Source organism: Phaenicophaeus curvirostris, chromosome 9, assembly GCF_032191515.1.
Source record: "Phaenicophaeus curvirostris isolate KB17595 chromosome 9, BPBGC_Pcur_1.0, whole genome shotgun sequence".
Classification (NCBI taxonomy): Eukaryota; Metazoa; Chordata; class Aves; order Cuculiformes; family Cuculidae; genus Phaenicophaeus; species Phaenicophaeus curvirostris.
This window is the reverse complement of record NC_091400.1, coordinates 17,928,924-17,989,871: the sequence shown is the minus strand read 5'-3', so window position 1 is coordinate 17,989,871 and position 60,948 is coordinate 17,928,924. Positions and strand designations below refer to the sequence as shown.

General features: G+C 41.4%; 3 protein-coding genes across 3 annotated transcripts; all 3 read right to left on the bottom strand.

The window, feature by feature from the left end:
• Positions 1–422: 422 nt before the first annotated feature.
• Positions 423–19,339, bottom strand: RBP3 (retinol binding protein 3). Its single transcript, XM_069864076.1, has 4 exons — positions 16,180–19,339; positions 5,783–5,973; positions 2,664–2,806; positions 423–806 (listed from the first exon to the last, which is right to left on the bottom strand). The coding sequence occupies exons 1-4, from the start codon at positions 19,219–19,221 to the stop codon at positions 478–480; spliced, it is 3,705 nt and encodes a 1,234-aa protein (XP_069720177.1). The 5' UTR covers positions 19,222–19,339; the 3' UTR covers positions 423–477.
• Positions 19,340–30,123: 10,784 nt separating this feature from the next.
• Positions 30,124–33,932, bottom strand: GDF2 (growth differentiation factor 2). Its single transcript, XM_069864288.1, has 2 exons — positions 32,803–33,932; positions 30,124–31,151 (listed from the first exon to the last, which is right to left on the bottom strand). Exons 1-2 carry the CDS (start codon positions 33,143–33,145, stop codon positions 30,211–30,213), a joined length of 1,284 nt encoding a protein of 427 aa, XP_069720389.1. The 5' UTR covers positions 33,146–33,932; the 3' UTR covers positions 30,124–30,210.
• A 982-nt stretch (positions 33,933–34,914) lies between these two features.
• Positions 34,915–49,680, bottom strand: GDF10 (growth differentiation factor 10). Its single transcript, XM_069863980.1, has 3 exons — positions 49,428–49,680; positions 43,502–44,409; positions 34,915–38,876 (listed from the first exon to the last, which is right to left on the bottom strand). Exons 1-3 carry the CDS (start codon positions 49,678–49,680, stop codon positions 38,685–38,687), a joined length of 1,353 nt encoding a protein of 450 aa, XP_069720081.1. The 3' UTR covers positions 34,915–38,684.
• Positions 49,681–60,948: the final 11,268 nt, after the last annotated feature.

Sequence of the window (60,948 nt, the reverse complement as noted above, 5' to 3'; positions counted from 1 at the left end):
GAATTTACATTTGGGGACATTTCCTTTCCAAAGAACTTTGTCACTAGAAAACTCACACAAAAAATGGGACTCCATTGTGCAGCCTCCCTCAGTTGAGAGGAACCCAAATCCATTTCTGCTGCTCAAAATGGTACCATTGATTATGCTTGTGAATTATTCTGCGTAGCAGAAGGGACTTGCAACGTCTTATGTTGGAACTAGGCTTAGTAAACAACCTATGGCATATTGAGCCAAATGGATACCACAAAGAGGAGCACCTGTAGCCTGCACATTTGCTCACATGCATATATGCACATACACTCAGAGATTTTAAGGGTCTTAATTCTACATTAGTTACCTAAATTATGGCTAAATCACACTCTGGATTCCCAAACCCCTCAGGGATCCCAGAGTTCAGCCTCTGGGAGCATAAGACCCTTTGTCTCTTTTGAAATTTACAGCCTACTTTTTTTTCTAGGGGCACATTCCCCCACTGGGCTATCTAGAGCTGTGCAGGTGAGCACTAAGCATCTCCTTTGCTTTGATTAGTGCTGCTTCAGCTGGTGTTTCTATGTGAGGAGAGACCCCTTTCCCTTCCCAAGAAGCGCTCTCTGCAGAGGTCACTGATCTGGAGGTGGGGATGATGATGTAGAAATTGGTATCGTCTACTTGATATGTCTGTGGGGAATGGCAGCCACCGCTGGTCTGTTCCCCAATGATGAGAGCTCTGCCGAGTCTCTTCATGATGTATACAAACTCTTCAGCAGCTCCAGCTGTCACAGCACTGGTAAGGATTATTAGCCCCTTCTGAGAGCCATACCTTTCCCCTGAGAGAAAAGATAAAAAGCATCAGAAAACACATCAGTTTCCAGAAATTTATTTGCATTGTGGAGCAAAAAGAGTCATGATACAACTCACTTCATTCCCTACTTGCTACTAACAGCCAAAGAAATTAGGAAATGTACTTCCTCTCTGCGGTGGTATTAAAGCACTTTTTACACTAGCCTAGCCTCTATACTATAAAAAAGACAGGCATCCTATGTGGAGCTCTTGTGCCATCAGTTTCTAGCTATGAGCTTCAGAAGCACAAACAGCAGCTCCAGCTTACTACTGCTGGCTTTTTAGTGGCTTTGAGTTTTACAGGAGCTCAAGATTCCACCAGAGGAGCGGGATAGGCAAGTGAGAAAAGCAGCATTTTCCGCTGCTCCAGCAGGAACCCTCAAAGCACAGCCAACAGAATCTTCAGTTTCACTCTCATTCCTGCTCTAGGAACATGGCTGTCACAGAGCTTGGCCTGAAAACTACACAGGTGGCATTTTATGAAATTATAATTATAGTGGTTTCCCTCAGCCTTTTTATAGTCTGTAAATGGAAGCTGTTGCATGGCCTTTGTCCCAAGCCCTTAAACAAATACTCCTTTCTTATTAGGATCTGAGTCAAGTTATCTCATTTTCTCACAATAACCAGCTGACAAGAGTAGGAGGCTTTTTGCACTCTATTTTCAATGTATCTGAAGATGTTAGATACTTACTGAGATCTTAGTTCCTGTGAAAAGGTGGCCAATGCATCATAAGTGGGACTTGATAACTTCAAACCCACTCTAAACTGCTCTCAAAATGTCATTCTTGAAGTTACTGTACAACATATAATTCTCATACTAAACTGTAAGAGAGGGGTCAATAGCATGGTGATTAATTTTCACACTGTCTTGTGTGTGATGATCTTCTTATTTCACTATAGTTGCAATATCCATCTGAAGACCCTTTTCACAGTAGATACATATAACACAAGACCACATCCATCTCCTCTGAACTTAATGAGTCTGCCTGCTCTCTTTGATGGGAACTGGAATGTGTCGATAGTAATCACATCCCTTAGCACCACCCAGCTCTGACTGCGTGGGAAAATAGATGAACTCTGCAGCCTGTTGAAAATGTTTAACTATTTCAGCATGCTCCAAGCCAATAATTGCAGACACCATTGTGATACTTTTTTTTGATACCATCTTAGCTTTAAAGGGGAAAATAATTAAAGTCAATATTTGAGGCTTTTTAGCACTCTAACTGCACTGTATGGTGCTAAAGAGCTCTGTTTCTCCATGTTGCAGCATCCTTTCAGCTTCCATGAGCACTGGGGCAGGGTGCGTGCATGTGAGTTTGTTTGGGTGTGTGATACTTTGCCAAATGCTCACTCAGATGCCAACAGTTAGTGCTTTTCTTTCTCTCTTGCATTCTCTGGACAAACGGAGCTATTGTGGATGTTTTCATTCACTGAAACAGTGGATTTAACAGTTAGGAGATGAGGAGCTACATATAAAACTATGTGTGAGCATTGGAAAAGATATTACTAGATGTCTAGGCAGCACAGGATTTATTTTTAATTTTGGCAACTTTTAAAAGGAGCAAGTCACAACTGCTTTACACAGTGTTCAGCTAATCTTCTGGAGACCAATTTACAAACCTCTGTGCCTAATTTACCCAGTTCCTAGGAGTGATAAACTGTTATTGATGGATGGCTTTGAGGGACATGGCTGAAGTGCACATTTTATTTTACATTCTTTGACAGCTTAAGCTAATCATGGCAGGTGCTTTCATCAAATGAGTTATGATGTCTAACGGTTCACTTCAAAATACACAAAGAGAGACATAATGAAAAGGTATTCTAAACAAAAATCACCACTTTACCTTTGAGTTGTGTCTGGGTCCATATTTCCTTTACTGAGTCACTGGGTCTGTCATAAACTTTGTCCAAGAGAATTTGGTATCCTTCATCAAAGAAGTATGAACATAGGATTGCAATGGAAGTGGTGGAGCCTCCAATATTGTACCTTTTAAAAAATTAAAAATGTTAGGGAAACAACCGAAAATTTGTTGAAGACAGTAATTCTCCATTCCAAGTATTGTTCCCTAACATCTGTGCAGAAAGGGGTTATAGCTACATTTTGATACATTTACATTTCATTTACCCTTATCAGCTTTGGTATATTTATCAGAGAAACAAAATCTTGTCTAAGATTCTTGGACTGTTATTGCCCTCAACTGACTTCAAAAGCAAACATAAAATGGAATGGTCTATTTTTATCTTGTTCAACCTGGAAAAAAAAATCAGAAAGTAAGCAAAGACTTAATCTGCAGAGAAACACCAGATTCTTGTTATTCTTCTACTCTGAATTACCCATGCTGTTACTGACATTGGCAGCGTGAGTAGATACCTAAATCCTAATATATAAAGGTAGATCCCAATTTAAACAACATCTGTTTCTAGAACTATTGTATTCTTATTTCCTTCTGTATACAATGAGAGTACTTGGTGTCCAGCAACATACAAGATCCAGACATTTCTTTCTGTGCCTAAAGATTGCATTGGCTGTTTTGTTTAAGATAGCCATTTTTGAATACTTCGGTTGTAGCTTAATTTTACCAGTTTCTGAAGATTAAGTTTACTGGAGAGCCTAAGTGTCGTTGGAGAACACCTGCTATGAATATACACAATGGAATATGAAATTATTTTTTATCTGTCACTTTTCACTAGTACTAGAGCACATACAGCCCTGGAAATATTTCACTTTGCTCATTAGTAGGATATAGATACAATGCTTTCCTGTAGTTGAGAGCTTGGCAACAGACATTCTAGCAAAAATTTGCTAGAAAATGAGTTTTGTTCAGTCCAGTCCATAACTAAGTTTTTCACCTCCAGAAGAGGATTAGACAATAAGCTACCTTGTTATTTTGCAGCATTTGGGAGCTGTATGCTGGACTCACACTCTGACTGGCTAGAAATGAAATAAACTTCTTTAGTGTATCCCAGACAGCAGCTGACCGAAAACTAGGGCAAGAAATAGGAAAGTCCTGGTCCTATCTCAAAGTCTATTGGAAGATGGTGGTGCCTTTGCTGAATTTGAATTCAATCATGGGTGTACGTTTATGGTTGCAGAGATCTCTCTCTGCTCTCATCACTCTGTTCTCATCTGTTCCTGCACATGCTGCAAATCCCAGAATATTAAGAAGATTACCAAGTATTGACAGCTCCACGATGGCAATGGACCTAAGTGCTTCTAGCATTAAAAACAAGTTCTTACAAAGGTCTTAATTTCTTTACTAGATATTTAGGATGTTCTGGGCTCACAAACATTAGCTCTGGACCAAAACAAGGGAATGACTTAACTAAATACTGTATGGGAAGAGTATATTTGTGATATTCGTCTGTTTTGATAGCTGGCAACAAAGGGATGCCATCTGCTGGCTAATGAGATTTGAAGCATTGTTGACACGCTGACATGCTGGACTGCCCAATAGAATACTAAGTTGAAAGCAGGAGTATCTTTATCAATGACCTGGATGAAGGCATTGAGTGTGTCCTTAGTAAGTTTGCAGACAACACTAAGCTGGGAGGAAGTGTCAATCTGCTGGAGGGTAGGGAGGCTCTGCAAAGGGATCTAAGCAGGCTGGACCACTGGGCAGAGTCCAGTGGCATGAGGTTTAACAAGGCCAAATGCCAGGCCCTGCACTTTGGGCACAACAACCCTGTGCAGTGCTACAGACTAGGAGAAGTCTGTCTAGAAAGCTGCCTGGGGGAGAAGGACCTGGGGGTGTTAGTTGACAGCCAACTGAATATGAGCCAGCAGTGTGCCCAGGTGGCCAAGAAGGCCAATGGCATCTTGGCTTGGATCAGAAACAGTGTGACCAGCAGGTCCAGGGAGGTTATCCTCCCTCTGTACTCGGCACTGGTGAGACTGCTCCTTGCATCCTGTGTTCAGTTGTGGGCCCCTCACCACAAGAAGGATGTTGAGGCTCTGGAGCGAGTCCAGAGAGGAGCAACAAAGCTGGTGAAGGGGCTGGAGAACAAGTCTTATGAGGAGTGGCTGAGAGAGCTGGGGTTGTTCAACCTTGAGAAGAGGAGGCTGAGGGAAGACCCTGTTGCTCTCTATGACTACCTGGCAGGAGGTTGTAGAGAGGAGGGTGCTGGCCTCTTCTCCCAAGTGACAGGGGACAGGACAAGAGGGAATGGCCTCAAGCTCCGCCAGGGGAGGTTTAGGCTGGATATTACGAAAAAATTCTTCACAGAAAGGGTCATTGGGCACTGGAACAGGCTGCCCAGGGAGGTGGTTGAGTCACCATCCCTGGAAGTATTTAAAAGATGGTTAGATGAGGTGCTCAGGGACGTGGTTTAGGGGCAGATAGTAATGGTTGGACTCAATGATCCAAGAGGTCTTTTCCAACCTGGTGCTTCTGTGGTTCTGTGTGATTCTGTATGATGCTGTAGCTTGCTACAACAGGGCCTAGGAGTGCTATAGTACCTTTAAGCCACCTTTGTGCCCTGTGAACCAGGGTCATTCTGTACAGGACTGATTGCCCAGGATAAATTTGCACTGCAGATAGGGCAGACTAGATGTTGTAACAGAGCTCTACACATGGTCTGGTTTTTTTGACTGTTCAATCACTTGACTACTGCCTGCAGTAACAGATTAAACCAAGTCATATATATATATAATTAATACAAGACACATGCAGAGTTAGATTAGAAAGAAATCAGAAAAAGAAAACAGGATAGGAATCCAGAATTGCATTCTGAAATATATTCCCTAAATTGCCTATTTAGGTCTAAACATCTCAAGTGATGGTACAGTTTATCTTGAGATATACTTCCAGACTGTTATTGTTTTCCTTGGCTGTTTTCCTTTTCTCATTTAATCCCAGCAATGTTAGCCTGTAAACAGGACGGTAAGCCATGTAAAGCTAACTCACTGTTACAAATAAAATGCTGGTTTGAAAGAGCTTTGGTTATTTGCCATTCAAAAGTTTACCTCATGTCTATGATTAATGCATCTGTGTGAACAATTTTCTTCCAAACATGCTCTACCAGTAGGCTGGACACCTGGGTTAGAAGTTCACGGTCTCCAAACATATCGAATCTCAGATAGCCGATGTTGTTTTCAAATACATTTGTGTGGAATGAAAATTTAATCAGATCTTCAAATGCTTCTGGAGAAGGGATCTGAAACAGTTTGGAAAAACAAAACAAATCATTTGTTGGCACTGACAGCTTGGCACAAGATTTAAAAAGAATTATGTGGGTCAAATTCAGTCCAGGTGGGACAGATGTGAGGAGTGTGACCAAGTTTAAAGAACATAATGAATGATATTAAGAATTGTGCATATTAAACATACATTGGCATTGGCTGCTGCACTGTTTGCCCAGTATAATGTGCATCAATATCATGCCCAGAACCTGGATCAGGCACATATTTATCACAGCTCAGTTTATTTTTCAAAAATACAGGAATTTCCTTGGACCAAAGAGGCTGAGCAGGCCAAAAGAACCATTCCTCAGACTGCAGCATAGACCACTATCCCAGGAGTGCTACCCAAACCCACTTATTTCTTTTAGCAGTTCTTTTACAATAAGGCACTTGGGACATTTATAAACCCTTGATTGGCCTCAGCTGACAAACAACTGCTGGCTACAGGTGAGGGTGGCCCCAGCTCCTCTTAATGAGCTAGTCCTTGTGACAGTGAAGAACCTGATGTGCTGGGTGTGTGCTAGGATACTCATGAGGCAGACATGATAAATCTCTTATATGGTGGCCATGTGCCTGGGGTCTCATGTGTTAGGCTGTGATTAATTTAATTTTGTTTATCTTACGCTATTAAACAACAGACTTTTTTTTAATAGCAATGTGTAGCCAACTAATAAAGTTATCCTAGTAACCCCTACATGCACTGGAGATATAGCCTGCTTCTATTGCCAAACTTATGTTCTGCATGCATGTATGTGTCTGAAAATGGAAGGCTTTCATTCAGCTTAAGGAGATAAGGCTTTGGGATATATACGACTTATGTGACCTTCAACAGCTTGGTCTTTTCTCCTCAGGGTTGCTGTGAAAATGATTTTATACTTGCTTTTTAACCAGTTGTCCTCTGCCACGGCTCATCCCCAGACAATCCATAGTTTTATACTCAAAACAACAAGCAGTCAGCAGTGAGCAATATGTTAAAAGATGCTTTTCCAATCTGCAACATGCCACAGATTTTGGGAGGCATGAGCTTTCCTTTCTGCAGTTGTAGAGGAGTCAGGCAATTTTCTGCCCTGCATGTAGTGCTCTGGCCTGGGGCTGCGCTCCTGCCAAAAGTAGGTCTGACACAGCGAAAGAAGGTTTCCAAGGTGTGTGAATGCAGCTGTATTTGACACAGCTCAAGCATTTTACTTTTGCCTGGGGAAAAATTACCCACCATATGTCACTTTTTGCTGCCCTGGGCTGCTTCATCATTCAGCACCTTCAGTATGCCAAAACTACCAAAATTTCCAACATTAATTTAAAAGCTGCTGGCCAGTAGTAGTTGATCTGAGCAAATTCTACTGAGTTCTTTCCTGTACCCTTCTTTCTCACTGTATTTTGTGGAAATAACCGTTGTATCTAGACTGTAAATATATCAGTCCAGCACTACTGAGTTTGTCATTTCCAATTGACTACCCAGTGACAGCAATGTTACTTGATCTGCCCACTGTACTTTGATTAACAAATTACAGTTTGGAAGAATATATCCAGCATGCATTGCATTGTTCTGTCAGAACTTATATCTAATTCAGAGGTACTATGTTCCCCCAGGAGGAAAAAATCATCACTCATTGGTAACATCTACAAATAAAATTGATGTGTAACTCTCAGCCACTTACTAATGATATTTTAACTGAACACACAGATTTCTTAGCTCTGTAGACAACAATAACTGCTAGATGCATACCCATGAACACGTTGATTAAGAATAACCTCTCTGTCTACATATGGTAATTTTTTTTTTCTACTTGTTCTTTTACTGTATTGCATGACATCTTTGTTCACTGAGGACTTCAGGACTTGCTAGCAACGTTGCTAACTCTTGGAAATACATTACAGATTTTAAAGCAGGCAGGTTGCTCTTCAAGCTAATAATGAATATGGAAGAATCTTAATGAAAAACTTCTTCATCTTCATTGCTGCAGGAAAAGGTATGAAAATGTCTGTTTTAAAGGCTCTAAGAAAAGAAGTCTGGAAAAAAAGTGCTCAGAATCTAATTTTGCAGGGGTGAGGAAAGCCTCCAGAATGAGCAAAAGAGAGGAGGAAACTGGTACTGACAGTAGAGAGCTACTATCCTGGAAAACTGCAGATTCATGACACTGGCACCATGGGCCATGTACTGCTGGTACCTAAAGATATGTGTCTGGCTTCAGAGAGCAACAGCATATTCTCCTTCTGAAGGCAGGGCTCTGTTTGCAGGCCAAGGACAATCTGGGACAGGATGCAGCTGAAAGTAAGATCTTGCTGCTCAGTCAGGCGATGTTTACATACAAATGACTTGATGTTAACTACAAACCCTCAGGTGCCTTAGTAAGAACACCATAAGCAATGTGGCTAGAAAGCTGGGCCTGCAACCTAACATCACTTAAGCCAAGGAAGACTTGTTTTCATTAACTATGAGGGTTTCCAGACCTATTCTCCAGTTTCCTTCCACAAATGAGTGCTCTAATTGGAACAAGTGATGTGGCACAAAATGGACCTAGAATGCGGCCCTGGGACTCATGCAGGGAGCTTCTTCCTTAGTTGTGCTACTGATACATACTCCAACAATGGGGAAAGTACTTTTGCAGCTGTCTCTCTCTTCCCTCTTTTCTCCCCTTTCACCTCCCCCTAAGTTGTTTTGTCTATTTAGAGGGAAATTGTATTTTCATAGCTAATTTTGTGCTGGCCATTGCAATGTAACTCCTATTTCCATTAAGACTACTAGGCTTGTCAACTTCCAGCTCTTAAAATATTATCAGCCCACAGTCTTGTGCAATTGTAAATCCTGAAACTGGTTTAAGAACCATGAGGTCTTGGGGGCTGGGTTGTGGGGTTGCACCTTTCTTTCTTAGTATGACATTTGGGTTCATTCTGTACCCTTACAGTCTGGAATGGAACCATCCATCCTGGCAGGTACCCCAGCTCAAGGACTGCGCAGGATCAGCTATATCCCTGACAGCCAGTGTTCACTTGCTCTTGAAAACACCTGTATCACTGAGCGATTTCCAGGCATCTCAGTCTAGTACATCAGTAGCCTTACTATTACAAAGATACTTCTAACCTATAGCATAAACAGCCTGAGTTTCCTACTTTCTACTGTTTAAGCGCATTACTTCTTGTTCTATTTACCATGGAGAAGAGAACAGATTATTCTCTTAAAATTTGAAACAGCATCTTACTGAATCTGAAGACATGAGACATTTTTTTGCCTTGCGTGAACTTGTATAGTTCCACTGACTTTACTGTGGTTATGTAGATATAAACCAGCATTTTATGGGCCCACATCATTTTATTTCCACCTGTTAGCAATAGATGTAGCACTTTGATTATCTGTCTTGACAATTCGAGGCCAAGCACTTTGATTTCACTCACTGATGAAGGGACATAAGCAAACTATACTCCTTTCTGGTGAAACATCTGCAATTCTTGCCTCCATCAGCAAGGACAATATTCTGCTAAAGGACTTCAAATGCAGGAACAATTTCACTTTGTAAAGGATTCCTTTTTGTCTTTTTTCCTCTAATCATGATTTTCAACTTCTCATCTAAAACATTAACATAAAAATTCTGTTAGGTATGAAGAGTGCATTAAAAGTATTTGGACATTATCAAGTGGCCAAAAAAGTCACTTAGAATCATAGAATCATAGAATAACCAGGTTGGAAGAGACTCACTGGATCATCGAGTCCAACCATTCCTATCAAACACTAAATCATGCCCCTTAGCACCTCGTCCACCTGTGCCTTAAACACCTCCTGGGAAGGTGAATCAACCACCTCCCTGGGCAGCCTGTTCCAGTGCCCAATGACCCTTTCTGTGAAGAATTTTTTCGTAATATCCAGCCTAAACCTCCCCTGGCGGAGCTTGAGGCTGTTCCCTCTTGTCCTGTCCCCTGTCACTTGGGAGAAGAGGCCAGCACCCTCCTCTCTACAACCTCCTGCCAGGTAGTCATAGAGAGCAACAGGGTCTTCCCTCAGCCTCCTCTTCTCAAGGTTGAACAACCCCAGCTCTCTCAGCCGCACCTCATAAGACTTGTTCTCCAGCCCCTTCACCAGCTTTGTTGCTCTTCTCTGGACTCGCTCCAGAGCCTCAACATCCTTCTTGTGGTGAGGGGCCCACAACTGAACACAGGATGCAAGGAGCAGTCTCACCAGTGCCGAGTACAGAGGGAGAATAACCTCCCTGGACCTGCTGGTCACACTGTTTCTGATCCAAGCCAAGATGCCATTGGCCTTCTTGGCCACCTGGGCACACTGCTGGCTCATATTCAGTCGGCTGTCAACCAACACCCCCAGGTCCCTCTCCTCCAGGCAGCTTTCTAGACAGACTTCTAGTCTGTAGCACTGCACAGGGTTGTTGTGCCCAAAGTGCAGGGCCTGGCATTTGGCCTTGTTAAACCTCATGCCACTGGACTCTGCCCAGTGGTCCAGCCTGCTTAGATCCCTTTGCAGAGCCTCCCTACCCTCCAGCAGATTGACACTTCCTCCCAGCTTAGTGTTGTCTGCAAACTTACTAAGGACACACTCAATGCCTTCATCCAGGTCATTGATAAAGACATTGAACAGGGCTGGACCCAGCACTGAGCCCTGGGGAACCCCACTTGTCACTGGCCTCCAGCTGGATTTAACACCATTTACCACCACTCTCTGGGCCCGGCCATCCAATCAGTTTTCCACCCAGGAGAGTGTGCGCCTGTCCAGGCCAGAGGCTGACAGTTTCCGAAGCAGAATGCTGTGCAAAACTGTGTCAAAGGCTTTACTGAAGTCCAGGAAGACCACATCCACAGCCTTTCCCTCATCCAGCAGCCGAGTCACTTTGTCATAGAAGGTGATCAGGTTAGTCTGGCAAGACCTGCCTTTTGTGAACCCGTGTTGACTGGGCCTGATCACCCTGTTCTCTTGCATGTGCTTCATGATAGCACTCAAAATCACCTGCTCCATGACTTTCCCTGGCATGGAGGTCAGACTGACAGGCCTGTAGTTCCCTGGATCCTCCCTGCGACCCTTCTTGTAGATGGGCACAACATCAGCCAGCCTCCAGTCCAGTGGGACTTTCCCAGTCTTCCAGGACTGTTGGAAGATGATGGAAAGGGGTTTGGCCAGCACAGCCGCCAGCTCCTTCAATACCCTTGGATGAATCCCATCCGGCCCCATAGACTTGTGACTGTCTAGTTGGGCTAGCAAGGCTCTGACCACCTCCTTTTGGATCATGGGAGCCTCATTATGCTCCTCTAGCTCCTGGGTTTGTACACAGACAGAACGACTTTCTTTACAATTAAAGACTGAGGCAAAGAAGACGTTAAGTACCTCAGCCTTTTCCTCATCCCCTGTCACTGTTGTTCCTTCTGCATCCAATAGGGACCGTATGGTCTCCCTAGTCCTCCTTTTATTATTTATATATTTATAGAAGGATTTTTTGTTATCTTTCACAGACTTTGCCAATCTGATTTCTAGTTGAGCCTTAGCCCTTCTGATTTTTTCTCTACACAATCTCACTTCCCTCCTGTAGTCCACCCAAGAGGCCTGTCCCCTCTTCCAGAGCCCATAAACATTTCTCTTCTTCTTGATATCCCTCAAGATCTCTCTGCTCAACCAAGCTGGTTTTCTCCCCTGCCGGCTTTTTTTCCGGAACATGGGGATGGCTTTCTCTTGAGCTGCTAGGATTTACTTTTTGAAGAGCTCCCAGCCCTCATGGGCTCCCTTGCCCTTAAGTACTGTCTCCCATGAGACTTTGCCAACCAGCCTTCTGAAGAGTTCAAAGTCTGCCCTCTGGAAATTTAATGCTACTGTCCTGCTAACCACCCTCTTCACTTCACCAAGAACAGAAAACCCTATCATCTCATGATCGCTTTGTCCTAGGCGTCCACCTACTGCCACATCCCCCACAAGGCCTTCTCTGTTCACAAACAGCAGGTCCAGGAGGGCACCCTCCCTTGTTGGTTCATTTACCAGCTGTGCAAGGAAGTTGTCTCCCACGCACTCCAGGAATCTCCTAGACTGCTTTCTATTGTACTTCCAGCAGATATCAGGAAGATTGAAGTCTCCCACAAGTATGAGAGGCATTGATCTAGAGATTAACCCCAGCTGTTTATAGAAGAGCTCATCAGCTGCTTCTCCTTGGCTGGGTGGTCTGTAACAGACTCCCATCACAAAATCTACCTTCTGGTGGGCTCCTCTGATTTTAACCCACAGGCACTCAATCTTCTCATCGCCACAATCTATCTCAATGGTGTCTAAGTCCTCCCTTACAAAGAGGGCTACCCTGCCTCCTCTCCTACCCTTCCTGTCCCGCCTGAAGATTTCGTACCCCACCATAGCTGTACTCCAGTTATATGAGTCATCCCACCACGTTTCCGTGATGGCAACGACATCATAGGCTCCTTGCCCTACGACAGCTTCCAGCTCTTCCTTCTTATTCCCCATGCTGCATGCATTGGTGTAAATGCACTTCAGCTGAGCTGCCGAGCCTTCAGCCCTCCTAGAGGGAACAGAGTTCATTCCCAATTGCCTGGTAACTGGAGTAGCTACCTCCAGAGTGCCCATATCTCCCTTAGCACCCTCAGGTGTGTTCTCCCCCACTTTCTGTGTGGTGATGTACTGGTGGTCCTCACCAGCACACCCCCTCCAAATCACCATTGCCCCATGTCCAGGCTGGTTCCTGTCTAGCCTGGGCTCAACCCCCTCCCCCTTCACATCTAGTTCAAAGCTTGATTTATGAGCTTAGCTAGGTTTTTAGCAAGGGCTTTAGTCCCCCTAGGAGACACACGTGTCCCATCCTTAGCAAGAAAGCCTGGGGTGCGTGAGTCACCCCATGATCAAAGAAGCCAAAGCCCCTCTCCTCACACCAGGCTCGGAGCCAGGCATTAATTGAGTTCTTCTTCCTAAGTTCCAGCTCCTCTCTATTTAGCCTTGGGATGGAGCAGAATACTATTTGTGCCCCAGAGCCCTCCATCATTTTCCCAATGGCCCTGAAGTCATTCTTGATGGTTTTGCTCTTTTTGTTTACTAGATCATCGTTACCAGTTTGGACTACTATCAGAGGATAGTAGTCTGTCTCGTGGACCAGGGAAGGAAGTTTTCTAGCTACCTCCTTCACTGATGCCCCTGGTAAGCAGCAGACCTCTCTGTGGAGCGGGTCTGGTCTGCAAATGGGTCCCTCCGTTCCTTTTAGGAGGGAGTCCCCTACAACAATCACCCTCCTCTTCTTCTTAATGGAGGATGTTTTTATCTTTTTCTGAGGATGATGAGGCCTAGGGAAAGATTCTAGGCTGTGGGAGCCATCATCCTCATCCTCAGGGTTGGATTCTACCTGCAGCACCTGGTACTTGTTCACCAGGGGGATCTGGGGTTTTGGTGTCTGGGTGAGGGGAGCAGGTTTCTTTTGTCTGGCAGGAACTTGATGCCATTCCCCATCTCTTGTAACCCCAACCTTGCAGTTTGCAGGTGGATGGTGTTTGGAACACTTGGGAACACTCTTATCACTTAAAACTGATATAACACATTTGCCAAAATCAGGCAGCTATTCTTCCACTGGTAGTCTACAATACTCAGATAGTCATGAACACAAATGTTTCAATATGAAAAGGAAGATACGACTGCAAGGAAAGAGAGGCAAACAGAAGAATAAGAAGTATTGAACTGTGCTTCAGCAAGTTTATAGAGCTCTGCATTATAAGCAGAATGTTATTTTCTGACTCGTAAACAATATATGCAACATTTGCCTCTGGGAATTCTGACTATGGAAAGTGGCATTTATGCAGCAGACAACTCCATCTAGCAGTGACCTTGCTGCTGCTGCTGCTGCAGAGGAGACATTCACTACCCTGTAATACGCTTCAGCAGTTATTCTAGTGTAGCAGATGCAAAGGTCTACATGCATTTTACTTGTCTGTCTCCTATGTCCCATCCCATCCTTCCTGCAGTTATTCATCGTCACTTTCATTTAATTGTGTTGGATCTGCTTCACTCTCAAGGTCATCATCAAGAAAATCCCACTGTCAAGGGAAAGGGTGGCTTGGAAGGTAGGTAGCACAAGAGAAAAACTAGCTCTTAGGTTTTTGAGGAATAAACATGATACAGATTAAAAGAGCCACTGTCAAAGAAAATAATTTACAAATGCAGTTAGTGCCATCATGTAAGCTTCACTGCTCTCTTGGGTATTGGTATGGGGGTAAAAGTTCCATGGAAAGCATCCCTCTCAGCCCTGCAAAAGCAAGGCAGGAAATGAAGGTTCTCCAGCTGCACAGTTCTCTGTGGAATAGGTGAACTTTCTTTTACCTTTATCACATGGAAAAGCCTTTACTTCAACGACTTCAGTGACTTTATCACTCACCCTGTCTTGTCTTAAAACTGGTTTCTCATGTTTTTTGCTTCTCAGTTTCCTCAAGCACTACGAGAGAATGCATATACCTTTGGAAGCAAAAGAGACCCATGCTTCTTCTGAGCTTTTAATGCATTATTTCCCCCTGAAGAAATCTCATATTTGTCCTGATTTTCATCCACACTGATGTGATTTCCTTCTTATGGGTGTATCCCTGACTTCTTCCAATCATTTTGTTTGACAAGGAACTGAGATAGACAGAGGCATTAATTAGTGCAATGGTGTTTTTCTCTCCAGCTCTATCAGCTTCAGAATTTCACAGTATGTGACAAATAAGATATTTGTCCTGTAGATTCTGTTCTCAGCATTCAAGGTCTGAATAAAGTCAGGTTTGAACAGGCAAAAATAGCCAACAATATGTGTTCACAGCCTTCAGTGAAAACAATGATTAATTTGCAAGATGGGCCCACTTTGTAGAGAAGGGAGAAATTACCATGTTTCACTGCTGATATGTTGCTAATAATTTAGCAGGCAGCTGTTCCAAAAACATCTTTAGAGTGAAGTTTTCTACACCCAACAAATGTAGGACAGAAAGAGAGTGATAGAATGAAAAAATCCTTTAATTAATTATTTCCATTTAAGCTTAGAGGTGAGAATGGTGCCACCATCTCTTGGTTAACAAACTTGAAAAAAATGTCCTCCTCTGGCAATACTTAGACTTTGTCCTTGAACTTAGTTTTGGAGATAATACCACAGAGGTGACACCCACTTTAAATCATGCATACCAAAAACTTCAGAGGGTGGAAGCCTACAGATTTCCTCCCCCAGGAAGCATTTAATTGTTACCTGACACTTGGTATACTCTGGTTCATTGCAAAGGCAAATGAATTCTCTTCAAAAGTAATTTTATGAGTCCCTGGAGAAAAGATGTCTCTGATAGCCATGTAAGAGCAGTAGCCAGAAAGGAGCTAATTCCATCCAAGAAAGGGATCAGGTTATCCTACCCCTCCCTTTAATTTGAAGATGGAATTTTAACAAATGCTCCTGGGAACTCCCTCCAGCACAACAATGAACAAGGAAGACTGCCAAGGCAGACCACTGTATAAATACTCAGGCTCAGAACAAAGCACAGACTGTTATGCAAACCACACAGCAAGGGCAAAAGTAGATTATTAAAAATCAATTTCTCCCTGGGGTCACCTAACTTCCACCCAGATACTTCTTCCAAAGTATTTCTAGCTCACTGGGAAACTGTCTGATGCTGAGCATGAGATAAAATCAGAATAAGTTTCCACTGTCACTACTAAATGATTTGCTTGTTAATCTGGTGTATCCGAAGTCAGGTACAGCAATTATGCATAGAAATATTCACTAAAATTATGTATCTGCAGGTTTTGCGGGTGTATGCATTTACCCTGTTACAACCAAATTTTTCTTAAATGATAAACTCAGTTCGTAACAAGTGGCTTTCTGCATTAATTCATTGCAACTTTAAAAGCCATAGCACTGAAAGAGAGGGGATCACAGAGACAATGAGATATCTTCCCTCTAACTGTGAAGCCCTGCATATTTGCTTATGGTGGATGGCAAGTGAAAGAGATTCACAGCCTGAGGGTTGTTCCCAAAATGCATGCATCCAGAACTATCATCTACTACCACAAGCTACTGCCCTGACTTGCCTTAGTGTCAGGCAGAGCTCACCTTCCAAAACCCACTCAGACACTGGCTTCTTTTCTGAGTAAAGGCTGGTGGGTTTATGATATGGGCTAGAAATGTGAGAAGATACCTGACTCAGCCCTTCCACTCTAGCAGGCATCAGTATGTCTGGGTACAAGAAAACTGTACCTGTTTTGGCATGATCCCTGGGATGCTGTCCTTGGCATGTTCAGGGATGTAAAGTAATTTCAGGTGCTCATCATCAGAAAGAGCTTGCAAGTTGGCAGTCACTCTCCTGGCCAGTTCCTCTTCTGTATTAACCCTTCTATAAGTGTCTTTATTTGTGTTCTTGGTGAGGTTGGATGCTATGGCAGTCCCAATGTCCACAAACGCATAATTTTTGGCCACAAGCTTGCCTACAGTTTGCAGTGTCTTCGGCACCTGGGCACGCAGGTTGGCAATGCGCTGAGCTACAGCCATGGCTTCACTGGCCTGGATGGTGATGTGTGGCTCCAGCCCAGAAACACTCCATACTTTGCCAGTGATTGGGCTGAGCACCACTTGGCTGGGGATAGAGGCATATAAGGAACTGTTACCAACACGATAAATGCCCACTGAAAGGGAACCACCTACTGTGGGTTCACCAATAACTGTAGCCCGATGTAGGTCCTTCATAGAACGAGTGAAAGCTTCAGCTGCTGAGCCACTCATATGGCTTGTTAGGATGTAGATGTCTTTGACAGAGCCGTATCTCTTGCCAGTGACTTTGGGGAGAGTCCACACCTCTGTGCTGCGGGAGGTGCTACGATCAAAGACCGTGTAAAGGTGTTGCTGAGGCTCAGGCTCAAAGAAGTAGGAACAAAGTATCGGGATGGCAGTGGAGTAGCCACCTGTGTTGTACCTCATGTCAATAATCATGGCATCCGTGTCCACCAGCTTGTTCCACACCATCTGTAGCAGCTGGGGTCCAATGGCCTTCACGGTTTCTGCCTCAGCCATCATGTCAAAGCGAAGGTAGCCCAGGTTACCTGGCAATACCTCAATTTTGAAGAGTGCCTCAATGATGTAGCTCAGCTCCTCAGGGCTGGGAATCATGTTGGGAAGCTGTTCTTCTGGTGTTGGTTCCACATGGCTGTGGAATACATGAAGCCGATGATCCCCTGAGGCCTCCTGCAAGTCACTGGTAAGCTGGGAAGCCAACGTCTCAAAGTCTACAGCTGATCGATAACCTCCTTGGGCCCATTTGGTTCTGAGCATAGCACTGGCCTTACCAGCCACTTCTGGGATGGCATAGTGAGCCTCTAAGAGTTGCCCAGTACCCTCTAGAAGTGCTCCCATATTCTTGTGGAAAGCTAGCACCTCTTCAGCCTTCTCCAGTGCATCCTCAGCCAACACTATGGCATCAGGCACAACTCCTCCACCCACCCAGCTTTCCCCATGGTTATCAATGAAGGTAATAACAGGAACTGTGACAGTTAGACCGTGGGTTATTCCCTGCTCAGGCTGCAGCAGAGGGAAGGTTTGGGTGTGTGAGAGGCTTCCTGCTGTAATTTCACCAATCAGTGTGGCACGGCCCAGGGACTGCATGAGGTAAGCAAACTCCTCAGCAGCTGTAGCAGTGTGGTGGCTGGTGAGAAGGTAGATGCCACGCTTAGCCCCATAGGGCTGGCCCAGCAGTTCTGCCTGGCTATTGTGCTCCTGTGTGTGATTGGTGCGCCTGTCATAAGTTGTGAAGAGATGGACAGGGCCAGCAGCAGGATCTTGGAAATAGGAGAGTAGCACAGGCACAGCTGAGGAGGAAGGCCCCCCAGGGTTGTAACGTAGGTCCATGATCAAGCTCTCTGTATTTTGCAGTGGTTCCCACACTTTGTGGACAATATAAGGTCCCAGCTTAGCAAGCACAGATGCATCAGCAAACTCATCAAAGCGCATGTAGCCAACATTGCCTGGCAGCACGGACACCTTGAAGACAGTATCCACCAAGGCATGCAGCAGTTGCTCATTGTCAGGTAAGTCAGCTGCCACTGCAATTGGCTTCTCAGCAGGGGGGACAGCAGCTTCTCCTGGCATCATGACTCGAACCAACAGGCGGGGGTCTTCAGATAAGGTCTGCATCTCAGTGTTGAGCTTGGTGGCCAGGTCCTCCTCTGACTGCACAGAAGAGAAGTCAGAGGTGATGAGGTGCTGCAGCAGCACTGGCACTCGGTCCACTAAGCTGTAATAGTCTTTTAATAACTTTGTGAGGCGGCTTGTGGTGCCAGGCACTGCTCTGCGCACTGCCAGGATGTCCAGGGATTTCTGCAAGGCTTTCTCTGCCTCAGTAGCCACACATGGCATCACCCCACTCACCTCCCAGCTCTGTCCACCCCCACTCAAGGGGCTCACAGATCGTGATACAGGAACCATCATATAGAAATCAGAGGGGCCAATACGCAGTTTCTGGATGTCCAGTGAGCCTCCAGCTGTCTTCTCCCCGACAGTGATAGCCCTGTTCATATGCTTGAGGATGTAAGCCACATCTTCAGCCACTCCGGTGGTGTGGTGGCTAATCAAAACAATGACATCCTTGTCTTTGCTGTACCTCTCTCCCAGCACCTTTGGAAGTGTCCATATCTCTGTGGTAGTGTTGGAGGGTCGATTATATACAGTCTCAACATGTAGCATCTTGTCTGCTTCATACAAGTATGAAATGATGAAAGGGAGGCCAGAAATCTGTCCTCCAGTGCTGTGACGAAGATCTATCACCAGTGCAGATGTCTCTATCAGCGTCTTCCACACCTTGTCCACCAGAAAAGCTCCAACTTTCTGTACAACATCCTCTCCTATAATATAATCAATCCTCAGGTAGCCAACATTACCCTGCAGCTTGTCATATTTGACCACATGTTCGATAAGACTCAGAAGCTGTTCACGAGTGGGAGAAGCCTCAGCTTCTTGCTTTGGAGCTGCATGTGGTGGTGGCTCATAGGAAATCACCAGTCTTGGGTCATTCAGAGCACCTTGCACTCCAGCTGTCAAGACACTGGCCAGCATTTTCGGATCCGAGATGTCCAGGATCTCGCCACTCTTGATTGCTTGTTCAATAGCCTCTTGCATTCCCACTAGGTTTTCAGGATAGCAGTAGTTATCCAGAAGGACTTTAGCCATGTCCAGCACTAGAGTTGGCTGAAAGACTTCCTCAGCAGATATGCTGATCAGTGCTGAAAACAGGAAGAAATGTGTCCTGATCATTTTGTCTTTGTATAGAAAAGCAATTGTACTTAGGATAGAAGTCAGAAGCTCTTATCGGTCAATGTGAAGGTAGCTCTCCACTGACTCTCTGTTTGTGAATCACACTGAAATCCCTGTGCTGAATCCAGGTGCACTGAACAGATAAAAATCTTTTATCTGCCTTAAACCTTTAATCTCATTAAATTGGAGTGCATCATCTGAAGTGCACCAATAGATGAAGTTCAGCTCCTTACTAATTCACAGTCCTCTTATGAAACAGTAATAAATTTCAGCCATCCAGGAAGATCATTCTGTTAATTGTTTCCAAAAGATAATGCATTGACTGTTATAAACTGGTCCTAGCTTACTCTGACAGTGGAAAAAGAAATTAAATGTTAACCACAATTAGAACAGAAGTCACCCAGTATTTTACCATTATTCATGAAAAGCTTACACCGGGAGATTCTTCAATGACTTAGGTGTATTAATATTTAATATTTTTGCAGAAACTGTTGGCAATGTATTGTCTGTAGTGTTTTTCAGTCTGAGCTGCAAAGGACTGTTCTTGCATTCTATGACTAAGGGGTCCAAACAAGGAACTCCAGACATTTGGAACAGCTCATAAAATCCAAATTAATGACACTCTGCTAATTTCTGTACTGAGAACTGCCGGCATTCTAAACAGCACTTTGAAATACATTTGCCTCAACATAATAAAGCTAAATCTGAGGTGACTTTAATCTTCATAATTTGCACTCAATTAGGATTTACTTGTAATACCGTTGAGTAACATATGGCCATGTCTGAAGACAGCTCCTAGCCAATAGACTTGAGGCTCAACATACCAAAATAGAACATGTTGGGGGATGTGTGTGTGTGTGTTTTCTTCTGCTTACAATGTATTCAAGACCCTATTATATTAAGAGTTTGAAAGAGGATCAGCATATGTGGGATGCAGCTGCAGGCTCTACCCATCTGAGTTGTCAACATTCAAAGCTTCATTATAACATGCCAAAAACACACAAGGATAGATTCTTGGCTTTTAGTCTGAAATGACTTGCTACCCCAGCCATTCTGCTTGCTGGGAGTAGTTGCAAGAATAAACTAGGGAATCTGTGAAGAGCACGTTCTTTTATCGCTTTCAAAATGTCACTTGTTGCTGCATATGAATTCACGTGGAAGGAAGAGTTTAAAGATGGTGGGATGTACCCTGGCTGGGTGCACTCTGTTGGTGTAACGTATGAGTGTCATGGAATCACAAAATCACAGAATCATTCGTGTTGGAAAAGACCTTTAAGATCCTCAGGTCCAAATGTCAACCTAACACTGCCAACTTTACCACTAAACCATGTCCCTAAGCAAAATGAATAAAGCCTGCCACTCATATAAGCAAAGTTTACTGCAGTCCCCTTTCTGGGTCATTCAGTTGTAGTAATAAAGGAGTTTTGTTAAGTTCCTTCCTTCAACATGTCTGTATAGGAATCGCTTCATCATCCTATAGTTGATCTGTGTCTGTACATAATGTACAAACACAAATTGATCAAATAAAATAGCCCACTGGGCTATGATCTAATTAACATCACAGAGATGTGATAGGATGGCTCCTGTGACTGGAGTGTTGGAATGGAAGGATAGAGGCTTTTTAGGAAGGACAGGCAAGGGAGACAAGCAAGGGGGCATTGCCCTCTATGTCAGTGACCAGCTCTGAGCTGGAGCTCTGACTGGGGATGAAAGAGGAACCAAGAGCTTATGGGTCAGGTTTAAAGGGAGGGAAAAGAGAGATGACATTACAGTGGGGATCTGCTACAGACCGCCATACCAGGAAGACTAAGACAATTAAGTCCTCTATAGACATAGAGGAGCAGCTTCACATTCACAAGCTCTGTGCTGAAGGGACAACACAGCAGGGCATAAGGAATGCAGGAGGTTCCTAGAATGTACTAATGATAACTTTCTTCTCCAAGTCATAGAGGAGCCAAAGAGGAGAGGTACTATTCTGGACCTTGTTCTCATTAAAAAGGAAGTGCTGATGGGGTCTGTGAAGCTCATGGGCAGCCTTGGCTGCAGTGACTGTGAAATGGAGGAATTCAAGATCCCTAGGGCAGTGCTGAGGGCGCACGGCAAACTCACTACCCTGGACTTCCAGAGAGCAACCTTTGGCCTCTTCAAGCATGTGCTTGGTGGAGTACCATGGGATGAAGTCCTGGATGGAACAGGGATCCAAAAAAGCTGGATAATATTCAAGGATCACCACCTCCAATCTCAGGAGTGATACATCCCAACAAGGAGGAAGTCAGGTATAAATGCCAGGAGGCCTGCATAGATGAACAAATAACTCCTGGACTAACTAAAACACAAAAAGATAGCCTAAAGATGGTGGAAGCAAGGACAGGTAGCCTGAGAGGAGTAGAGGGAAACTAGATGTGAGGAAAAAAAATCTTACTATGAGAGTGGAAAAAATCTTACTATGAAGGTGATGAGGCACTGTAACAGGTTGCCCACGGAAGTCATGGATGCCCTAACTCTGGATGTGTTCGAGGCCAGGTAGGATGAGGCTTTGAGCAACCTGGTCTAATGGAAGTTGTCCCTTGCCTTGGCAGTAGGATTTGGAACTGGATGATCTTTGAGGTCCCTTCCAACAAAACCGTTCTATGATTTTATGATTCTATGTTTAAATAAGTAACTAAGCTTCCAGTATACCACAGCAACATTCTGCGTGCCTCATTGGTAGACAGACAGTGAGATGCCGATTTGTTTTATCTTCTGAATTTCTGGGGTCTCTTCTATATTGTGACAATGTGTGATATCCATCACAGATGTAACTTCAGGGCTCTTCTTGCCTTCTTCCTGCAAAGAACAATCCAACACTCTAGGACAAACGTATCTGGAACAAAACCTCCCCAGCATAACTCCACTTTGAAACAGACTTTTGAGCTACAGGATTTATTGCCATAGCTGCATTAATTCCTTATGTGACCAGTTCAGTGGACAGGATCTTGGGCAAACTGATTTCTACTACTTTTCTAACCCATGACTCCTCTGTCTCTCTAGTTTGGAAATTTTTTTGGGGCAAGGGATCTCTTTTGCTACATTGACATCTACAACATATCCTACCTTTATTTCAATCTTTCATATTTTCTCTAAATGCTGTTGCTGTAAGAAGACAATACAGTGACAAGATATTGTACTTCATATATCCCTAACTCTTAAGCACCATGTGCCCTGTGCACTGACTAAGGCAAGGGATGTCTGAAATAAAACCATTATGAGCTGTGATTGTGTAATTAATGCGTAAGACCAAGATGGGGATGATGCATAGATAATTCTGACATTTCTCACTTTGGAGTGCTTATCATTTTAATGTTACCTTACTATTAGCAATTCTTATGCGTTCCAACATCTTCCAATTAACTTGAAAGGGAAGATATAGACTAACTAATTTTGCTATGATGGAAACAAAGTATAATGATAAAGAAGCATATATATGATCTAAACAGTGAAGTGAAGTGAAAATGTGTAAACATGGAAAGGTTAGATATCTTGTCTGCTAGGCTAGGGGGTTGTGTTGTTCCATAGGTCCCCCTATTTAGTTTCTTCTTTCTTTCTTCCTTTTACTCCTGCTGGGTGCTGGAGGAGGGCATGCCCAGGAGCCAAGGAAATGGGTTACAAAATGGATCCATTGTGACAGGAATTAGGAAAAAAAGTACAGTAATCTATGTCCTTAAGAATATGTCAGGATGGATCTCTATTTCTGTCTGTCTGTACTGTAGCTTTAAGCATGCAGCTTTCTACCCCAGAAAAAATAATAGAATGACATTGCATCTTGTAGAACATACATAGTACTTCCTTTTTTAAGCTTCAGTATATAGTACAAAATGGATACTTGTATTTATATGGAATTATTTACCAAGTATGGGATAATGGTGGAAATAAGGTTAAATTATTTACCATAAAATTAGAGAAATTAATATTTTCTGGATTTCTTGAATGTAATTCCCTTCTGCTGTTTAAATCACAGGAAATCTTAAAAAAAACCCCATTTTTTCAGAAGGGCCTTCTTTTTTCACTTTATTCTTCTTTGCTACTTTCTGCTTTTAGAATAGAAATTAATATAACTTGAAATGATAAAGCATTACTCAATCACCTCAGTTTCAACTCGCTGTGCAAAGGATGTTACAGATGTCATATGTGAGGTGTTAAGTCACCTCATCTTACTCTGAATGTAACAGACATAGATGAATGCCTAAGATCATACTCAGAAAGAAGAGAGTATCACATAGTAATCGAATATTATTAAAGATATGTGTCAGACAATTACCTTCCATATGTAAATGAGTTCTATATATACAATGCTAAACTCATTACATGATTTTTTTCCTAGCATTTAAAGAAGTATTTCCACAGATTCATAACAGTGAGGCCCTATATAGAGGTTAAAAGTTGTGAAATGGCTCTTATCTCCCTGTGATTGTTGTAAAATCCAAAGACTGAAAAAAGATTTTTCTATATTTTTCCAACATTTATTGTGCTTTGTAGAATTTTCTAAAGATTTTCATATCAGAAGGGCTGGAAACTGTAGCTGAGTTTTTTATGAAGCTAGAATTTTGAGAAATATATACAATATTGTGATTAGTTTTATTCAGTAAAAGCCAAGATATCGCAATGCTTCACTGCTCAGTTTATACTTCAAATTCAGGTGCATATTATTCTTTTTGCACTTTATCACCAGCACACAGAAACAAACTATCTTCACAATGCAAATGTTAAATAAATGCTTTTCCGAACATGCTTGACTAAAAGATTCAGGACATTGGAAAAAACTACTTTTCCACACTGTATCTGTTCAGTGATTTATTTCTTTTGCCTTGAATTCATTGTGTATCACTCACTGCTACCTTGGTAATGCTTTATAGATGGTGTTAGAAGGTAAGAATCCTTCCTCATGTAGTATGGATACTTCCAGCTTTGGAGCACTGCTATTTACTTGAAACATATTTGACATTTCTTGACACATATAGCTTAAATTTTCATCAGACATGTTTAATGCAAGTCTGTTTATTGAACTCTGCGTACCTAGATCCAAAATGTAACTCCACCATCAATTCCAATTCTTAATATAACCCAAGCCAAAGCCCCATTTTGATTTTAGTTTTGAGCTGAACTCAATAGCTCAGGCCTAGCTCTAGCTTTTATAACTCATAAAACTTTATGATCCTTTAAAATCTGCCCACAAGTATTTAATTTTCTGACTTCCCCTGGGTTTGAACTTCCGACATACTCTGAGAAGAGGTATTTTCTTTTCTCTGTCCCAGACTAGCCGGCATGCATGGTCTGCATCACTCAGATCACATGCTAAAAAGCTTCCACAACAGCAAGATTAAATGCTTTTCTATACAGTTTTTGCTTTACGTATTTTGCTCCAATACTACCTGGTTCTCATTTGTGGCTGATTTCACCATTCCCTCATCACGCTCACATGGACGATTTATCACTGATAAACTGCAGTAGCAGGAGACTCATCTGAAGGTGGCAGCAAGAGCAGTTTTTTTGCTTGCAAGATTGAATTTTGAGCCTACAGCTGCAGGATAAAGGTGCGATTTAGACACAAACTACTTTTGGGTTTAATAGAGCCTTTTCATACAGCCATATTTTAAATTCTGTGTAAGAGTCAGAATTAATGTAAAGGTGATACTGGGCTCCTAAATACTGAGAGGCAGGGTTTACTAGCTCAAGCACAGAACTATGTTAATGAAATATGTAATGCTTCCAGGACTTCGGTAAGTATTTCTAGACAAACCTTCACTACCTTTTATAGATACATGTCTGGGTCAGTGCTACTTCATGGCTGTCTGCGATGGGTGTCACTGGATTGCGTAGGTATGATCTAAGACTGTCTTTTCTCTTCTGTTCTTGTGCTGTTTAGTACAAAGGGAACCTTGTCCCTGAGTTGGCTTTCTAGGACAAATAATGAATAATATCACTCTTAAATTCCTTCATAATGTCCATGTCAAAAGAAGTAAAGTTAGGATTTGTCCCTAGGTCTTTCAGTTCTCGTGCTATGCAAATCTGTATAAAATTAAAATTGAAGCTGTTGGAAGTTTTCTTTCAGTTTTATTTAGTGTGGAAAGCTTTATGAAAATGGAAATAGCACTTCAAGTGATTTCTTTAATGATTACATTTGTAATAAAAATACTCAAATGAAAAATGTGTTGGATTTTTATTTTCTTCTGTTAATACTCCTTTTCCCTTGCCTTGCCTTTCCTTCCCCTCCTTTCCCATCTTTCTTTTGACAGTGACCAAGAAAGAGAAACGTAAAAAAATGAATGAGAAGACTACTTATATTTTTATTGAAAGATTGGGGGAGGGTAGAAAAATGTATGTTCTCATTTTGAAACCTCTTTAATTTCAGCCAGGAGCAGGTGGAGAATCATCACAGCTCACAGAGCTCCTGTCCTGGGGTTGTTCAGCCTGGAGAAGAGAAGGTTCTGGGGAAGCTTTATAGTGACTTTGCAGTACTTGAAGAAGCTACGGGAAAGCTGGGGCGGGACTTCTTACAAGGGCGTGTAGTGATAGGACAGGGGGGAATGGCTTTAAATTGGAGGGGGCAAGATTTAGACTAGACATTAGGAAGAAATTCTTCACAATGCAGGCGGTGAGGCACTAGCACAGGGTATGCAGGGAAGCTGTGGCTGCCCCATCCCTGGAGGTGTTCAAGGCCAGGTTGGATGGGGCCTTGGGCAGCCTGAGCTAGTGGGAGGTGTCACTGCCCACCACAGGGGGATTGGAGCTGGCTGATCTTTAAGGTCCCTTACAACTCAAATCATTCTATGATGCTATGGAAAACAAAACAACCAGCTCTGAGGCAGCTCTTGGGGATGACACGTTGCTGTGGCAGCACAGAAGCTGTGGCAACGTAGCAGCTCGGAGATGTGGAGAGGGGAAAAAAGGCTGTGGGCAGCCCAGAGGGAGACAGCAGGAGACACCTTTAAGCTGAGAGATTTTAAGGTGCTATGTGAGGAAGAATAAGAAAACACTTGAGGATGGCTGGGTGCAGAGGCAGCATCGAGGCTCCTCAGCCCAGGTGCCTGCGGTGGGGACAGCCTGGCAGCCCCTCACAGCTCGGCGAGGGCACCGAGGCAGCAGGGCTTAGAGGAAGCTCTGAAGGCTGATGAGGGGTCAAAGATGGCTCTGGGGCGGTTTGCAGGCCTCAGTCAGCCCCGTGGTGGCACAGAGGTTTGTATCTCAGGCGCCTGCACTTGCACCTTGCACCTCCTGCCCTTGCACCTTGCACCCCTCACTCTCCAGAGGCTGCAGGGAGTCCTCCCCTGTTTTTGTCTCTGCTCCACGCACAAGGGAGGGTAGTGCTGGGGAGTTAACACGGGGAGAAGGGAGGTGGCTAGCAGGTAGGCACAGAGTCCTGTTAGCTGTTCACAGCAGCCAGAGTGGACACAGAGCTGCTGTTACCCTGTTCGAGGATGGGGTGTTTCCTCTTCGGCTTTTCTTCGTGGTAATGAACTTTGATTCAGTGCTGCCTATGAGGAGCTACAGCAAGGTACTGATATCTGCTGGAGCTCACACTGCGTGCCTTTGTGGACCTACATTGTGCATGGCCGCACACCTGTGTGCATTTCCTATGTGGTAAACTAAGGGCCAGCCTCTGAATAGGCTGGAAAGTAGAATCAGCTGTGGTCTAGGAGCCATGTTAATTGTGTTAAAGCACACTTGTTTCAGAGGCTCCATGAGAGGCAGTCTAAACTTTATTATTCTGAATATCAGGAACTGGCAATTCTAGCTTAACATTTTGACATTGTCAGGATCTTTCCAGCATAAAAGTGTTGGAGCAGATACAAGCTGAATGCCTCCAGGTTCCCATGAGGCTGCTGCTTCTTCACCTGTAGGAAAGAATAGTGAAAATGGAGTTGTCGCTAAGTGGTAAGTTGCACCTGCTGTTCTTCTGTGCTGGGACATGGAACAGAGGAGCGGATGAGATCAGAGGATGTTGTGGTTGCTGTATACTCAGGCAAGGTGGGTAGTAGTGTAAAAATAGCAACAGCTCTGTTTCCTGACCAGCTTCCACCAGCTTACCATGTTTATCTATTAAGGCTGAAGTGCTATAGTGTAGCCTTAAAATTGGCTGTGGAGTCAGCTGGCGATTCTGATGTTACAGGGCTGTTACACAGATGGCTAATGGGCCTGCATACAAGTTCTGGCCACATGTTCGTGTTAAAATTTAGTTTTAAATTTAACTGTGCATCTGCAGGACAATGTAAAAGCCCCAGCCTGCTCCTCAGTAGCAGCAAACTGCTGATTGATGCTAGAATTCAGTGATAAGGGCTGATTTTCTCCGTGTCTGGTGAGGCTGAGCGTGATGCAGGTGACAAGGTGTTTTGCCTGCTTTTTGTGGCCTGCATACTCCTTAGCACATCCTGGCCACCTGGCCAATTCATTGCATCCCAAAGCAGTTGAAATGTGAGGGAACTTGAGCAATTGTTTAAAATCAAATGTTTAAAACTACATAAATCAAGCTGCTAAATTTACTGTGTTAAAACTGAGCATTCATCTGACTCACTTCAGCCATGCTGTAGGTAACATCTGTAGTCACTACTGGGTTCTCATTTCTTCTTGACCTTGATTATGATCCTATGGAAAGATTCATGTTTCATTTCACTACTGTATCAACCAAAGTGCTAAGCTTGTGTGAATGTGAACATTAAAGCTGTCTGGAAGAGCTATTGAATTTTTTGGTTGGAATACAAAAGTGACTTGTAGTAGAATTTTGGAAAGGGATCTGTAGAGCTTCTCTGGAATTCTGATATCATAGGCAAAAATGGCTTTGGGTCTTTCACTTTTTTTTTTTTCTACAAGTGAGCTTGGGAAACAAAGATCAATATTTGACTTCAGAATGTGAACAAAAAAAAGGAAAATTAATCTTGAGAATTTCTCTCTGTGAGCATGTGGGGAGTGATCTTCCCTTTCCCTAATTTTTCTTTTAATTATAGACAAAGTCCTGTATTCAGTGAAGTCAAAATATAAGTAGGACCTTGTGTTTAGATGACTTAAGGGCACACAGCTACAATTACCCTAACACATGGGTGAGTACCTTTTCTAATGTGATCAGACCAAATGCTTATTTGGTGGTTTTTTTCACTCGATTAACAGAAGTTGTGCAAAATGTCATGATCTTAGGAGACATAAACAAACCAAGGAGAGAATATACAGGGTTCTGAAAGAAGGAATACATAATGATGACCGTAAGAAGCCAGAAGCCAGTGGGAAGTGGTAAAATGAGAGGTTTGCCATGGGAGTCTTAAGAGGTTAGTGACATGCGGCTATGGATAGATGGAGTTTTCATGTACCCATATCTCGGATTTGATCCAAATGCAGTCCAGTTCTAAAGAAAAAGGCTGTAAATCAGTCCAAGGATTCTGGTGAATTGTGCTTTGTGCTCATTGCTTGTGATGTAACCAGCAGTTCTTGATGGAATTACAACTGCCCTGCTCACACTCACCTGCTATTTGCTCTGTATTAAGTTAACAATAGTAAATAAACTGTGTATTAGATTTCAGGTTGACCTGTTCATGCCAAATGAATTCATCATGCCCACAGGCTGCTCTTATTTAAAACATATGGATCCATTTAAATCCTGTTGCTTCCATACATTAAGCTACTGTTTAGATCTTTGCCTCATCAATATTCTTTTCCATTTTGAACAGATGTGTAGTTTGCTATGGGTTTGGATCAAAAGTGTTCTCTGATAGATTTTTTTTTTGGTGTGTATGCGTTTGCGTGGAAAATAGGGGAGGAGTAGAAGTGAGGTGGACTATGGTGGCATTGTACAGCACTTGCACTTATCACCTGAAACCAATAAAAGACACTTTGTCTGTTCTTGTACAAGCAAAACTTTCAATAGAATCAAAGGAAGTTTCCTTTAATTGCAGGAAAGATGGGGTCCTTTTAGTGAAAATACAACTGAAGTCAGGAGAGCTATTGTGTGATAGTATATTTCCCACACAGCAGTATAAGTCTCACAGAACACAAAAGTTCTCAATTTTTTTCCAGACTTGCAAGGGATGAAAGAATTTCATATGTAAAATAGAGTTTCTCCTAAGAAGATATTTTCAAAAAACTGGAGCCTAGTGTCAGACTCCAAAGAACATAATTGGGCCTCTAAATAAGTAGCTTGGGGGCTTCACAAGTGCTGAGCTCTGCCAACCCCCACTGCTCTTAGGACACAGCTTCCAAGGCTGGACACTGTTTGACTGCCTGTTCTTGCAAAGAAATACTAAGAATATGCCATAGGTCAAAGTGGCTCCTTATCTTTGTGCGGAGATAAGGGCTGCTGTTCCTCCTAGGAAACAGTGTCTTAGAAGCGGAAGACTGCACTTCTTATCATTCAAGTATGTGCCATAAAGGGGTAAAAATAGGGACAATGAGGATAAGAAAGCTGAAACCAAGGCACCTGCTACCCACAGAAGGAAACTTGAGGATGAAATAAGACTGTGAATCTCTTCTGTTTTGAATACTGTGAATCTCCACATACAGGAGTGAATAATTGGCCTGTAAAGCCTCTGAGATTACTGATATGAGAAAAGACTTGCAGGATTTAGTCTCCTGACTCTACCATGCAGACTAAATCCCATTTACTGAGCTTTACAGAAATTTAAAGTGTCAGAGCTGGTTGAGAGAATTGGATTTCTATACCTATTAAACATTTACAGTTATCATAAATCTCTATTGAAAATCCTTTAGTTTGTGAACTAAACAGTATCAATGAAACAGAAAAGTTGAGGTCAGCTATTCAAATTGTGTCACTGTTGTCAAAGAACACATAGTTCATTTGATCTCACAATATTTTAATCCAGTATTCATTTTACCATGAAATATAATGCAGGCTATTTACAATGAATGCTATTCTTCTTGTTTGCAAGGATTTTCATTTGCATCACTAATGTACACATTTATACAGAGAAAAAGAGCATCTTCTTATTCTTAGAGATTCTGCCTTGTATGCTACCTGCAGCCACATTCTGCCACTTTCATCCCTTCATAGTTATATATTAAAGTGGGCACACCAGCATCATCCTTATAAAGAATGGAGATAGAATCCAATTTGGTTGGAACACAACAGGCCTTGGAAGCTTTCTTTGGGTTTTGGAGATGCACTAGAGTTTGGACAATAGCATGTTTTGTTGGGGTAACGTTATCTGTCAGAGGGAAGAAGCAACCTCCTTTACACTCAAAAGCCTCATAATCTTTTGGTGCAATGATCCAAGAATCCCAGCCAATCTCTTCGAAGTTCACATGGAGGGAAGTTCTTCGGCAGTGGTTAGCTCCAATGCTCCTTTTTCTTCTAGAGGAATGCTGGTGGGCCCCAGTGATAGCCTTTTTGTCTTCCTCTTCTTCCTCTTCAGATAAAGTGGTGTTCTTTCCTAATTTCTTTAGCACACTTTCGTGTTCATGAACAATCATGTCTCGGAGCTCCACTTTGGTCTCTTTTGTCCCATTGCTGCGGTCATTGGAGAACACTATTAACAGGGGCAGATTTTTAGTGTCAGGCGTAACACTAACATCCAGCTTCCCACAAGTGAAACCACCCAGAGTCTTACTCTCTATAACAACCTCTAGCTTGTTCTTAGTCTTCAGTTTGTCTGCCCTGACCCATCTTTTCACAGCGCTGGACACTTCAAACATCTCCCAGCCACACTTCTGGATATTATGGGAGGCAAGGAAAGATTTGGTGCTTTCTGGGTTTTCCCAGTGGTCACCATCCAGAACATCATAAATGATCATGTTGCCTTCCAGCCTAGAGAGAGACCCAGCTTCCCTGTGACAGGAGATATAAATTCTCAGTTCCGCTCTGGTGATTTCCTCATATCGTGGAATAGAGATGTTGAAGAGTAAGATGTGTTTCTGAAATGGATTTTCTTCTGGTGAAGCTAAAGAAACAACATCTGCAATAGGAAATTAAAACACGTGGTTATAGTGCTTCTGACTGTTCATGGAACTTGCTTTTAAAAGACTCAGGATGTACTTTGGGCTAAAATAAGAACATGGCTACTCAGCATTAAAAAAGGAACAGCATCATCTTCTGGCTGAGTTTCAAGGGCAGGGACTGAAAAGTGGAATTGGAGGTCCCTGATGTTGGTAGCATTTTCACCAAGGTAGCATGGTCAAGTGAGTGTGTGGAGGAAAGCATGAATAGTCTGCCTAGAACAAGCTGTGGATTATGCTGGTTGGTATTAAGTACATAAATAAGGCATCTGGACAGTGTTCAATTTACCTATTTTGTAATGAGATTTTCTAAAAAAGAGATTTCCTAAAAAATCCCATGAATTTCTTACTCTCATCATCATGCAGTGGGATGAATTGCTCTACCAACACGGAGTAGTGTACTACATGTCTAAGAACAAGCTGTGCTGAGGTTTTTGTTATTGTCTTCCAATTACTTTGAAAGTAGCTTGGATTACTGGGACTTCACTTGAAGTCTGTTTAAATTGGGACTTGGTGGTAAACAGCCTTTCACGTCCAGGTATTAGTCTGTTCCAGGCTGGTCCCACTGAGCTTCTGTGAATTTTGTTTGTTTTCCTGCAAAGTTATGTACAGTACCAGCAGCTCTGCTTTGGAAGGGGCAGATATTTAGCTGGAAGATCAGATTGGTGTGTTTAAAAGCCATTGATATCTGATGTTTGTTTAATGGCCAATGTAAGATAATTCCTCAACCATGACTTGGTTTTAGTGAAACTTTAATTGGCTAATGTTGACACTTCTTTACAGTGTTTACCCATTAAAGCTGTCAGAGAGGAGAGTGAGATAGGGAAATTATAATCTAGGTTATACTGTTAAGGTTTGTTTCCATTTCAGGACTAGGGACACTAATTTGGGAATTCGGAGTTCTGTGTAGTGCAGTTACCTATGTATGCCTTTTCTTCATAGAAACAGAAGCTCTGGTTCTCCCGGTCTCATTTTTATCACAAGGATTACATGAACTTCTAAAATTTTTATTGCTTCTTTTGATGGAGCTTTCCGAAGTCTATGTAATGTTATGCAGGCAGTGATCTTGATTTTTTTTTTTAGTTGAAATAATCTTGACTACCCATGCCTACATAAATCTTTCCTTTTAAACTAGAACTTCGGGGGAGAACTGCTGATCCTTGCTTGGATCCAGAGACACATTTCTCAGTTGCCTGCTCTGGTTTTAAGTATGAGAAAAGCCCACCTGAAAGAAGACTTTTCTAGCTTGGATGTCTCAATTATAGGTGATAAGAAGTTTGCATACTAACATTAAAACTCAGTCCCAAATTTCTAGCTTTGAGAAAAATTATTCATGTAAACCCTGTCATCCTGTGCATCATCTCAGCTGATAAGTTTGAGAAAATTATACAGTAAAAATAGCAAAGGAGAGAATGAAATGTAATTGTATATTTTTAAGAGTAAAAGAAATTACAGAGGAAGACTACAATCCAAAAAATTAATCTGTTTTGTTTCTAAAGAATCTGTGGAAGTTAGGCACTCAATTCCTTCTGAATTTCAAAAGAATCTGACTAACTACTCTCCATATACTTCTTTAAAAATTCCAGTCCACATATTTAGGACTTCTCCTACCTTCAGTACTGAAGCTCCTTACAATATTAGATGCAGGAATGGAGGACTTGTCTGCAGCATATCTGTTGTATAAATCAATCATAAACTGTGGTGGTTCTTCTTTGGTCTTCACTTTTGAGGGGACTCTTGACAAATTCAAACTCCTTAGTAAATCCGTCTTCATATTTTCCAAGAAAGATTTAAAGTCAAAATGAGTCTCATCTTCCACTTCCACAGGATCATGAAAGTGTGCATCAGACTTGCCCACAGCTGATAGCTTGTCCCAGTCTTCCAAAGGCTTGCCTGTTGTCAAACAGGCAATGATGAAAACAGACAGTGTAGCTAATACTCCAAAGTAATGCATTTCTTCTGTATTTACTTTCTGATGGACAGCCAAGAGAGCAAAGGTATTTTAGCTGATTAAAAATCTTGTTTCATTACAGAGGAAAGGAGAGGGAAGGCAAACAACTGTAATGTCCTTTGCAAATCACTTTCTTGTGTTCTTTTTGCAGTCTGCTTCAAACCCCAGCCTCTTGTCAGTTGTCAAGCAGATTGGTTGTACACTTGCCCTTATCAGAGTCATTGATGCCATGCTTCAGCTTCTGTTATCTAGGAAAGCTCTTAGTTAATGAAGATTCTATAAACATCTGACAAACACATGTGGCTGGTGGGAAGGACATTGTATACTGTAAAGAATCCACATTTCACTTTAGGGTCATCACTGCTTAATTACACTCCTCTATCATTTCCTTGCCAACACAGAGAGAAGCTTTCTTAGGGATGTAGAAGATTACACTGTTTTCATCAAGACTGGAAAACAAAGATGTAGAACAAAGTTACTCCATTAGTAAATAACACCTCTCAAATATTTGTTATAGTCCCTTCACATGCCACCAGAAAATCACCAGTCATTTGATGGAGACGTGTGATTCTGCAAGGCATGATCTCCTGACAGTACAACCAACCTTAAAACTTCTTTCTGTTTATCAGCCAAGAGCTATTGTTTGTACACATTAAAATATCTGGTTTGTGTCAAGCATTTGCAGGCTTGTCATTTTTGATTTGATTCCTTTGGTTATGGGAATTTAGTCTTGTTTTTATAGTATCTTAAATAATATAATTTTAGATTCTTGATGATCAGTACAGTCCAAGAATGACCAGTCATTATTTCAGTGACCTCAAGATAAAGACAGAACTAGGCCATGTAAGGCCATATGGAAAGTCAAAGTCCTCCATGAAGATACAGAAGATTATCTATGAAGATGCTGATGCTGTTATAGATGAGAATAGACCAAGGCAAAATTACTAGACTGATGACAGAATTTCTTATGATACTGAAGAAAGAAACTTAGTTTATTTATAGACAAGAATATCACTTGCTATTTATCTTAATGAATATGTTAGTATTTAATGTACTGATACATAAGTGTTTTATCTATACTATTAATGTATCATTTTTTCTAAGTGCAACTCAATCCATACTGTACAGGTGCCATAAAGTCTGCATAGTGTTATGAGATTTTACATAAAAAAAAAATCTCATTGCAAATACATGGACAAGATTTTGTCCTTCTAGACATTCTCCAGTTTTCTAGCAGTGCATACACAGTGTTCACAAATACTCACTTTTGTGTCTGTTCAAGTGACAACTTGGATCCAAGATTCTGGTTTGCTAAGTTCCTATGGTGTAAAGTCATAAAAGATTGTTCTGCATTGATCCTGGTCTCCTGCATAGCAAAGCTGTTCTGTTTTGCTTAAGGTCTTTGTGTTTCCTACCTGCATGCAAGGCCCGATTACTTGTGTTTGGCTAAAATGTTATCTTTTTAAGGGTTTCCAGAAGTTATCTGAATATGTCAAAGAACCCAAGATTTCTTAAGTTTTTGAAGTGCTTACTCTAAAAGATTGTCAGTTACACTTGAAAAAACACGGTGCTTACTATATTATTTTATTGTGCCTGGTGTCAACTTCTAGATGGGAGTTCTTGTAACTGGCTTAAAGAGCCCCATAGCCCTGGTATTTTCTCACTGCTGGAGTGCTTGGAGAGTGTAATCGAGTTTTTTCTCTGTTTGCTTTCTGATAAAATCTCCTTTCCTTATGCGGTCCACTGCTCTGGTGTGTCCACTAGCTCATCACCCTGGATGCTCTTACTGTGCCATAAATCCATGATATTCACCAACATTTTTTTAAAAATTGTGGCTTTCAAGGGTGCAGTCTTTTACTTAGTTGGAGTAGCCTCCAATCCTTGCACATAGGTCCTAAGTTCTGCATCTGTCTACCTTAAAATGAATTTTGGTTACATGAAGCGCAGCTAGATCAAGTGATCTATATAAATACCTCTCTCCTAAACAATGCCTTCCTCAAATACTGTTGAGGTGGTTGTATACAGACTTACAGTTCATACATAAAGATGTCTAATAGTGTCAGGCCAAGTGTCAGCTTTGCAGAAACTTTACAATGAACAGTTTCAGTCAGTGGCAATTCCTTTTGAAAACTGCTCCATGAGGTTTGGCAGTGAGACCATTGTTAATTCCTGTGATACACAAGTATGTTAATATTGTCCAGTGTCTTCCTTAATTATTATGCAGTGAATTGAATATTCCACAGAAACCTATGTACATTCTAGCTGTTGCAGTTATCTCTGGCAATTGAACTGTGGCTTAAAGAATGAAATTGTGTCCTTAACACTTTGCTGGCTAGTATCAGCTGTTTTCCTGTTCTGTCCTTAATCATCCCATATTAATATATCCTGAATTCTTCTAGGATTAGTTAGTGGAATTATCTTAACCTGCTATTTAAGTCTTCATCAATAGTAATGTTCTCTAGAAACTTAAAAATTGAGTGGAATGGTTTATAGCATGTTCATGGAAATCAAAAGATCTGTTGAAACCAAGAGATTAAGGGTATCTACGTCTTCCAACAGCATCTGACTGCATTTGCACCATTTTAAATATGAAGCTTCCTTTTCTAGAGGAAGATTAGGCATCCAAATACCAAAGACCCAGACAGTAGTAGTGACTTCTAAATAAATAGTGGTTTAAGTCCTTGTTCACATTAGAGAATTGACTTGTGCAGCTAAACTCCAAATGAAATAAACTTTATTAATAAGATAATTGTATTGCTTGTGTAGTAAGAGTGTGCCTGGAGAATTATGCCACTTAGAATTATAATTTTGTTTTACCCATGATAAATAATGTAGATATGCCAACAAACATTTAAATGCACACTAAACCTTTCAGGATTTTATAGATTTCCTAATAAGTATAGGATTAGTATTTTTCCTTATGTCCTGTGCACCTTATAATAGATCATAGGACGGTATCTCTTTTCTAATTGATTTTGTCAGCACATCTTGGAAAGAAAGTTTGTACCCAGTGACAAATTCAAGATATAGAAAAGATTCCTTAAGGAAAACAAAATGCAATATATGAGAATATAAGCACACTAGACTAATACATCATTATACTCAGAGCTGGTGCTAAATGGGAGCAAGACTACACCTACAGGAAAGGATAGATTTTCACAGAGAACAGAAATAGCAATCAGTTATGATACTCCAAAAAATTTCATGCTTATGGCTGTTCTGTAGGAATAAATGATGATTTTCTGAGAATTTTTAAATTTTTGTTTATGCATTAGTATCACTTTGTCCCCTGTAGGTGAGTTTTTCGTGATTTATAAAAATGCAAGTCCATACATTTTTAAGGGTGATCTTTAACAGCAACAGCATACAAAGGTTTGCCCCTGTAGTTCCAGTATAAATCCCACTAGTAGTTTGAGAGAAGAGGAAATGCCTAGCTGGATCCATGGTCTTTTGGCAGTTATAATTGGTAGTCACCACAAGGTGCATTAGACCTATCAATTTCTTATTAAGAGCTTTTTAGGAGGAACTAGCACGAACTGCTGTGACCTTAACCTTGCAGACACTCGTATACATACTGGATCTTACTTTTACGCAGGTTAGCAAGAAGTATGACATTTACACACCTCTGTTGTCTGGGAGTCTGCACCACATGAATACAGAATATTGGTGGCAGAAGTCACCTAGTACCTTAGCAAGATAGGAGATTTCCAGTTAGTCATTCATCTGAAGGTGGTGTGCATCGTATCCTTCCCATAAACAGTACAACTCTTATAATACAGAACATTAGGCTCTCTCTTGAGGAGGAAACAGTCCATATTTTGCACTCTGTGCTGCCTCACAGACTTTAGGAGTTTGTTCTGTTCCTGGTTTGCCTGTGCTGTTCAGGTGTGTGAAGATGCAATATGTGGTAAGTCTATCCTGGTACACATGGACACTGAAAAAGAGGATTGACAGCCACGGTGATGGAACATCAGGTCTTAAAAGAGTGCTGCAGTCACTTGCTACCGTGAGTGTATCAAGACAGGATTGTACAGGAGTTAGAGGGATGCAGAGACATTATTTCTATAAAGCCTTCTAATGGAACCACTGCCAAATATTGTGTCCCATTTTCATGTCCATTGTTAGAAAAGAAAGTTAAGTAAAGTTCTGGAAAGTGTTCAGAAAAGTGCTGTGAGAAATTGCTTTGAGGCTTAGAATAAGAAATCAAAGTACCCATTGAAATCTTAGCCAAAATGTAATTTGACCCTGCTCTATATACTAAAAGTACACAGTGAAAGTATTTTGAATAATAGATAAAAAAGGTCTAATAAAATAGGCTACAGTAAGATCCAGTGAATTGAAGCTATAGCTCAACAAATACAGACTAGGATTAAGCCACTGCATTTGAACAAAAAGCACTAACTTTTGGAACAACTGTTTGTTCTCCAGTTGAGATATTCTGTTACATGAAATATCTAAAGCCAAATTTATGCATGATTTTCAAAGACAACCCCAAGCTTAAAACAGAAGTTCCATAATGCATAGTGCAAAAACTACTGGGTAAGGTTCTTTGATCTGTGCAATGCAGGAGGTCAGTCTAGGTGGTCATAATATTCCCTTCTGTCTTTAATCTATTGAGGTGCGTGATGACAAGCTTAACATGTATTTACATTTTTCCATCTAATTAACACAATGTAACAGAGTATACTTATAGAAAGAAAATTCAACTATTTTTAGATACTACTGTACCTTTAATTTATTAGCTTTTGTTAAAAGCATGTAACAATCTAGAGAATATAAAGTATAATTTACAAAAATATAAATCTTGGTTATTTTATTTTTAGTATTTCAACGTATTACTACATAGTACGTGTTACTCAGAGAAGATGTTTAGCATCCTGAAATTATTCCGCAAACCAAAAGTGTGTGATATTACATATGTCTGTTATCGAACAAATTATATATTAGGGAAGGGTAACCAAAAATTGCTATATTAACATACTGTTTATATGAAAGCTTACAGAACACTATACTTGCTTCCTGAAAAAAAATACATTTAAGCCCTTTATTACAGCATTTTTCAGTATAAATATGCAGATTAAGATTATGAGTGTTTTAGGCAAAAAATTTTGATTTGTATACAAAAGTGATATTCTAAAACAAGCCTGCCTTTGCAAGTTCACTTCCCATCTTCTTGGTTAACTGAAGACATAAAATAGTCAGAAAAATAGCATATAAAACCATATTTTAGTCCTTTGTTTATGGTAAACTTTACCCTTAAATTTCTCACTAAACACCAGGCGTCTTGGCTAGATGGGTTAGGAAGATATTTGTGGAAGTATTGAATTCCTGGAAGGTGAATATGAAAGGCAAATGATGACAGTAACGCATATCCTTCCAGGTGAAGCATGTGCATTGTTTTAGTCTCTCTGCGTGCTTTATGTAGAGGAATTGTAGGCTTGCATTTGTTCATCAACACAAGTGAACTCATTTCCCATTTACAACTTTCCCAGTGTAGTCAGGCAGGATGCGTAGGTCTTGTTAAAGATGTGTTTGTATGAACTTATCGGCAGGCACAGGTCTCAATTGACATATTGGGATATACCTTTAAAACAACGTTTTTGTTCTCATCTAAGAAGAGGACACTGAGTGAGCTCATTTTGTCAGGAACACAGCAGGGTTCTGGGATGCCAGGAATGATTCCTACTGCTTTTACGATGCTCTGGATTGTAGCATGATTTGATGGCCGGACAATCTGGAACAGAGAAGGAAATAGGTATCACTTAATTTATGAGCAGTCACTTTCCCAAGTGGACTTGGAAAACGACAACAACTATGTTTTCTTGTTTCTCAAAAAAGTGAATATATGTGATTGAGTCACAGGGCTGTGCAGCATCATCAGCCCCTTATACCCTGGACAGGAATACTGGAAGTATATCCAACAGATAAATTTTGTGTTCCTTATGCTGCCTTCATAAATACCAGAGGAGGGCACTGGTGGCACAGCCAGCAGTCAATAGCCTGAAGAAAGAATGTCCCTGACTGCATCTACTAGATGCTGGAGGCAAACGTGCTGGAGAAGAGGAGTAAGGTGGGGCACACTTCTCGACCATAAGATGTTATCTTTTGTTTTCTTAACCTCTTGTTTGACCTGGAAAATTTGCTACTGTAAGTATTTCCAAAATAACTATCCCCATGCTCCAGTAATATTTCTCCTCAGGTATGCTAACTTGGAATTGGTTACTTTTTCCTGGAGTAATTGCTGTCTTCTAAAGAACAGAGTGCTCTGGAAGTAATGTCCACAGCAAGGAATTAGTCTAGAATAGTCAAACAACCTGACAGAGCCTTTAGGATCATAGCCCTGTGCCAAACAAGTACTTTGTACATGCAGCCTTCGTCTGCTTCCCGCTACCTTCCTCACCTGGTGTTTCCTCCTACCCCCTGAGCTCACCTCAAAGTGGGGAAAGAAAACAAAAGGCTGGGAGGGCAGGAAAAATATGAAGTAAGTTTCCACAATGCCTTTACATCTGTATACTGTTCAGGGTACTGAGCCACAGATTTTTATTCCTACTATTGATTTTTGGATGCAGTAAACAACACAAGGAAAATATTTGAAGAAAGGAGGCAGCCATTAGGCATAACAGCAGTCAGAATAGAAAGGAAAAGTTAAGACATGCTAACAGTATACTGTTTAATAGTTAAATATAAACTTTTATTTTTTTTTTAGCCTTTATTCACAAGCTACCCTTGATCCTTATAGTCTGAGCAACAGAATAGTACTAAAGAGTTTTTACCACTTCTGTTGCCTGAGGTATATAAAAGCACAGGTTTACTAGTGACAGAGTGGCAGCCTTTCTTTGTCATTGCCTCAGCACAGCATGGAATACACATGCTCCAGTTACATGAGGCAATAGTGTGGCATGCAACCCACTACTGAGGCTGAAGCTTCAGTGATTCCTGCTCAGTTGTCATGCTTGAATATTGTCCCAGCAAATGAGTACAGTAGCAAAGTTGTACTGGACATATAAGCCTATTTGCTAGAGTTCCACGAGTTTTCTGCATGGATATGGTATATGTAGCACATGAAATCCTTCATCGGTATTGCTGCCTATCTGTATATGGGGTGGAAAATAACGTGTGCTGGTCAACAAATAGGGACATTGTACACCTCCTCATGGTATTTCAACTGAGAAGAATTTATGTCTTCTGTACCTTCTCTGTTTTTTCAAATAATTAGGTATATTCAGAACACGATATTTCATTTACAGATGAAAAGTTATGTAGGCTATGGGCATAACAAAGGAGCTATGTTTTTTAGAATAACTTGGTTTTCATACATTTGTTTTAAGTCTAATATCAGGAAATCAGATCCAAACCTTAACTGCTGTTAAGGCTTTCAGGTGTTCCTTAACAAAAGCAACCTCATTTGAGCCATTACAAGGAGGAACTATGAAATACATCCTTGATCCTTCAAGGCAGCATCCCTGTACGCAAGTAGCAACAAGAGAAATTAGTTTCTATGCCTACTGACCACGTCAGCAAATCTGGGCAACAAGAGACAGAAGCAGCTTTCATGTGTTTAAATAGCTGCAGAGTTCAGAACATCAAAGAAATAGGGTTTCTAGAATCAAGTTCTTACTTTAACCTTTACGAAAAAGGCCTTAAGTGTTCCAAACTCCTTTATTATTTCATATTGTTATTTGAAACAGTCACAGATCCTAATGTGCTACTGAAACAGAATTTGTTTTCCCCATGCAGCTGATAGCCATCATTGCTCTCGGTGCCATTTACTGACATAAAGGACTCCTGAGTATGAATCTGCAGAAGATCCTACAAGGATCTTCTCCAGCCGTACGGTCTCTAATATCTACAAGGAACAAATAGATGTGAGCAAAGCCTAGTGTGAGCAGCTGTCTACCAAGAGAACAGCACTAATTAAGTTTCTAATGCCTGCAAGTGTATACACTAAGCACAACATTGCTTAGAGAGAAAAATATTTATATGGACTATTGGTGTGTATAGAATATGGCTATCTGAGCTCTACATCCACAGCAGAGCTAGACAGCACACCTATGCCACATCCAGCCAGGCTCTGAATTTTCCAGCCCTTCTGGAAACCTCACACAAGTGTTTGGTGAACAAAGGCTAGGCTTCACATCAGCCTTTGTACTGATGTGCTAAAGTGGAAAACTTGAAATAATGAGTTGAATACCCAGTAGTGATGGCACTGAGAAAATGCTAAGGTTTTAAATGCTGGCTACTATGTTGTATATAGCAGGTCAGGTTCTGCTCTTACCTAATCTTTAGGACAACCTTAGCTCAAGGATAACAGGGATGGTTTTGTTGCCAAAAAGCAATTGAACAGCAGATTTAAAATACTTTAGACCCTCTCCTTCTGCCTGGCTTACAGTCCTTTTAAAGTCTTTTTATGATGAATTTGCCCTTCAAAGACCTGCCCCCTCCCACCTCCCCACCCCTTGATAAGCAATACTTCTTAGCTTCAGTTAAGTTTTAATGAAACTCATCCTTAGCAGGATGAAATAAAGAGAATTCTAATTACTGTAGACCCAGGAAAGTTTACGTCTCCACCTACTTCAACTGCACCTAGGACTAGCATTTATTTGGCAAACTCAACAGTGCAGCATGCCATTCTTAAACACATAAACCAGTGCTTCCCCTCACTATTCAGGGAATAAGAACTTCAGCAGTAAGCTAGGTTATATATGTTATAAACTTGCTATGGCAAGTACTAGAACTGCTTTGTCTAGAACAAGAAATGCAGTTATTAAAGTAAATGTACAGAATGATGTACAGATGGTTAAAAAAAAAAAGCAAATCATATAATATGGCATGCCAGTGTGTAAGTATTGTTCTGTCTCCACACTTCTAAAAGAGTTCCTTAAAAATAAGGTATCTGTTGGCTTTCACAGGCTGACTCTGTAGAACAAGTCTTCATGAATAGCCTAAGTCTGGCCTTTGACTTAAGTGACAAGATAATTTGCATGCTTTCCTGGCTTAGGGTATATATGCAAGGACAAAATCTATTTCTCCCTCTGTAACATTTAGCATTTCTTATGTTCAGAGCTTAGGCCTTATTCATGATACCCTAGCTATCTATGTCCATTTGGAAACAGTAATTTAAAAAAGTTACACCTGTGAATCTACAACTATTTTACTTTCCCCTCTTAAATATACAAAGCTAACAAAAGCAGACCTCTTCCAAATCAAACCCAAAGCGTGTCAAACCAAAAATTCCCTAATCTATGTATCTGTGATTAAGTATTAAATAGCTCACAAGATGCCAGATGTGCTAAATTTTTTTTTTTTTGTGCCTTGGAACGTAAGACTAGTGCATTAGACCAGGGGTCTATGGCGCAGGATCCATGTTCCTAGGCTGTGTTTTGTTTTGGATAAATTAAAAGGTGATTGTGTTGCATGATCTCATTATATTACAATGAAAAAGCGAAGCTGTATGTGAGCCTGTGCAAGCTTTAATTTTTACCAGACCATGTATCAATATATGTATACAAGGTTCAGCATCAGCCAGCTACACAGGAACATGTGGTCAGATTTGTACACCCTACTGTGATGTCTGGATTTCCACTGTTCCTGGACTTAAAATAGCCTGAATATCTACTTTTCCTGAAATCATGCTACTTATTTCAACACAAACACACATCAGTCTCCCTGTGTGTAAAGTAGGGCAGATTCCTCTCTCAGCTTTGAAATTCTCTGCAGTAAAACACTATCCATTATTTGTGTGCCAAGAGACCACAGGCAAAAATATCAGTAGAATAAACAATCAGGCCAGCTGTAGGTAGAATTGCAAAATAACTAATTTCTAAACACGCAGGTTATGCGGTACTTCAAATCCCGCCCTCCCCCATTACTTGAAACCCCTATAAAATACCAATAATTTTTATGCTACATGGGATTGCCAGAATTTCTGCTTCTTGTTACAGAGCAAGTTGAGTGGGAGTGGGCCAAATTGAAATTCCTTTGGAGCAGGAGTTCACATTTGCCTCTCTATTAGCAAATTTCACATTGCTTCTATAGGAGCAGTTCAGCTGTGTGTAACACTAAAGCTAGCATGCTATGTAACATTTCCAGCCACATAAGGTAAATCAGCTTTTTATGTTCCAGCAGGATTATCTTAAGAACTTAGTAAATTAAAAAAGCACCACTTTTTTCACCATTTAGTAAATTAAAAAAGTTGATGGAAATTATATTGTTTAAATTATTTAGGCTGAACTAGGCAACATCTGTTTTATTTATCTGTGAAAAAGATAAAAAAAATAAAGGAAAAATCTAACTAAAGTAGTTGGATAGGTGGAACAGTAGATCTACTGTTCACAAGCTAACAACAAAAAGGCACACTACCTTGGGCATTGGAAATTCACATGCCCCTGCACAGTAGTAGGCATCAAATGATTTGGGAGATATGATCCATTCATTCCAGCCAATATCAGCAAAGTCAACTTTCATGTATCTTCTTGAACAAAACCTCGGCTCATTCCATTGTTTTCGCCTTGCTTTCTTCATTGTTTTCTCATCAAAATTTAGCACCTGAGACTTTATAAGTGTTTCCGCATTTTCTTGACCTTTTCTCCTTCGGTCTTTGCGTGAGGCTTTCGGTTTCAAGGACTTGTAGGCATTCTCCCATATGTTGTGTTTGTTGTATTTGTTATGGTTATAATCTACTTCTGGCAACTCATTGTTCTGAATAGAGCTGGAAAGGTACGTATCCCTCCTCACTCGGGTATCAGTAGAAGCATTAGGGGATAGATTCCGGTCCCCGTCATTAGAAGGGAATGGGTCATAACGCTGTAGGGTGACTGCCACACTGTTAGGTTCAGAGATTGCAAGATCATTAGCATAAACTAGTATATAAGGTAAATGACTGGCGACCTCTTCAGGGAAACCCTGGTGTTTCTCCCCAGAATAAAGCTCAGCACAGAGAACGAGCTCTCCAGACCTTTTTAATTCTTTTATGATGTGTGAAATGTCCTTTGCATGCCAAGCCCCTCGCCTTTGAAGAAACACGGTGATGTTCCCTTTCACTAGTCCAAAGACAGAGTTCTGGTGAATGCTTTGGAAAATGAGGTTGAGTTGCAGGATCGGAGGCAGGTGAAGGAGGCGGCAGGATGAGTTCTTGGACCGCTTACAAAATACTTCCCGGTGCTGAGGGCGTTTTTCAGCATAGAAGTGGAAAGTGGCAGCAAGGATCATCTCTGAATCTTGCATGGATGTCAGATTGAAGCAGTACAAGGGCTTCTGGGCCAAGAATTCTGCAATAGAGAAAGGATAACATCGATAAACATCTGAGAACAAAAAGTCAAACCCTGATTCCCACATAAGTGGATTAAGAAATTTTGCTTTTCACTTACAGATTTCAAAGCAGTTAGTAACTCTGGTGAATGAGAGGAATTAAAAACTAACAGTATTTAATAGTAATATTACAATAATGTTAGGAATGTCCAATATGCTGGGCATCTTCCATAAATGTGAGATAAATCTCTTCCCAGAGATTTTCAGTTTCAGACTTTCATTCCAGGCAAGAAAAGCAATCCATTTTTTTTTCTATTGTATTTATGACAAAAATCAAGCTGAGAGAACTTGTGGCAGAACAGTACCTTACTCAGTATACTAGCTGAAAAACAGGCTTACAGTTACTATTCAAAATGGTCTAACCTAAAGCTGACTGCAAAGACTCCTGACAGATCTCTGGGAGCTACCTCTGTGGGCAACAGCATATTCACGATGAAGTTCATCATCCGTAAATAGCGCACAAGAGACACTTCACAAGGGAGCTAGAACTAAGCAGTGCAGCACATTTTGGGGGCAATTACCCTCATGAACAATCTTCCTTTACAGTATTTATCGTGCAGGAGCTCTGTTTAATGTACTGTGATACCTACTTGGTTTCCAAGACTTGTGTTTTGATATGCTTGAAGTTAGTGACAACTACTGAGAATAGGAGCTGGCTCTTAAAATTCAAACTCCATTTGATATAGCTTCTTTTCAAGCTAGCCAAACAATTTGTTCTCAGGTTACATCTCTACTCTCCTCTCAAGGAAGATGAGCATTTTTACACTAATAACTGCTTGTACCATGTTTATTTAAATGGCAGAAAACCATGTGTGTTAAAATGTAATCCCAGAATCAAAAGACCATGACTTCACAGTCTATAACTGTGAAAAGATAGCCTTTTTTATTTTTTAATACTAGTTCAAGAGCATACAGGAAGATGGAGGCAGAACCAATAACTCATCTCCCTAGCTTGAACTGGTACTTAGAACACATCAAAGGACTACAATGGGGAAGTTTCATTAGTTAACCCAAGTGTACAAGCCCTGTGGCAGCCCTTCTCTGGCTGCATGGAGAAAAAAAAACCCCAAACAACCCACTAAAGAAAAAACCCAACAATCCCAACAGCCAGTCTTCCCAGAAACACTTGGGTATCCTTTTCAGTGCACAGAACCTTTGGCAACAACAGAAAGGGTACTGCTAACTGCCACCTGTTACTGTGTTCTTTTTAAGCACAGTTTCTTTGGGAAGACAGAAATCAATAATGCTATATCTCACTAAATTGGTTCTTTCTGTCCTCCGGATCATGCTGGATAGAACCATCATTTTGACTAAACCACTCCCAGACTCACACAGACAGTCTGAAAGTACAAGTATGCAATTTCCATCTACACTGGGTTTTTTTTTTCCTGATGCAATGAAGTGCAACAGCCTGTACTGATGCCCACATAATGGTTTCAGAGGTGGCAGAGGGGCTAACAGTAACAGTATTCTATGATGAAAACCTATTTGTTTCTGTCAGTTCAGGACAGGATTTCCATCAGTAAACTTTTACTCAACTCAGGTGATCATTATATGAAAAAACTTAAGACTTCAGATTCTGTTCAAGTCTTTGAAGCACAGAAATTTCACAAGGCTGCCAGCCTGTTTTTCAGACTAAGGAAGAGGATATTGTAGTACTTCCTTTATAATACTATGCTATTCTTAAAGTTTATTTAAAAAATATGCCTTCTGAGATTAACACAGAAGTCTATCCACTGCTTCTCCCCACTTAAGCTGTGTAAAGTTGAATTTAATACCTTTTTTTAGTAGCAGAATGCTCCTAGCATTATCAGAGCTGTAGATACGTCTGTGAAGCATATGCCTCACTGGGATAAAGGCTTTATAAACACCAGGGTCCCAGGATTTCAGATGGGGAGGTAGCTTGTAATGATAGCTCAGAGAAAGGGATTTTTAATGAATCTAAATTAATTCTGCATTCTACAGTGAAATAAACCCTTCACAAATCAAATTTCTTTGTAGAACAGAATAAGAATCTGTGAATGTGTAGCTACTGAAAAACCAGAAGCCTAGAAGTACTAGCTTTCTAGGAATTGAGGAGACATGGGTTACATGGGTTTTGAATGGAGTGTAAGTCATATTTATCGTATTGCATCAACTCACTCAGGCTTTTACCAATCTCTCAAGCAAGCATTGTTACATTTTCCAGATCTGCTCTGAGTTGAACTGTACTAGCTGCATAAATTAAAGTAGTTAATATTTTACTGATTGTGTCTACCTCTGATCGCTGTAGACAGCTTCAAGTCAGGATTAGAGGCAAGATGTGAACAAGCTACATGCAAGAGATTGCTAGAGAAGAAAAGGCACGTGGCCAAGGAAAGAAAAAAATTAGCCTTTAGGAGGTTATGCACATCAGAGAATGTTTCATTGCATTAAATGCTGATGAGCAAACCAGATGTACATAGTATTTCTGATAACACAATTGTGAAGATGTAAATAGTATTTCTGATAACACAATGGTGAGAAAGAAATATACATTTAAAATTCTTTAAGCTATGAAATTATGTTAAAGCAAGGCTCTAGAGGCCAGGATTATAGTTCCCTGGGTAATCTTGCTTTACTTTTCTTGCACATATGCATTGTGATATAGTCTTAATCAAATGGCTGCTCTTTTCACCAAGGCTTTTACTTCATTCAGCACAGAGGATAGATGCTGTTCAGGGGATGAGGCCAAGCTGCAAGCTTCAATTTATGGGGAAGTTTCATGGCTTAGGCAGCAAATTACTGCATTAAAGGCCAGTTCTTTCCAACCTCAGCAACTTAGGTGAGGTTGGACAATAACTTAATATTTCACATTCAGTCACAAACCACTTAGGACTTGGCTGTGTAGCCAGCTTCAGTCAATTGGTGGTGTTTTCTAAAGCTACCACAGCTCCCTGAAACCTGGAAAGCATCTACAGAAAAAAGGGACTTGAGAAATTGGTTCATAGACCCTCTTTCAGCTTCTTATCAGAGGAATAATGAAGTCTTGCAAACACATTTAGAGATGAGCTGAGAGGAGGTGATCAGGTATTTGTGAAGCACTCTTCCTGAACTGATAAGCACTGCTAGAGAACCATGACAAAATTTTATTTGGAACAGGTACAAATAGCACATGCATATACATATGTAGCAAGTGCCTCACATTGAAATGGAGAAATATTACATATTCAATAACTCAGTCAACACCATCTGTACCCTGTAAGAGATATTTTGGATGTCAATACAATTTTGTAGTTGCGTAGACCTCAATTAAGCATCTGACAAAGGAGCAAACCAGGGCTGGACTGACAATTTACACCCCTGGAGCCCTCATCTTGGCAACAATAACTTTAGCACCAATGCTCAAGTATCTCCTAACAAATAGCTTCAAGCAACAGCATAGAAACAGAACGTTACAGATTTTCTAGAAGGTACATCTTAAAAAAAAAGTTGCTTGGGATAATGAGAAGGATATTATTCTAAGTGTAGTTTGCTCTGCTTATCTCAGTAGGATGAGAATTATCATCCATATTTTATAAAGAACAGACGTTCCACATGTCGTGTTAGAAGAACATGCCAATTTCTTCTTTGAGAAGAAACCACTAGGATTTCTTGAAAGAGAAAGGAAAACCTATAACCAGATAAGTTCTTCTCCCCTCTCTTGTGTCAGTCTGGTTCATTTCAGTCTGTTCATCACTAGGTTATGAATGACAAAGAAATACAGCAGATTAATTGAAAAATTAAGAGAAAGAATATAGCCCTTTAATTCTTTCTAAATCACTCTTGTGGTCCAGGTCCTTGGGTAGCAGCACCTATCAGCTGCTCGGTTTACAGAAACATAAGAGCGACAGCAGGAGGTCATGGCCTACCCATCCACAGCAGGACTTCTTTCTTGACCCCTATGAGTTAGCAGCTGCTAACTAATGATCTAGAGCATGACGATTTATTTCTCTCCCAAATGTCTGCAATTGCTTTACATCTCAATTCCTAGATTTCTAGACATTTTCATTAGCTACTTACCCTTCTGTGGTATCTCCTTCTCCTGGAACATGACTATGTCTTAATATTACCTTTGACATAGGATAGAAATGAGTTGGGGTACGCTACAGAAGGAGCTGTTGTATGATATTATAGTAACCATTCCATAAAACGCTGTATGCTGCATCATATTCTATACATGAGACTTAAATGTGGGAGAAATAAATTGGAACTCAGAAAACGAAGTTTTGAATTCATCTATCAAATGTGACTATTAAGAGTTAATATTTCTGGCAATGTAACAAAAATTATATTTAGAACTGATATAAGTCTTACTTTAAAAGCTAGGATCTTAGTTATAGCCTGTAAGAGTTAGCCAAAGAAGGAAGAAAAGACATGATGGGTTTCCTTGGCAAAGGATAATAGATTAACTAGATAGAGTATTAACTATTAAAACCTCCTCTTCATTTTGAAGTAACACTGGGATAATGGAAGTGTCGTTTTAACACAGCAGATCTGCTCTTCCACCCTCATAACTAAGCCAAGTAAAGCTCTCGAGAAGGATGTCAGGCATCTGTCCTCCCAGGCTCGGGCAGCGCAGCGGATTAAGATCCCGAGCAGTCTTCGGCGGCCCCGTAGGCGGCACTCTTCCTAAGAGAAACTTGTGAGCCTGCGGGAAGTGCGGAGCAGAAGCTCCTCCGCTGGTGCGGCTGGAGCACTCGCTACCAGTTTTATGCTCCAAGCATCTCCGAAAACATCTTTCGCCCCGGTGCGACGCGCGCTGGGAACGGCGCTTCTCTTGCCGGTCGCCTGCACCCGCAGCCACGGAGGCTTCCCCCGGGGAGAGGGCGGGGGGCCGGCGGAGATGGGGAGCCGAGGGCCGGCGAGGGTCCCCTCGGTTCTGGCAGGGCGACAGCCCCCGCGGTCACCGGCAGCCTCGGCGCGACGCCCAGAGCTCAAAGCCGCAGAGGGGGGGTCCCGCCGCGCCCTCGCGGCTTACCTGGCCGGGCTTTGAAGCTGCGGACAGTGTTGCCGTCGCCGGGCCGGCTGCCCTCGCGGTTGTACTTGTCGTAGAGCTTAAGCATGTGGACAGCCACCGCGTCCCGAGCGACGCCGCGCGGCGCGGAGCCGGGGGGCGCCGGGGCCCGGGCGGCGGGCGGCTGGACGGGGCGGGCGGGGCGGCTGCCGGCGGCCTCCCCCGCGGGCGAACCCAGCGCCCACAGCAGGAGGCAGCAGGTCAGGCGGGCGGCCATCGGGGGGACCCTGCGGGGACGCTGCGGGGACGCTGCGGCGCGGCTCAGGCTCTGCCTGCGCCGGCCTCTCCCGCTCGTCCCTGCCGCACCGGGGCGAGGGGGCGGCGGGGCCGGGGGAGGGAGGAGAGAGGGTGGGAGCGGCTGCCCACCCCTCCCGGTGCCGCCGGGCCAATCCCCGGGCCCGGGGGCAGCGCCGGGGGTCTGGGTGCGGGGGAAGCCGCATTCCTCCGGCGCGGGGGTTCCCCGCTCTTTAAAGTGTGGCGGGGAAAGGACTAAATTAATTAGCGCACGGCCGCTGATTGGAGACACATGCCGCACCTCGGCCGCCCGCGCCGGCTCGGGGACGATTTGTAGAAGACAGAAGCGCGGAGACAGCGAGCGGGGAGGGGGCGGTGGGCGGGGGGCAGGGACAGCGTGGGAGCGAAGGGTGGGATTCTGTGCGCATCGGCGGGGCTTGCGGTGCTGTCTTAGAAAGGCAACGCTCCAAATGCTGCTGGTTTCAAGGATCCCGGAGAAAAGACAAGTCCCCGGTGGGTCTGCGCTCTGGAAGACCCAGTGTGAACTGGCCAAGAGTGCAACAAGGGTCACTGATAATTCCAAGCAGATACTTAAATAGTAGGGGTTAAAGGGGCTGTGCATGGGTAAACTTTCATCATTGGGCTATTTCTATGTGTGATGTGAAAAAGGAGAACACTGGCGTGAATTTCTGAAGGATTTACATGGCGTAGATCGGAGGGGGTTGATTTAAAAGTGAATGGTGCATGTTGCACTTATTCATCGTGTGACACAGGTAGTTCGGAATCATAGTTTATAGTCACCCAGCGGGTATAAATGCTGCTGTAATGAACAGCAGTTTTAAAGACAACCCATAAGGAAAGTGGTATATTTTAAGGGAATTTGCTCATTCTGCCTCCTTTTTTAAAGCTTGTCCTCCAGCAGCCAAGATAGTTACTTTTCTTGGAGAGTATACAATGCAATAATTGAAAAATTGTTGGAAAAAGCTACTGTTGCTGTGTATAACACAACTCTTTTGTGATTTTTTAACCTTGGAGTGTCAGATCTAAGCAGATACTTTTGAAAGCTTCTGAACCACAAGTCTGTAGTTTTTGGATCATGGCAAAGAAAGGTTTGATTCATTTTTAAAATTAGCACCAGGCCGCATTGCTCTGTGTCCCTTGAATGTATGAAATGAACAATTTGCAAATACAAATTTGCCCAAATATATGTTGCTAAAGTATCAAACCTCCTGTTAATTAATCTTTGCTTATAAATAAGCCAAACCATCCTTTGATGCCTTTTTTTTTTTTCTCCATGGTAGCATGCTCATGACCTCCACAGGGGGTGTGAGCGAACCTTTTGTTGTTTGTGGTTTTTGTCTGTACTGTTTCTATACAATCAAGGTCCTGTGAAAAGGAGGAAGAGGCAGCAGGAGGTAGGAGCAAGCTGGGCTATTTTGGACCAATGTCCCATTAAAATGTTCCCTCTCTCCTTAACTCACTCCAAACTCCTATTCAGGCCTACACTTTGTATCAGTCTTTAACCTGCACTAAAACCTGTAGGACACTGATACTTTGACATTGTTGGGAAAGAATTAAAGGATCAACCAGGGATGGCTAATATTTCTTGCCTTATTTTATTGCAGAACAGCAGGAACTCAAAGTCTTTAAAGCTCTGGTACTTCGACTCTTTTATGCAGCTGAGATGATGAAATAAATATGTGTTTGGTAAAGGAATTCAAATTAGCACTGGGTCACATAATTCCCCTGTTCTGAATATGGCAAATCAAAGGCATCTCTAAGGCATCTAGAGGCAAGAGCTATGCAATTTCTGCTCATGCAGAATAATATTCCTAGCGTGGAAATTTCTGCTAATTAAAGCTCTTGCCAAGTAGAGTCTTTCCCCCTCCCTTCTTCTTCTTCTGAAATAGCCCAAGCAAAGCTTTGCAAGCCATGACTTGGAGAAAGTCTCTCTATAGTTAGAGCAATGCATTCAACATTTTAGATGTGGATCTAAGCTTCCTGCTAAAATAGTTTTGGTGTATAAATAGTGTTAAACACCCTTAATAACAGTTTGTATATGAAAAAATGATAATGGAATTATGGAAAAAGTGATTATGGAATTAGACACATGTATACAAAGGAACTCTTGTGACCTGTGCTTGTGTTTTGTTATAGAACATAATGTCAGAAATACAGAGGATATTTAAGAGGGGACATACAGCACCAGGAAGGGTATATGTTCTTTTTGTTCTGTGGTAAAATAGTTTATCATCTGTCTATATTAAAATAATTCTGCCTACCTCTGTATTTTTAATAGTGAAGTCAGTAGCAGGGGTAATGAAGGTTGAAACTCCAGGGAAGTTAATGAAACATAAATTATTACTGAATATGGGCTTCAGTACAAATTTCTGGTTATTATTTATTGTAGGACGGCTCATCCATTTTTCACTCACAAAAATATCTTGCTATGTATAGTACTACATAATTAGCTAGGACTTTACAAGACTATTCCTTAAGTGTATAATTTATTAATTAGAAATTAACTGAATGAAATGCAATAAGCTGCAAGTTCTCATAGAGACTGATGGCAGAGTTCTACAAACTCTTTTCACATTCCATCCAGAATCACATGGTGTGACAAGAATGATATATGGTCAATAAGTGAATGATATATGGTCAATAAAAAAAGCTTTCATGTTTGGTTCAGTTTTTCTGAACAATTATCTTAATACCCCCAGAAGAACAAAGAGGCATAGTGATTTTTAGGTGTTAGAGCAAGCAGTGATCAGTGCTGATTCAGAGTCCTGAGAGGCTGTTAGTGTTGAGAGAAGAGTTTGGGCATTTCAGACAGTGCCTGCTGTTGGCATAGAAAGCTTTGCCTCTTGAGAAGCAACACTTACTATCCCAGTCCACTCCATCAGCTCAAGAACAAGCTCTCACCTTGGGTTTCCATTCTGGATCCACACTCTCTCATGTTCCAGTCCGTAGCAAAACTAGGCCTTCCCCTTGCCAGACTCCCCACCCTTCATCTTTAGTGCCGAAAGTTTAATTTGTTTTTCTTTCTAAGAAGCAAGAATTCCCTCTTCACATCACGATACACTGTTAATCATGCATAATTACAGAAAGTAAGGAACTAGGAACCGAGATGCACAGGCTCAGTTTGGTTTAGCGTAACTTATCCTACCCTACTATAGATGTACAACACTGTTCATATGGTCTGGGCTCTAGGGATGCCTGTTGCTTTTCTTTGGTTATAAAAGAAGTCTATGTCAGATAGCTGAGATGTATTGAACGTGAATTTCACTCTAAGAGGGTAGTTGCATAAGGTAGAGAGCACCTTCTTCTTCCTTTATTTTCACTGGCATATGATGGCACATGTACTATGCAGCCTTAGGATTAGTGTTTTACAAGGCTAGTTTTAACTTTAGTTTCTCTTGACACAAGTTGCATGTAACTGATATTGACATACTAATCCCTTATCCCCATCAGAAATGAAAATGTCACGAGTATCTGCTACTTTTCCAGTTTCTTCTCACTGAGAGTTCAGGATCTATTCTTCTATATGAACAAAAAGGCTAGATATTTTTTCCCCATAAAGAAAGGGAAGCAAACTTTTCCAGTGGAAATTCCAGTAATAACTCATATTTGTTGAAAACCTAGTTCATCATTCATCCAGGTTGATAATGCTGCCTCGGAACTCACCTGAACTGCAGTGGCTCATCTCATGGTTTGAGAGGTGTTTCCTTACTGTAGGAGGATGCATCACAAGTCCTTGGCCATTGCACTTCTTGGGCTACATACCCATTTATTTCGCAGGAAAAGGACCATATAGGTGGATTGGAGCACAAGGCAATCAAACTGCTCAGATCGTGGCTGAAGCAAAAGTAGGCAGCTTGAAAGAGGAAAGGTGGTGGCAGGGGTTTAAATCCAATTTCCTGTTCAAAAGCAATTTTAAGGAAATATTTCAAGCAGCCCTAGGCACCAGTCTTTAAGTTCCAGCCAGCAACCTATAGGGCTTTGAATTCCCTGTCCTTTTACTTAGTCTGTTTCCTAGGCAGCAAAGACTCTTACTGAGGTCAGTGTTCAGTACAAGTTCAGAGCTGAGCCTGATGCACTTAACAGGCAAGATCCTTACCTGCTGGGCAACAGTTGCCAGTGTAAACACTAGTGCCTTTCAAAAGAAAACTAGAAAGGGAGATGGGTTAGATAGGCTTGGTGAGACTGTTGTGTGCCATTATCTGCACCCGCATCAGCACTAAGATGGCCAGCTGTAATATGCATCTTCAGGCTCCTGTTTACAAGTGGAATTTGAAGGCTGTGGAAATGGGGTGGGGGAAAGACAAGAGCAGCTGGGAGCCATCCATGACCACAGCTGGTTTTGCAAAGATCTTCTTGCAAATTGGATTGGGAACTCTCCAGGATTTTCTTGGTCTGAGTAATGCTGCAGATGAGAGGAGTGCTGTATGTATTGTGCTGATAGTACAGAAAGGTTTCTACACATGGTGGACATTTCACATTACACATTTCAGAAGCGTGATGAGCAGCTAGTAACCAGCAGGTGGCAAGCGTGCCACTGTGTCAAGGCCGACCTATTGTGCTCTTGTTACGCATGGGACATTGTCCACTCCTTAGGGCCTTAGGGTGGCAGTGGGGATCACTTGTGATCCTGTAGCGTTTTCCCAGCAAGCTCTGTTGGGTAGCCTCAGTGTTTCCAGCTTGCATATTTAGTGGTGGACTTGCAGTGTTGGGTTTACAGTTGGACTTGGTGATCTTAAAGGCCTTTCTCAACCTAAATGAGTTGGTGATTCTGTTATTTTAAGCCTTGTGATAGCTTTGGCTGACCTTCTTCATAGTGCTTGTAGGAGAACCTGGCCCAGTAACGTATGCTTGATACTCACAACTCTTCCCTGCGCTAAAACAGCTGTATCACAGATTCATGCCTTCTTAATTGCAAGTGATAGAGAGCTCACAAGTTATATTTTTATTAATATTTAAGATTTACACGTTATTTTTGTTTCAAATGTATTTGGTTTTGGTTCCACTGCAGATTTAAATATCAGTCTTTATTTCTTTGAACTGCAGTGTGGTTTCTATGCAATAATAAATGGTTCTCATGATCTTCCCAGAAGGGACAGCATTGCAGTAATGAATAAAAGCAACTATGAATGTACTAAGGCCTGGCTCACATCAGTGGTGTCTCTTCCAGAGAGGTAATTTGATGTTGGTTTCGGTTCAGAGTGTATTAATTACTATGGGATGGAAGATGCTGCAAATACTTAAGCAGAGCTGTTTCTGCTCTGATGTACAATGAAGAATGAAATTATTTCATAGGGAGCTTTAGTTCATAAAAATTGTGTAGTGCTATTAATGGAAAGGATGATAATTTATACTAGTACAAAGAAATCTAGTACTAAATATGGCCGATATGCTAGGGCATTTTCTCCCTGTAAAAATTTATCAAGTACCTGTGTTTGGCCCAAATACACTAAAACTACATTGCATCCTAAGCTTCGCTTAGTCTATATGAGATGCAGAAGCTTTTTTTTTTTTGCTCAGGTCTATTTGTCCTCTTTCTGGGACACTTGTTTCACCATCAGATACAGATACATCAGTGTGTGGCCTTATGACTGGAATTATCTGGATCCATACTGACATCCTTCCCTCAATCCTGCAAATACTGCAAAACATGTGCTCTTAGATCATAGAATCATAGAATCATAGAATACCCAGGTTGGAAGAGACCCACCAGATCATCAAGTCCAACCATTCCTATCAAACACTAAACCATGCCCCTTAGCACCTCGTCCACCTGTGCCTTAAACACCTCCAGGGAAGGTGAATCAACCACCTCCCTGGGTAGCCTGTTCCAGTGCCCAATGACCCTTTCTGTGAAAAATTTTTTCCTAATGTCCAGCCTAAATCTCCCCTGGCGGAGCTTGAGGCCATTCCCTCTTGTCCTGTCCCCTGTCACTTGGGAGAAGAGGCCAGCACTCTCCTCTCTACAACCTCCTGCCAGGTAGTTATAGAGAGCAATGAGGTCTCCCCTCAGCCTCCTCTTCTCCAGGCTAAACAACCCCAGCTCTCTCAGCCGTTCCTCATAAGGCCTGTTCTCCAGCCCCTTCACCAGCTTTGTTGCTCTTCTCTGGACTCACTCCAGAGCCTCAACATCCTTCTTGTGGCGAGGGAGATGCATTCTTTCCCTGAGCACGTGCTCTGAATGTGGAGGTGACTTCTTCAGAATAGAGGAAAGCACGGAGATTGAGAGGTTTTCACAGATTTCCAGACATACTCTTTTACTTATTTAAAAAGAAAAATCAACTTCTGCAGGAAACATGTAGTTCCAGACAAAAGAGTAAATGCACGCACACATTGTTTTGACCATGATTCCATACCCACCTTGGATTTTTTTTTTTTGGCAGTAGATCAGAATGCTTTCAGGGGTACAGGATCCTTTTGCGGCTTTGCTCTGAATCAGAGATAATCATATAGTGGCCATAATAGTCAGAATCAAGGCAAGATTTGAGGGTAGGGTTAGTACGTTTTTCTTAGATAACTCGCATAGGGAGACTGGAAGTTTTGCTGAATTTTCCAGCCATGCTTGTTGGTCTGATGAGAGTTATGGCCTCTGTCTGCCTTGCTTCTGAAGCCTCTTCTCATGTGTCTTATTGTAAGCACTTACCTTCCTCTTCAGGCATTTCAACAGTCCAGCAGAATTTCTTTCTCTAGATATTTCCTTTTTTTCTCGTATTTCCTCCATTCATGTCTCTCTCTCATTTTCTCAGATTCAGTATTTTTGAAGGGAGATACCAACGTCTCCCACCTCTTTTTGAGGAAATCTTATTTTGCCCTCCAGCCTTTAGCAGAAATGTGCATGAGTGGGTGAGAGCAGAATACTAGTTCTCCTGAGAATTTCACATTTAGCTGTCTCATTTTGAAAGACTCATTCAGGTTATCATCCAATATTTTGTTCAACATGCTTAAAAATCCAACAATCAACACAGAAAGTGACCAGAACTTTAAGTAGAGTTATTCTGTTTTCCATAGACACAACCCCTGGTAGTAAACAGAATTCACACATTGTGTATAGACTGACTCCACAGACCACTGCTCTGTAGTTTGGGTCCACATGGGTACTTTGGTTGTTGTAAAAGAATACTAAAGGGATGTTTTCTGTTTTTCTGTTGTACCAAATTGTGGGTCAAGATGTAATGTCAATACTTTAACTTTGGAGTTGCACCCAAGATGAATTTGGCCCTGTCAGTTGTTAAATTATTGCTATGATTGATCTCAGCTTGCTGAGAAAGAGATCATGCCAGACTAGCAACCACAGAAATCATCAGTTGAAACTCCACTGAAATTCTCATTCCCTGTAAATTGAAAAATTAAGCTTTGAAATAAAACGCTTTGTTCTTCAATCTCACACTAACTTTTCATTAACATTATATAACTCTCAAGCTATTAGGAAGATGCCAATTAAACCAGAATGGATTGAAGTATTTGAGTGGAGAAAAATAAGAGCCAAATTCTAAATGAGATATCATACTAGTTCTTGGCAACCTGTGGCATCTTATCTCCGTTTATCATAGCTGTACATAGATGTAAGCAAACTAAGGCCTATTCCTGGCATATTTATTATGAATTCAAAACCACCCATCATCAGTAGGAATGATACAATGTGAACATTTTCCCAGCTCTTTTTCCCAAACTCTATGCAGAGGGATTTTTTTCCACAGAAAGAAGAAATACCAGAAATTCCATAAGGCTCACTCGGAATTGTTTCATAGCAAATTAATTAAAAAAGCTTGTAGATAAATGTTGGAGCAGAAAAATCATGAGGCAAATACTAGATTTTTTTTTCAGTATGTAGAGGCATAATTCTATGTGACATCAACAACTTTCTACTCTGAAAAGTGGTTATTCTAATGCAACTTTTTAGATTATCAGAACATCAGTAGAGCACAAGGAACAAAGAGATACTAAAAAAATCTATTATCAGTAATGGATGGGTTAGTCAGTATGGCATGGCAATCCCTTTATGCACCAATAATACCATTGTAAATTCATGGGTTTTTTACATGCTAGTGATTTCCACTTTTTCCACATAGATATTCCCACTTTATGCACCAGCACTGCTAAACTTCTGCAAGCTAACATGAACTCCCTTGGCCATCTGTACTGCATTCCTTGTGGGGATGGGTAGGACAGGACAGTTCTGAAAGATGGCTAATCAGCTTGTGATTAGAATACAGTAAACTATCATACTGACTCTCAGATAGGGATAAACTCTACATTCCTAATGCATACAGGCATAAGCACAGTAAATGTTTATTATTTATCCCTAACATCAGAAAATAAGAAATGCTAAGAGCAACTCACTTCTTTTAAGAAGGGAAAGTGAAGTTGAAACTACTTGTATGTATTAATAATGTTCAGCATTGGTTTTTTATTTTTTTTGTCTCATATTCCAAGTATTATTATGTTCAAAAGAAAATACAGTGTTTGCAGAAGCAGTGTGGAATAGCTGTGTCAAATCTGCTAGGTTTTCTGTCATTGAGAAGGCTAACAGAACTTTTTTACTGAAAGACTCTGAAGGTCTAGAAGAGACATGCATTTATTCTTAGAGACTGAAGCTTTTTATGGACATGACAGCCAAACATCTGTGATGAATGGTTAGGTGGAATTGAACCTGCTGTGGGATAGGAGAATGGAATGGATGACCTTCTGATGTTTTTCCCACTGATATTTCCTATGTATCACTTGCAAATGGAAAAAATCAGTCTTATCCAGCCTTGTGATAGAGTCTTCTCCAGCCTTGTGATAAATGGGGTGATACATACCAGTCTGCGCAGTGACCTTGAGAAAGCTGTACACAAAGAAGTGAATTTGCAAAGTCAATTCCTATTTCAGCATTTATTAATATAATATGATGATTGCAGTAGCAAATATAGACACTAAATGTGTGGTGTGATTGTGCCTGACAGAGCCACATTGAATGCTTTGTAAACTCTAGATCTTAACATATGTGTCTTCTATTGTAGAGTTATCTGTGTCTTAGTTTAGGAAAGGTCTCAGCAGCTGTGCAGATAAAATAAAATGTTCGATCTTGATGAAAAAAAGTTATTAATTCAGCTTGATCTGTCATCATGAACCTAATTAGAAGGATTCTGAAATGCAGAACAAATTGTCCATGGCTTGCATGAAAAGAAGGTATCTCAAAACTGTTAAATTAATTATCAGTTCCAAAGCAAATTGAGTACATTTCTTTAAATATTAGATAAAAAAATTGCTGATTGCTAGTGATGGTTTTATGGACACTTTCCTCACACCTTCCCATCAGGTGGATAACTGACTTGCCTTGTTAGTTCAAAATCAGTTCAATAAGGCGTTCAGCTGCAGTTCTTTGGCAGCATATTGCCTCAGGGGATTTTAGGAGATGAAGAGTACTTCAGTAGTATTTGAAGCAGTAGAAAGAACTCTCTGAGTAACGAGGGACTGCTGAAACCCTCAACAGTTTTTGCTATAAATGCAAGGTACATTTCCAAGGCACAGTGCACTTTCTTCTATGTAACTGAAAGACTACATATTTTGGCTTGTTGTTTTTTTAATAAAAAAAATCACAAACAAATAAGCAACTTCCATACCCAAAGAAATAGTTTAATTTCTTCATTTGTGCTTCTTCCCTTGCGGAAATCCGGTAAAAAGAAACAGTAGACATATCTGAAGATATATTCTGTTGCTCAGTCTGGCATGAAATAACCAAGACTAACCCTATAGCTTGGGAACCAAGAGCGGAAGGGAGGAGACAAGGTGATGGTTATAGAACACGTTCCAACCTCTCACAATCAGGCAAGGCTCAGCTTGATCCCTTCACTCAGTACGAGTGGACACATGCTCATAAACATTCTCTTACTCTCAGTGAGAAAATGTCGATGTGCAAGAGCAAACAGTACGTTAACACTAAGTTTATTGTGAAATTGGAGAAATCTGCAACGAAAACTTAACTTTTCAATTATTGACTGAGGCTTGCACTGAAGAGATCCCAAAGATCAGGTCGGTGCTCAGAGGAAACCATTTTTTGTTGGTAGAAAACAGGAAAGCAAAACCAATGGAAATCCACAACAGCCTTTCAGAAAATGATCTGCAGAATTGCTTTGAACATTGGCAGCATCATATGCAGCTGTGTGTCACCTCAGAAGGGAACTATTTTGAAGGTGATCATAATTGATTTTTCAGTTTCAGGTGTTTTTTATGTTGGACCTTGTACCATTGGATGGTCTTCTGATGCTAAGGTGAAGTAGCACAATCATAACATGCTTAGGTTAGAAAAGATATTCTAGACCTTTCTTGCCAGCATCTTAGTATCTCCCAGAGCTCCACTAGAAAAATAGGCATGATCTAATCAAGTAGCTTGAGTGAGTTGGGCAAAAATTGCATAATAGAATCCTGGCTCCACCAAGGTCTAACTTCCATGGTTCTACTCAGTGAGACAGCTGTGAAGCAATGAAACAATGTGTTCTGAAATTGGAAAGGGCTGCAGCAGGCAGTAAAAGTTTGTAGTCAAAGCTCCAAGCCTCTACTTTGTGTTTTTGGTGGGTCAGGCTCCTTCTGTAGGAGCTGAAAGCAGCCATGGTGCCGCTATGTCCCAGAGCTGGGAGTCAAAGAGCTAGTAAAGTGGCTCAAAAGGATTGTGCTGGAGCAGAGGCAGCTTCCAGCAGCCCTGTCTTAACTGAGGAGTGTCAAGTTTTTATAAGCATTGTTACATTTTTATAGTTTAATGGGTTTGACTATTAAAGCAAAACAAAGCACGTTAAAAACTTGCTATGGCTCATTTCTGCACTCAGTACTAAGTCCTTGCTATGTGTAGCGTGGATCCCTAGAAAATACTAAATAACAAAGGCCAACTTAACACAGCGATTTTCACATCTTCCTTATCCACTTTAATCATCTCAATTCCTTTCTGTTTAAAAACAGTCTTGGTAAGAGGTACAGTTTATTCAGCTTCAAAGCTCTCAGCACAGTGGCTGGTCTTGAATTCATACCTATGGGTTGACTTCTCCAGGAAAAAAAAGATGGTAGTTTGCATGAATACTGTAGAAGAGAAGAGAGATGATTAGGAAACATGTTTTGAAAGACACTGTCAAAGAAAATAAGGAGCACTGGATTAAATAATTGGGTGAGGCATTTTGGTAAAGAAGTGCTGAAGAAAGGAATACAGTAAAGAAAGCAACTATGACTAGTTGCCAGCACTTGAAAGTTTGACAGAACGGAG

Bases quoted from the DNA above. Each gene is read 5' to 3' on its own strand.
- RBP3 (XM_069864076.1), bottom strand. From the start codon at position 19,221: ATGATCAGGACACATTTCTTCCTGTTTTCAGCACTGATCAGCATATCT. The intron at 2,807-5,782 runs GTAAACTTTTGA...ATTTTTTAAAAG, and splicing joins GCATTAATCATAGACATGAG to GTACAATATTGGAGGCTCCA. The intron at 807-2,663 runs GTAAAGTGGTGA...CTTTTCTCTCAG, and splicing joins GACCCAGACACAACTCAAAG to GGGAAAGGTATGGCTCTCAG.
- GDF2 (XM_069864288.1), bottom strand. From the start codon at position 33,145: ATGCATTACTTTGGAGTATTAGCTACACTGTCTGTTTTCATCATTGCC. The intron at 31,152-32,802 runs GTAGGAGAAGTC...TTCCTATTGCAG, and splicing joins AAGGAGCTTCAGTACTGAAG to ATGTTGTTTCTTTAGCTTCA.
- GDF10 (XM_069863980.1), bottom strand. From the start codon at position 49,680: ATGGCCGCCCGCCTGACCTGCTGCCTCCTGCTGTGGGCGCTGGGTTCG. The intron at 44,410-49,427 runs GTAAGCCGCGAG...TCTCTATTGCAG, and splicing joins CAGCTTCAAAGCCCGGCCAG to AATTCTTGGCCCAGAAGCCC. The intron at 38,877-43,501 runs GTAGTGTGCCTT...TCTCTGTTCCAG, and splicing joins GTGAATTTCCAATGCCCAAG to ATTGTCCGGCCATCAAATCA.